Source organism: Pteronotus mesoamericanus, unplaced genomic scaffold (genome assembly GCF_021234165.1).
Source record: "Pteronotus mesoamericanus isolate MK-2021 breed Mesoamerican mustached bat unplaced genomic scaffold, CSHL_Meso_final contig_20, whole genome shotgun sequence".
In the NCBI taxonomy this organism is placed as follows: Eukaryota; Metazoa; Chordata; class Mammalia; order Chiroptera; family Mormoopidae; genus Pteronotus; species Pteronotus mesoamericanus.
Genome location: NW_026555085.1, coordinates 46,438,724 through 46,510,812, shown reverse-complemented (window position 1 = coordinate 46,510,812; position 72,089 = coordinate 46,438,724). Strand labels below are relative to the sequence as shown.

Below are 72,089 nucleotides of genomic sequence, written 5' to 3'. Positions count from 1 at the left end.
TTCCTGTCAAAGTCTTCTCTCATTTGCTTTATGTGGCACAGCCCTGAAGCATCAGTTCCACTGTATGAACATTTGGGTACGTCTAAAGCTGCTTCTTAAGAAATGTCTCAGCCCTTCTCTCTGCACTCCAGAACTTCTATGCAGAAGAAGGACACTTCCTATCTGGCTAAGTTTAATTTTTATGCAAAAATATCATCTTTGCTAACAAGATGCTTAAATTCTAAAGTATATGACTCACCTAGTCTTGAATCGTTTGCTTTAGAACCCTTCTCCAAAAGCTATCTGAGGCAACTGATATTCAGGAGGAATTATCTAAAGACATCATGCCAGTCGTTTATTTCTAGCTGCATGGTAAAGTTATATTTTGTGGAAATATCTATATCTACATCTGCATATATATCTATATAATCAATCTATGTATATCTATATAGATTATATATAGATATAGATACAGATATAGACATGTAATAAGCTTGGGCCCCTGCTCCAGGCTAATTGAATTTTTTTAGAAGCACTTGCAGTGATTCTAATGATTCATACTTTTAGATGACTAGAAAACTACATATCTAAATTATATTATTTTAGCTCTAAGAAGAAATATCTTCACATAACTATGATTTAATGTTTTGCTGTCACTATTTATTAAAGTGAACAAACTGAACTAAAGCAAAATAGAGACAGACTCATAGATACAGAGCAGGCCGACAGCTCTGGCTGAAAGGGGGTTAGGGTGTGGAGGGATTGAGCAAAAAGGAAAAATAACTCGTGGACATAGACAACATTGTGCGGTGATTGCAGCAGGGACAGAGGTATAAGGGGGAGAATGGTATAAAGGGGATAGATGGTAATGGAAAAAATACAATAAAAATAAATGTAAAAGGAAATAAAAAGAAAAAAGGGTGAATGTAGGAATACAAGAGTGATCAATGATTTTACATCATCGGTGAAACCATTTTTGGCAATATTGTTCATCATGCGGTTCAATATTGCGTATACAAAGGACAGTTTGAATTCACCAGGAGTCGCTCACATGACTTCAACTACCACCTGCACATCAATGATTCTCAAATACGTGCCTTGGGCTCAGGTCTCTCTCCTGGGCCTATGACAGAGCTTTACCTGGTTGTGCCACAGACACCTCAAGCCCAACATATGCAAATCAAACTCACTGTTAATATTCCCACTCTCCTGGATCTGATGCTCCTTTTGATTCAGTGAATGGCACCTCTAATTACCCAAGACAGAATCATCCTCAACACCTTCCAGTCTCACCCCAACAACGAATATGGTTTCTAAGTTTTGCTTCTTTGTTACTCATATATCTCACATCCACCTCTTTCTCTACCTACTTCTGTCTCCTGGGGTCAGGTTTATCACTTCTCACCTGGATTCATACAGAAGACTTCTAACCAGATTTTTGTGGCTTCATTCTCTTTTATCCATTTCCAAACTGTTTCCAAAACAGCTTTGTAAAGCAGAGAACTGATTGTTCATTTCCCTGTGAACTTTCAATGGCTCTTTTAGTGTCTATTGGGTAATATCTAAACTTTTTGGATTACATAAAAAGCTCTTTATAAACTGTTTCCTATCTACCTCCTCACCCTCTTCTCATACCTTGCTTCTGCCATGTTTCTAGAAAAACCTACAGTCTTACACCCACACTTTCTTACTTGGGCTTTTCTGCTTGGAATGTTCTCCCCTCCATTCTTTGCCTGAAACATCCAAGCTGGTCATTAATAATTCAACTCAGGAGTCACATGTTCCTGAAAAGCTTCCTGATTCCTCCAGAAAGGCCTGTGACCTCCCATTCCATGTTCCCGAAACACCATTACTTGCCTTATCACTCTATGTTGAAATTGTTTGATTACACAGTTATCATTCCCTTAATCTGTAAATTCCTTCAAAGCAGGGTACTTGTTATGATTCCTTTTTTACTTCATTGTCAGGAAATTTAGAGTTTAAGTTCGTCTTAAATGCAGTACCTGGTCTTAGACCAAGATTTCTAACCACACATCTCATTCCAACCCTCCCCACCACCATTTTCATTAAGTAACTCCCCCAGAATAACCCACCTGGAGCCTGCTGTTTTACCTGTTACCCTGTCACTGTTGGAAGTAGTGTAGAATGGGCTTTGCAATCAAATAGACCTTGGGTTCAAGTGAGTCTTACTATTTACTAGCTGTATAATGTTAGATAATTTATTCAGCATCTCTAAGTCTAAGTTTCCTCATTTGCAAAGAGGAGAAACAATAGTATCTGCTGAGGAGGACTCTGGAGGTCCCTGTTCGGGCACCAGCTGAGGTAGAAGGTGGACTCTGGTCCCGCAGAGTACACTCTGGGTCATCATGAACGGGGAAATAAAATAAGTCATCCCAAACACTTTTCTCTTGGTCTGCCAGGGGAAGGGGGTGGCACTTCCCTCTAGTGGAGAAGGCCCCGAGCCCTTCTCTTGAAGTGGCTTTTATTGAGAACCATTTGTGCAGGGGTATACAGCAAAGCTCATCAATCAATGTCAAAAGGCTATGTTTACAGAAAACAGAGATAATAGATAACAACTGAAGGAACACAGAGATTTGCCTCAGGCCAGGGTGGTGCCCATTCAGCCCTGAAACCCAGGAAACTGATCACATTCTATGCTCAACCCCAAACACCAGTACTCATTAACTCAAGGGCATTCTTAGAAAAGTAAGTTTCATAGGACATAATGCATTCCTTTTCCAGGCCTAGTGGATCCAGTTTAGAGCTGACCCTGCCTCTAGTAATGTTTCAAGCCTGAGCCAGGCAGGTGGGGCAGAGCCACTGAGAGATAAAGAGACTTCTTTCAGACAGAATGAGGACTCTGGCCATATCAAAGCTGAGGGGTGAGGGTCTTTTGCTCCTTCTCCATGTCCCCCAAATCCTTCCCTGATGGCCCCAATGTAACTGTGCCTGTCTTAGGTTGTGCCTACCATTGAGGTCTTACCCGTCATTGACTAACGAGCCATCCTCCAGGGCCAAACAAGGTGATGTGAGGGAAGCAGGGGCTGTGCCTCTGCCAGGGGGACAGGTTTTGTCTCCTCAGTGGCCTATTTTTCCAAGACCTCCTTGCTTATCTCCAGCCTTGGGGCCTTCTCGTCTGTGGGCGAAGCTACAGTCCCTGAGACCAGGTGGTATGGTTCCCAACAATCTGCTGTTTTGGCAGATGAGTGTTGTGGTGTTACGATTAGATAAGATAATGCCCAATACTTAACTCAATGCCATAATAAAAGTTCAGTAAATTCAACAATTATCATTATTGTTATTAACATTGCTAGCACATTAGCAAGAGAGACAAGCAGAGAGAGTTAACCTTTATTGCTCTAACCTGAAGGTAACAAAATGTCTGCCACATTAGCAATTGCTCATTAAATAGTTGTTATCAGTAATCCTTAAGGACTCCAGATGGCTGACTTCTTTCTTATACCACTGTAGTGTTTTCTTTTCCCATCACATGCTTTAAGTTATCCTGCCTTGTTATTAGATGGTTCCCAATATTATGTTATTTTTCAGTATAATGATCATAATCATCATCAATTATTACCAATAACCACCCTCCTTTCATCATCCCACCGCCGCCACAGCCATTGACACCAGCCAGATACAAGGCCCTTATGCTTCTCTTTCGCCAGAATTGCTCCCCTTCTTATCAACCTAACAGATTCTATAGCCCTCTAGGTTAAATCCACCAGGGAGACTTGGGGGCTAGATGACATGAAGCAAGGTGTTCGAGGCAGGACACTGCAATAGATGAAAGGTGATCTCACATGCAAGATGAGAAGATTGTGGTGAGAAGCTGACCTCAAGTGGCACAATGAAAACCAGGATATCCAGTGAGGCTGGGCATGGGACTATGGGTACCTAGAAGTCAAACTGATCATAGGGTAAAAGCAATAAGAAGAATGAATCAAGGAAAGAAAGACACTGGGAACTGATTGGTATCTTCAGTCCCTCTAAAAGGCTCCAACTTGCAGGATTGATTGGCTTAAAAAACACCTCAGCACTTTTTCAGGAGGCAGAATTTCTTTAACCAAAGCCAAAATTTTGTATTCCATGGATAAAGGGTTTAATATGCAATGTGACCATTGATGTGAACAAAATGGTCAGGATATAAGTAAATTGATACCTGTCCCTGTTTGAATAGACAGAGAGTTCTATACAGTAGGAAGACACTGAAGACCTAAATTCTTAGGGGAGGAAATATGTTTAGAAGAAAAAGGAATAAAAGAGGCAGAAATTGAATGTTAAACTTTTATTTATTTAATGAACCGAACTGTGTCTAGAGTCACAACGTAGATTCTTAAGTCAGCTAGAAGCACTGTCCCTGGCAGATCACAAAAACATAAGGATCAGGACCACACTGTGTTGGAGCAACCAGGACAGGGCTTATGCAATCAGACCAGAGGAAGCCCCAGGAGATGGTGATGAGGAAGCCGGGGTGAAGGATGGTAGAAATTAAGTAGAAGCCCAGAGAGAAATTGAGTCAAAATTGTTTGTGGCCTCAAAAAAAGTGAAGAGAAGAGACTAACCTAATTTTTTTTAAAACTTACAGCCCTCAGGTTCAACCTCTTGCTTGGAAAAGTTGCCAAACTATAATCCTATAGTTCCCACTACAGTGCTCATAAAGGGAAAAATTTTAATATGAAAAGAAAAAGGTTGTGAGAACTTAAATTTTCTTTACTTTTCATATTTCTGTTAATTTGACAGTTATCATTTATATCTAACAGGGTTAAATCTGCAGACCAGGTTTTATTTTACCTCACTTCAAACACAGTTGCCTATATATACTTCCACAATACCTTTTAGCACACAACTTATTTATGTGAAGCTTATTTTTAAAAACATAATGAATAATAACCAGGAAAATGATCTAAGCTTGTTTTTGCCATAATATTAACATTACTGCAGTACATTTTAACATATTAATCATGAACCAGGATCTGATTATTTAGTACTTACTGCCAGAAGCAACCCAAAGCATTTATGATCCTATTTTTCAAAACTTTGTTTCACTCTATTGAGGTTTTCTTTGAGATTATGAATAAATTCAAAATTACATAGAAACATTTTCATTGATGATGCATGATTTTGGTTAAGACATGATTTTCATGTACTTTTTTTTTCGAGCCACCCAACCAGGGTGAGTAACCACATTTACTTTTTAAAGCAGTGCTTTGAGGTAGATACTATTATTTCAATTTAAAACAAATTGTATATGAGAGATGATGTGAGTTACCAATGCCACTTATACAGTAAGTGACAGAGCTTGGATTAGAGTGGCCTGGTTTATAGCCAGTGCATTACTTATGTATTGCTGTATAATTACCCCCAAATTTGCTTGCTTAAACCAACAATAACAGGTTATTAATTCACAGTTCCTGTGAATCAGGGGTTCAGGAGAGTCTTAGCTGGGTGGTTCGGACTCAGGGTCTCTGGTGAGGTTGCGGTTCAGACTGTAGGTGAGGACCTGCTTCAGTATGACGCCCTCCCACGGCTGTTGACAGGAGGTCTGAGCTTCTCTCCAAGTGGCTTTGTCTGTAGGCTGCGTGAATGTCCTCAGACATGGTGGCTGGTTTCCTTCAGAGTGAGTGACCCTGGGCTCCGGCAAAGGCGGGGGCAGAGTGGGCTGGGGGTGCCTGAGGAGAGACTGGGGAGGGAGGCCCTGGGGAGAGAACTGAGAGAGTAGACGGCGGGGTCCCGGTGCTGCCCCACCCCCGACTCCGCAGCTGCCATCCTGCTCCTCGTGCACTCTTAACTATGTTTTATTTTGCTGGAGGAAAACATACTGCCTCCATTTATTGGTCTGTATGTTACAGAGATTAGACTAGATGATTACTAATGTTTGCTTGGTGCTTTAAAAATATATCACTTTATATGAGATTAAAAAATATTTAGACAAATATAATTCCTCTCAAGGAAATATAATTTTTAATCACCTTATTATGATGACTTCCTTATATGTAGCTATTTACAATGTTCACAATTCTAGAGGGGAAAATGATAACAAAAATCATACAAAAATATTCAAATGCATATGATGCCCTTTGTAAAAGATTTCTACAAATGACAAATAAGTCATAAACAAAAATTATTGAGCATTTTAAGAAGATATATAAAGAAAAATACATAAGCCATCTTACTGACAATATTTCCAATGACTCTATATGAGACATTTGAACATAATTCAGTTTTATTATGTGCCTTGCAAGGGACTCAATAGTATGAATACTACAGAAAATATATGTTCTCCTTCATAGTAAAAAACTAACACATAAGAAATAATTTGAGGAAATGTAACACTGAATTCCTGTGCTACTGGGTCTAGTGTTCTATGTAAGATTTAATGGTTTCCAGAGAAAAGTTAAAAGAAAATGAACACAGAAATCATAATTCTCTCATAAGAAAATTAGGAAACCCTTACAAATACTGGAGTAGATTTAAAGTCTTGTGTCACATAGGCATACTGCCAGGTTTTTGTCTCAGTCAATTCTGCATCTCACCTCTATGCCCTTTTCAATGCTTAAATGACAAAAAAAGAACAACAATGATATTCAAAAGAAATTTACTTAGAAATTGATACTCTTGATAGAATGTTGATTAACAAAGCTATTCTACCCATTATGTTAAGCTCAGCTCCATGTAACAGCGGCTCAAAATAACAGTGGCTTTAACAAAGTAGAAGTCTATTTCACTCTAAACTAAAAGTCCAAAGGCTTGAGGGCATATTAATCTACTCCATAAGATTTTCAGGGACCCAAAAACATCTCCAGTATTATAGTCTGTCATCGTTTTGGGGACCCGATGATCCAAGCAGTCACAAGTCTAGCCCAATTTCAAGGGGTCTGAGAAAAATCCCACTTCCTGATGGTACTGACAAAGGATTTACAGCCATTTTTAACCTACCATAAATATAGAAAAGGTAAAATTCTGGAATGAATTGAATCTTGCAGATATTGCTCATGACAATGAAAAAGACTTTTTAAAGTTGTACTTGGAGCAAGAAGATAAAGTAAAAAAACATTGTTTCATTGATTTGGATGAATGGCATTAGAAATCCTGAATGGCAGAAAGAAAGTAAAATGTTTCAAATCTTATTTTGCTTCTGTCTTCTCTGTCAAGAAGAAATGGCAATCAGATGAGAAAGGGCAAAATTAACATTGATATGAGGAAATTACAGCCCAAGATAAGCAAACAGATACAAAGAAATAAATTTAACTGCTCTGAATGATATTTTCTCTTGCCCTGAATGACTCAAATTTCAAAGTTTATAAACAAACAACATGCTATGTGTTTGGCACATTCATAGGCACTGGGGGTGAACGCATAGTCTCTGATCTCAGGGATTTTACAAATTAATAGATACTGAGATAACATTCCAATTTGCTGAGTTGTTAGGGGTATTTGATGTCTGAGGGATCACAAATAATAGAAACCAATCTTAGCTGAATTTCTTGGAGATCAAATTGTTTCAGACAGAAACAGAAATGATAAGGTCCATTAAAGAGGATGAAATTTAATAGGAATTAAATAAACTTCAAAAACAAGTACAAGATACAAGAGAAATTACTAAATAACTTCGTGTATAAAAAAGGGTAAAGGGTTTTTGTTTAAGTGCAGTGTGTGATTCATGATATGAAAAGATTGCAATAAAAAATAAAAGGAAGGAAGGAAGGAAAAAGCCAAGAAGGTAAGGAAAGAAGGAAGAAAAAGCAATGTAATCCTAAATTACATTTACATGTAACTAAAGTCTAGCATATGGAAAAAGACAATCCAACTGTGCTTGGAAACAATCAGAAAGGGCCCTGTAACAAAGAGTTCAATGCTGAGACTTCATTTTAAGTTGATTGCCATTAATCTGAAAGAATACCTAGAGGAATGCCTAGAAAAAGAGGATGAAGAATCTGGAAAAAAGGACATATAAGGAGATAACTTTTTAGCCTGGAGGCAAGAAAGGTTTTGATCAGCCATGCTAATTATCTTCAAAACTTTAAAGGATTTATATCTGTCTCTGACGTATAATAGGATAAACTTTCTAATATTTAGACCTATATATTTATCTAAACTAAGTTCCGTAGGTTCTATTAAGTCTCATGATTTAGAGTGTTCTGTAGGTTTTACCAGAAAAAATTGAATTCAGTGACATGAACAATTAAAAAAACAAAAACAACCCTGGCCATGTGGCTCAGTTGTTTAGAGCAGCGTCCTATACACCAGAAGTTACTGGTTCAAATCCCCAGTTAAGGCACATACCTAGGGTGTGGTTCTATCCCCAATCCCGGGGCATATGGGAAGCAAGCAATCCTTGTTTCTCTCACATCAATGTTTTCCTCTCTCCCTCTCCTCTCCCTTCTTCTCTCTCTAAAATCAATAATAATAATAACAACAATAATAAACATATCCTCAAGTGAGGATAAAAAACAAACAAAAAAAGGTAAATTGTAGAGATGAAAAATACAGTATCTGAAATTTTTAAAAATATACTTGATAAGATAAACACTGTACATTAGCCACTCCCTAAGACAAGACCAGTGAAGCTAAAAACATAACAATAGAAACTATCCAATGTAAAGCACACAGAGAAATAAATAAATTAATCAAATGACTTATAGGACAGTATCAAGTAGTCAAATATAAATGTAGTTAGAGTCAAAATAGGGTAGAAGAGTAATGGGTAAAACATATTTTAAGCAATAATGAGAAAATTTTTCAAATATCTTGAAAACAGTAAACCCAAAGATCAAAAGGCAATAAACCTGAAGCAGAGAAATATACAGAAAACCACAATAAGTCACTTCGTAATCAAATTTCTAAACATTAGTACTAGACAGAAAGTCTTAAATTCAAACAGATCAAAAAGACATGTTATGTAGAAAGGAACAAAGTTAAGAAATACAACAGATGTCTTGTCAGGAGCTAGTTAAACTAGGAGATAATGGAGCAACATCTTTGAAGTATTGAAGAAAAAACCTGTCAAACGAGAACTTTATATCAGAAAATATCTTTCAAAAGTGAAGGCAAAATAAAGACCTTTTCAGACAAAATCTGAGATGATTTCTTAGAACCAAATGTGTGTTACAAAAGATGATGAAGGAAGTTCTTTGGGCAAAAGGAAAGTGATAAAAGAATGATCTACACGGAAGAATGGCAACTATATGGGTAAATATAAGAGACTTTTTCCATGTATGCATCTTTTTAGTAGATAATTGATTGTTTAAAGTAAAAAGAATAACAATGTATTTTCACGTTTGTAACATGTAGAAGTAAAATATGTGACAACAGGAGCATAAAGGATGAAAAGGGGACATGAAAAGGGGACTGTGAGAAGGTTCTTACACTACACATGAAGTGCTGTAACATTATTTGAAGAGATTATGATAGGTTAAAGATGTATATTGTAAATCCTAAAGTAACTATAAAAAATTAATTTCTATGAGAAATCAACTGAGAGCATCAATCTTAGAGGATAGAAAAGACATACAATGAGAACCCTGATCAAAGGAAAGTAGAAATGGCTATATTGATATCATATAAATTAGATTTCAAACAAAGAAATATAACAGAAAAAGACATTTCATAATGATAGATGGGTTAATTCATCAAGAGAACATAATAATCCTAACTGTGTATGCACCTAATAACAGCTTCAAAATACATGAGCCAAATCTTATAGAACAGAAAAGAAAAATAGAAAAATGTACAGATAAGATTGAATGTTTTCTACAGTCCTCTCTTAGTAATTGACAGAATAGATAGGAAATCATTTGAAATTAGGGACTTACTAATACTATCAACCACTGTGACCTATGAATTGATTTTTAAATGTTAAACCAGCTTTGCATTCCTTGGATCAACCTCACTTTCTCATGATATATTATCCTTTTTATATATTTCTGGATTTGATTTGCCAATATTTTCATAAGGATTTCTATTCAACCTAACAGAAGGATCCATATTTCTTTCAAGTGTATACGGAATAAACACTGAGATAGAACATTCTAGGGGATAAAGCAAGTCTAAATAATCTTAAAAGTATTGTAGTCATAGTGGATCGAGTAGGTATATTTTCTGACCATAATGTAATTAAACTAGAAATCAATAATTAAAAATACTTTTAAAATACCCACATATATGGAACATACTTCTGAATAACCCTTAGGTCAAAGAAGAAATCATAAGAGAAATTAAGAAATACTTTTTAACTAGCTAAAATTTTTTTAAAAACTGCAATGTTGAGATTAACAGCTGAAGGAGACAGCCACAGACAGTAGATTCCTGGAAGTCTCAAACAGACTACCTAAGGTTAGACAGGGTCAACATCTGACATCATCAGAGGCAGATCCAGAAAGAAAAAAACAGCAGTCTCCTACCATAGAAGTTAACACCGCAGAGTCAGGAAATCAAGATGGATCAATTTAAGAAGCAGAAGCAAAAAAGAAGAGTCTCACAAATAATGGGAAGACAAAGAAATACCCCCCCTCCCACTTGAAGGGAAAGAAGGAATCCCCAGAAAGAGAACTAAACAAAATAGAAGCAAGTAAACTATCAGATATTGAGTTCCAAATAACAGTGCTAAGGAAGCTCAATGAGCTCAGTGAGCTCAGAGACAACTACAAAAAACTACAGGGAAACTATGAGGAACTTACTGAAAACTATATCAGCATGAAAAAGGACATAGAAACTATCAATAAGAGACCAGAGGAAATGAATTTGAATTGAAGATCACAGAAGGAATCAAAAACAGGCTAGATGAGGCAGAGGATTGAATTAGTGAGCTGGAGGATAAAGTAGAAAAAAGCTCCCAGAAAGAGGAAGAAAATGAAAAAAGACTCAAAAAGAATGAAGAGGCATTGAGGGAAATGCTGGACAACCTGAAACGCAATAATATCCACATAATAGGGATACCAGAAGGAGAAGAAGCTGAGGAAGGGATAGAGAACCTGTTTGAAAAAGTAATGATGGAAAATTTCCCTAATTTAAGGAGAGAAAAAGTCACACAAGTCCAGGAAGCACAAAGGATCCATTCAAGAGGAACCCAATGAGGCCCACTCTCAAGACACGTCATCATTAAAATGGCAAATATCAAAGACAAACAGAGAATCCTAAAGCAAGCAAGGAAGAAAGAGATAGTAATATATAAAGGAGCCCTAATACAGCTTGCAGCTGACTTCTCAACAGAAACATCACAAGCCAGAAGGGAATGGCAAGAAATATTCCAAGTCATGAAAAGCAAAGGCCTGCAGCCAAGACTGCTGTACCCAAGAAGGCTCCCAATTACAATGGAAGGTGAAATAAGGAGTTTCCCAGACAAAAGAAGGCTAAAAGAATACACCTCCACCAAACCAGCACTGCAAAATATGCTAAAGGAATTCTTTAAGAAGATGAAGAAAGAGTCTATGAATACCCAGTTCCTTTCATGGTCACCAATATTTGATATTACCAATATTTTTAGTACTTAATCTGATTGTGACATGATGTGTTATTTTAATTGTTCTTTTATTATTTGTTTCAACTAAACTTGTTTTTGTATATTTCTTGCCTATTTCTATTATTTTTAAAAAGCTTGAAATGACTTTTTGGTATTCTTTATCCATTTTTTGATTAAATGTTTGTAGAACTTTTTACCTAAAAAACAACAACAACAACAACAACAACAACAACAATAATTAACCTTTTTTTAGATGTGTGGCAAACACTTTCCTATTCTATTAATTGTCCTTTAACTTTTTTATATGTATATTACTATATAGCCTTAAATGTTTAATATGGTCATATTGTCAATATCTTACTTTATAGATTTTGAGTTTAAATATGTTACTTCTGGGTAAGAAAAATATTATTTTGTATTTTCTCCTATAAGTCCTTAGATTTTACATATTGACTTTTAACTCACCTGAATATTTCTTGTATAATGTGTAAAATAGGGCTCCATATTTTTTTTTACTTTGCTTTATTTCAAGTAATAGCGGTCCATGCACCTTATTTGTTGAATAAGCCTTATTTTCCCCACTGATTTGAAATATCAATTTAATCATATATTACATTGTTAGACAGATATATACCTTTATTTCTACAATGCTCATTTTATTTCATTGACCTGCTCGATTGTTTCTCTGCTGGTGTCATGTTGTTTTAATTGCTGAGACTTTATAATAGATTTAAATTTTTTAATATTTTATAATGGATCTTGGCATTTAAATAAATAAATAAATAAAATCAATCTGCATTAGAAAGAAAGAAAGAAAGAAAGAAAGAAAGAAAGAAAGAAAGAAAGAAAGAAAGAAAGAAAGAAAGAAAGAAAGACACTCCTTTCTTTTTCAATAACATGGATGGATGGATGGAACTGGAGAATGTTGTGCTAGGTGAAATAAGCCAGTCGTTGAAAGACTAATAACATATGATCTCACCTGTAAGTGGAATCTATTCAACAAAATAAACTAACGAACAAAATAAACCACAGGCAAGGAAACATGGAGCAGACTGAAAGTGAGCAGAATGGAAGGGGAAAGAAAACAATGGTGGAAAGAAGAAGAAGGGACTAAACAAAGAACATGTTTGAATGGCCTATGGACATGGACAACAGAGTGGGAATTGACTGTGGGAGAAGGCAAAGGGGAAAAATTGAGACAACTGTAATAGAATAAACATGATTTTAAAAAATAAATAAATAATTTAAAGGCTGAGTAATAAAAAATAAAGTCTGTAAAATTTCATTAGGAATTTGTACATCAATTTAGGAACAACTGACATTGTTAGAATAATGAGAATTCTTCTCTATGAATGTGGTACATTCCTGCATTTATTCAGGTCTTTTAAAAATTTTTTAAATTATCTTATAAATATTTAACACATGTTAGACTTATTCCTGAGCACCTTATAAGTTTTATTGCCCTTATAAATGATTTTTAACTTAGGTTTCTTATTTATTAAGGGTATGTAGAAATGCAATTGAAATTTGAATATTAATATAAAAAAACTGCAATGTCAAAATGTGTGGGATGTAGCTAAAACAGTGCTTAGAAAAAAATGTATAGCTTTAAAAGTTTATATTGGAAAAGAAGAAAGACCAAAATGAATGAAATAAATGCCCACCTACGTTAGAATCGAAAGAGCAAATTAAATCCAGAGTAAACTCAAGAAAAAATAATAAAGATAAGAAAAAAAGTATCAGTGAAACAAAAAACTGAAAGATAATATAGAAAAAAAATATCAGTGGAAACCAAAAGATGGGCCTTTGAAGAGATAAATAAAATTGCTGACCTTGAAGGGACCATTCACTAAAGATTATACAAACATTAAAAGAACTTAAGGAAATATTATTTTAAAAATCTTGTGTTCATAAACTCAAAATCTTAAATGTAATGAAATTAACAAATTCCTTGAAAGATGCAAACTTTCTAAGTTAATTTAAAAAGATCTATTGGACTTGACTAGCTCAATAGCTATTTAAATAACTTGAATTCATAGTTAATACCCTTTTTACCAAGCAAACTTCTGGCCTGGCTCAGGTGGTTTCACAGGTTACTTCTACAGAAATTAGAGAAGTGGTTCTAAGAACCATGGGAGACTGTAGGAGACTCGCTGGAAAGGAGCACTAGAGAAATTTGGGGCATTATAAAAATAGCTCGTGTCTTGATTTTGGTGATGGGCACATAACTGCACTCATTTGTCAAAAGTCATCAAACAACATATTAATAATTGGTACCTTTTATTATATGTAAATTTCACATGATTAAAGATAACTAAAAAAGAAAGTACTACAACAACAACAAATGAAAGATTATTTATCATGGATATTATAGCAGGAATTTGTGCACAGGGAAGAAGATGGAGCTAAATCAACTCCTCTCTATCCTGGCTGCACTTTAGAATCACCTCGGCAGCTCGCTACACATATTGAAGCCCAAACCACACTTCCAGAGGTTCTGACAGTTCATCTGATGTTATTAGAGTGGACTAGAATTCAAAACTGTCTTCTAATACTAAACACTGAAATTTCACTGCCTTTTTTTTAAAGTTTAAATGGAGTTAATTTGGCAGCATTATTGTTCTCAGCCTCACTCAGCCACCTGGCTGCCATGCCAAGTGTATTTTCAAAACCATTAGGCAATATGCTGAATAGCTTAGCAATTATAGCTTTAAAATGTAGGTTATAGAGAAACAGAAATACTTCAGACTACAGCTGAGATACAGTATCCCAAGAACATATGTGAGTTTCCCAGATGGCCGAATCCCAAGAGAACATATGTATATGTATACTTATTATGAACCATCACAAAGTCCTGAAAATTAATTTGCTTTCACAAAGAGAGAAAGAAAGGGAATAATGAGTTTTTATTTTATTATTCAACATATTTGCTTTAAATCTTATTTTGGAGACCAAAATTATTTTACAGGATGACTTATTAGATTTGTCATGTGACTTTGAGGAACTAAACCTTTCTCCCCATATGAGCAGAAGATTAGGGGAAATGTTTTCTCTGAAGTCATGTCAAAAGGGATCCAAAGTGGAGAGTCAGGAAATATGTAGACAGATAAATTGAAGATATTTCACTGGGTTTGCTTTTCTTAATTTACATTTTCAAATGTAAATATCTCCTCTAACCTCTTGTCACTCCTCAAATTCTTTTCATATTCTTCATTAATCACAGAGTTTCAATGATGTAACATGTATAATTGATTTTTGGGGGTATAATATCTAGATGAGTCTTTGTTTTTCTAATTGCTTCATTATTTCTGTTTTAGCTACCAAACAGATTTTATATTTCCTATATCCCCATATTATTTAGCACAATGCTAGGCATTGAATTGGTAATATATTTTTGTATTCTAAAAAGAAATTTTGTCATATTTTAACATTTTTAAAATAAGGTTATATCTTATCATCCATATATTCATTTAATATAATATTCCTAACATTTTCTAAGAAAACTAATTGATGAACATCCTAGAATTGAAGAATGTTTTTTTACTGGTTCTTTGTACTTTCTCCAGAATATATAGACTCCATCCCTATATCAAGACAATGATTTTATCTTTGTGCATGTTTTTCATTAATATGACATTATTAGCAGTGATGTATAGAACTAGTAGCAGTGGATATGGACATCCGCACTTTAGTAGGCAAGTTTTTTTCTCCCTTCCTACCACCCATCTGACTCCCTCTTTCCATTCCAACTTAATGTCAGTTATGCACATGACCAGGTTATGCCATATTATCGCATGGGATTAAACAACCCCAGAAGATTGCCAGTTCAATTACCAACCCCAGATGATTATAAAAAGGGGAACTGAGGCAATATTTCTTTAACAAATTAAAATATTTCAAACCTACCCTAAATAATAAGTGAAAACAAATTATAGTTCATGTTTCCCAAGTTCTTCTATCTGATATTTTTTTATCTGCCATAGTATGCCATGAATGTGTTCTGTCAGTAACATGGTGTGGGCTAAGAGTATTGCTTTAGAATGCAAAGGAGCTTAGTCAAAACTGAATATATAGTAAATGAATCTCATGTTTATGAAGCTACAGTGTTTGCAAAAATGACTCGTCGTGCTCGTTCAGTGTAACAAGTTGAGGATGGCAGATTTTGAGTCTATCAAAATGTCCTCCTGTGTATTTAATTATAGTTGTATTTAACCATATAATTAGTTATATGACATAACTGCAGAAAACTATACTAGAAAGAAAATCATAGTAGTGGTTGCGGGGGGAGGGGCAGAGAGAATATTTTCAATATTAGGAAAGAAAGCAAGTTTATCTAATCTGCCTATATTGTCAGAGACTCACTACAAGTGTATACTTAAGGATTAGATGTTTATTTTTTTTCTTACTCTCAGGTCTTTTTACATTCCAGTTATATTTAATATCCAAAGTAAACTCTATTGTCATCAATGCATTAAACTGGAGTAGCTTCTCATCGTTAAAATCTATTATAATCCTTCTTAGATAGTCTCAGAGATAAACAAATAGGCCGATGGAGGACAACCCTGAGTCTCATTCTATAGCCTTCACTGGAGTGCATCATGCTTCAAAGAATAAGTATAAATTTAGTTTTTCTTTCTCCTGTATCTATATTTTGTTTTTCAGGCCAAGCCACAGTGACATTTTTGAGCATTATTATGTAGATGCTTCTTTGCTACTATTTGCACTCATATTGGGCTAAAATGTCAAAAGCAATCCAGAAAAAACACCAGGGTATACAACAAAGAGTTGGCAATAAATATTAAACTTGAAGGTGATTTCCAATCTACCTCTTATGTAACTAGGACTTGTTTCTCTCACCTCATCCCTCACCTTAAGTTCCTTGCTTTGGCTGACTTTAACAGGGAAGAGAAGAGAAGGTTGTCTTCTGGGTATTCAATTAAGTAGATGGTACATTTTTAAGATACTACTGTCTTGTTTTATCCAAAGTGAACATCAAAGCTAATTTAAGAAAATAAGCACATGTATTGGGTTGGCCAAAAAAGTTCACTTAGTTTTTTTCTATGAAATAAGACATATTTTTCATTTTCACCAATAACTTTATTGATTTGGATATTTTGAGTATGTCAGCTATCTCCTGCTATTAGCTTCTCGTGGGTAGAGGCCAGGGGTGCTGCTAAACATCTTACAATGCATGTCAGCCCCACAGCAAAGAATTATTTGGCCAAAGTGTCAATAGTATCAAGAAACTTTGCAAACCAGTTTTGACACACTCGATTAGTCACAGCACCTTCTCCAAGTACTGCACAAATTTTTTTTTTTTTGCATTTCAGTTGTGTTTTTACCTTTCTTGAAATAATAAAGCATAATACACTGAAAATGTTGTATATCTTCTTCCACCTTCAATATTAAAATGGCTGCACAAAAATTCACCAGTTTTGATGTTTTCTAAATGCATGCTGATATCACAGCTCTCACAATACAATCTAAAAAAATTGTTTGGAATGAAGTTAAGACAACTAAGTGCTACTAGAGCCATCATACAGAAAAAAATAAATAAACAAACTTTTTGGCCAACCCAATAAAATTTAATTTGGAAACATTTCCAATTTCAGATAGTAAAAGAAATTAAAAAAAAAAAAAACATGGTGAGGTTAATGACAAAAGTTGGCCTGTAAACTATGCATCACTATCAAGATAATAAATGCTTTATAGGGATTTTCTAACCTGGCTGATTTTGGAAATAATTCATTTAAATATTGATGAATATTGAGGAAAGGAAAAGATAGGGAAAAAAACAGAAAAGATTTCCAGGTACCCTCTGTGGAAGACAAAAATATCTTGCTTGCGGTTTGATGAGAAACCCAGCAGCTGCCAGGGAAAGGGTCACCTACAAGGACATCAAGAGAATATGGCTGGTGGTAGAGAGGGACTGACACACAGGCAGAGGAAAGGTCGACAAGTCAGAAATGGGATCCTTCAGGGAACAACTGTCACCATCTCCATCAGAAGCTCGGGTTGAAACCATCCTCTCTTTTGGCATGATCTCCAGTGGGAGCAGCTCTCCTGGATTAGAAATGAGCAGGTGGTGAGTGTTGGAGTTCCCTTTAGAGATGAGAACTTGAAGCAGAAGGTGAAGAGTGATGAAGCTCGCCGTGCCTGTCGGCGGTGGCGGCAGCGAGATGATGGTTCCATACAGAGAACGCAACGTTCCTGGCAGGGAGTCCCCTGCTTTGAGCCTGCTTCTTTTGACATTGTCTTGGCTGGGAAAGTTATTAAGAAAAATAAAATAGCTTTGCCTCCATTTCTGATAAGGATTTGGCATTCTCAGATTACCGTAAGAGTTCATGCCTAATCTTAAAGTGTTTACTAGGAATTGGACTTGCCTCTCCTTGTCCTGCTTTCCATTTTCCCACCTACCTTTCTTTGACACTGCAGCCCTGAAAAAGAAAAGGAATCCCTAGATCTACATGTCTCCCCCCGCCCCAGCTTCTCCTGACAGGGGGTTTGGAGGTGGCTGGTAGGAACGCAGTGACAGTGGCCAGGATGGCGTAGAGTGAGTTGCCAGTGTACCTGGGGCTTCATGAGGACAGTGGGAAATACTTGGTCCCTGGGGTCCACTTGGTCTTGGTTTTCTTCAGCCTCAGAATTATCTTCTGCTAGAAACGGTGATGTAGGGACAGACTAAGAGAGACTAGATTGGACTGCAAGTAGATACTCGTCAGTAGAAAAGTTGGCAAGGAAAACATGGGCATGGAATCTATGTGTCCAAACCCAGTCTTTTCCCTTTTACCTTTGTCTCTACTCTCCAGCGTGGAACCAACGGAGTTCTTCCTCCCTCCATCCCACCCTTCCCCTATGACTCCCACGTGAGTCAGCACCTCCTGCTGGATTTAAGGCAAGAAGAATTTGGTAGCATAAGCCTCTCTCCCCACAGAGTAAGGGTTCATCCTGGGGTGCTTCTGTGTGACTCACTCTATCAAATCACTTAGCTCAGACAGTTTCCCAAATTAGGTCTCTTCTCTCCTCTTTGGCCAAAGTCATAGATTCATTTTCTCTTCCGCCCAACTTGTAAAAGCTCAAACCTTCATTTAAATCACTTCCTATTTAGCTTTTATCCAAAAACAAATTATGAGGATTGTTTTGTAAGGAAAATGATTAGAGAGATCCCCTTTTTTCCCCTAGGTACTCAACACTTCATTAGTAGGCTAAGTTCAGTTCAGCCCTCGGGGAGGTTGTTCACTTGGACCTGATTCCTATATCCATTCTCATAAATACCTTCTCCAAGTATCATTCTAGAGTAACACCTTGTCCTTGTCTTTGTTTATGTCCTAGTTATAGAAATAATTTGAGTTTGTTCACAAAAATGATAAATACAGAAAAACCAACACAATAGAAATAAAAATGGACAATGAATAGATTATGAGGAGCAAAGTAGATATTGAAACCCCTACCATTGCTGAGAAGGAATATAAAACTTAGCTTTAAGCTTCCTGGCAGTAAAGGCAAAAATGGGATTATAACGCTTAGAATAACAAAACATACCAGCTCATTAGAAGAGATAAAGCTTCTCCTCCTATCTGAGAGAAATGTTTAATAGGGGCACTGCCTAGAAGGGAGGGCATGGTTCAGTGAGTGATGCTTTCAGCCAAAGCTTTACAGGTAATGAAGAGGGGTTTCTCATAACACCATGTGTGTAAGTAACATTGGCAAGAGTACTACAGGGCACACAGAGAGAGGAGTAGTTCATTTTGATGAGATGGATTACGGAAGCTTTCTCTAAAGTGAATGTCATGTTAGCACAGTGTAATTTAGTCAGATAGAAAAAAGACAATGGGGATTTTCTGAAAATAAAGTCATAGAGTTCATAAAGTTCTGACGGTCAGTTGTATGTCCACTGAAGCATCAAAAACCTGGTAGTATTGGAAGCATAAGGTAGGGCAGTGTAGCATCCAGATGCACATCCTGGTGTCCTACCTTTGAGGGATAGTGTATAAGTTTGCATGAACCATGATCAGGGGTATTTGTGGCACTTTCAGCTCAATTGATTATTCTTTTACTCTAAGTAAACCTTTGCTCAAATTGAAAGTCAGGCCTGTAACACTTCCCAAGTAGAGCAGAAGATACGCATTCTTTCTGTACAGAGGCTCAGTCTAACTGTGGGATGGAAGGGTCCTTTGTTTGTATTCCAGAGTCTTGCAGGAACAAACTTCAGATTTCCTTTGGTCTCTACACCAAAAGGCTGATCAGCACTGGGGAATAGGGAATCCTTTAGTGGAATTAGCTTCCCTGTGGCCACAGGTAGTCTGAGGGAGTCATTCTTCAGCAGAGCACAGATTCCCAGAGAAATAAATTGTCTCAATGTCATGTGCCCCTTATGAGGTTTGTAGCCAGGGCTAGGAAACTAGGAAGCACTAACTAGGTTTGAAAGTAAAGAAACTGTGTTCCATGTGAAGCCTAGGTAGGCGACCACCTTCATTAATGACTCCTTGACACATTGATACAATGGAGACAACTCTGTGTCAGATCGCCTTATGTGGGCAAGGGCCTATGTTTAACAAATGGCCTATATGGTTGTGTGATTATGTAACAGGGTGCAGCTGGACGCCCCCCCCTCCCCCGCAAAGGGATTTGTAATGGGGTCCAGAAATTGGGGTGTCCAAGAAAAATATAGGATATTCTCAGCCCCAACCCAAAGCAGGCTGCCATTGGGGATGGGAGACAAGGAGCAGGGCCATTGAAAGTCATTTTGCACGTCAACAGCAGGAGGATAGCTTCATTCCTCATATGCAAAGATGGATATTCTGCATATCAACAAGGCTAACCAGGAAGAATTGTATAACTTGAACCCAGGAAGTAACTGGGCAAGGGCAGCTCCCCTGGTTGTAGCGCCTGCCAAGGGAGTCAGAGATGGGGTTGCAGGGGAGGATTCCCGCCGGGGTTGGGACTCAGGCATGGCAGCCACAGTAAAGGCTTTCGACCACATGGTTTTGGGAGTGGAGTGGCGGCCCCTTCGACCACAAGGCTCAGGAAGCAGGAAAGCAAGATGTAGCAGCCATGCTGGTGGCCCCCTCTAGTTATAGTATGTGCACACAAGAGAGCTCGGAGGTGGTTTGCTCCACGCCATGAGGGAACAATGCAAAGACCATGCAGGAAGGAAAGAGGAGGAAGGACTCTTGCTAGTGGGCCATGAGAAGGTGCCACCTGGTTCTGAATTAAGAACTGGAGATTGTGGCAACACAGCGAGTGGTGTTGAGAACAGCAAGAGGCCTGCATAGCTGAGCCCCCGACTTCTGTTCTTTTGCCTCTGGAGGGCGGTACCCCTGACTGGCTGACTGGCCTGACTGGGCAAAGGGGGAAGCCAGGACTGTGTGTGTTGGTGGGTGTTTTAAAGGGATTTTGAGATTTAACAACATTTTAGCCCTTATTCAAAACCTGTATAACTTTTGAATAAATAGTTCATTTCCTTTTCACCAAACTCTGCCATTGAAAGCCATAATTTTTAAGGGCAGTGGGCAAACAAACCTACTACAGAGAGACCCCAGGGAAGAGGGGGCATCGTTTCAGTAATAGCATCTGGGGCTTCCTCCCGCAATGGGTCCACATTCTGTAACAGTTGGAGTTGGTTTTGAATATGCCCAGAAATTATTAAACATTTGAAAATCACATCTAGTAGAAGAGACTGGAAACTATGGCAGCAGATGGGGGCATTAAGCCCCCAAAGTAGAACTTCCTCTCCCCTTGCCCCTAATTTCACAGAAGGGAGGAATGATGCAAGACTTTGAGCTCAGGCACAAAAAAAGGCAAATTGAGCACTCTCTCAAAAACATTCTTGGGCTATCCTGACCTTTAATTTTACATTCCTTTTGTAGGTTTTCATTGAAATTTCTGTAACAGTGTACAATCATCACCTAAAAAAAACACAGACTTGGCATTACGACTTGTGAGTAATCACTCTACTTCTCCACGGTAAAATTCCCACAAATCACTTATTGATGAATCAATTGCCCTCAATGCCAATTGCCATTATAAGATGTTACCAAGAGATTTGTTAATCCCTCTCCAGAACACTGTTGCTTAATGTCCATTGTTAATCATGGGAGGGAAAGCTGTGCTAGTTTCTTAGAAAATAATCCCAAAGCTAGACAGATAATAATCCTTGCCCCGTAAATTCCATCCTAACAGTCACCTGCATTCATGATAACAGAGTTTGAAGATACATTCTAACCTGACAAAGAGTGTTTCAAACCACATGCATAATTGTGAACTAGCTATTCTGAGCTACTTCTTGAATACAAGTCAAGCACATTTTGAAGCAGAATTTACACCATGGGTCCCTGGTGTTTGAGTACAACATTGCCGCTTTAATTAAATAATTAGCACTTGAATAATCTGAAGAAATGAATGTAACCTTCAAATTCATTTAAGGTTTGAGAATAATTTTGCAATAGGAAAATTCAGTTTAGCTGAAAATATTTGTCATTGTAAATAGTAATTCAAACTCACAAAATGGAAATATCCATTTGCTATAAATAAATGCAAATGTATCTGTCTAGTCTTTAGTATACCCGGACAGAGGTAGCTCCCTGAATCATATTACTTTATAATTGTTCTTCAAAATTATTCTTCACTATCCACCATTGCTCAGAACTAAAATATGCTATCCAAGAAATTCTATTTACGAAATGAAATAAAAAAGGATACCCTTGGGAGAGGGAGACCAGTACCATATTAACACATTAACATAAATTAGTTACCGTTTTCACCTTTGCATTTTTAACTATGCTATTGATCTTAAGTACCTTCAGAAGAATTATTTCTTTGCGTCTGCTTCTTCAGAGACTGGGAGTTCCTCAAAAACTGAGAACCTCTGGAGTTATACCTATGTCTTCTTGTCCCGCTTCCATTTGACCCCCTAGTGCCCGGCAACATGACAAGCAAATAGTGCTTAATAAATGGCTATTGAACAAAAAATTAGTAATTCAATGTAGAAATATAGGCAGTGGATAAAAAAAAATTTAAGGGTGACATTACAAAAGAGTGTTTTTCCTTTTTATCATGGAAAAGTCAACTTTATTTAAGATCAAATTATTTTTATTTTAAACAAAATTATCCCCATAAGATTGGTTGTAAAGGAAGGGAATGAATTGGAATAAAGACTATATTGTAGCCATATGTGGTTCATTTTATAACTCTTCAATCATTCTACAGTTCCCAAATATCTCTATTAAATACCATCACTTCCATTGAACATTTCCAGAACAAAAAATACATACAGCATCTGCACAAATAACGCCCCTTTTTTATTACAAAATCTTTTATTACAAAATCATAAGCATGTAATCCTGTAACATAAAAATATCATACTCAAACACACCATATGATATTTTAGGTGAAATGTTCAAATTAAAATGATAAATTGTCACACCCATATTATTAACTTACCAACCACACTCAAGCAGGTGTTACTTCTGCCAGATGCTATATATTCAGTAAGTTGCTTGATACCTTAACATGAAGGCCTTGCCTATGAAAGTATTACTGTTCTTAGGCAGAGAATCACAGCTATTACTAAATATCACAGAAATAGCCAATGAGGTCTTTGATCTAAGATTACTTTGCTTGTTAATTGTTACAATGAAAATAAATTTAAAAATTTCACTGGACATTTCATTGTGTATACCATGGTCCAAGGCATCCAAGGAATCCTTCCAGACAAAATACACACTTCCTACTGTATAGACACTCTTTCTATCAAACAGAGATAGGTAAGCTTTGCATTTTTGCCACTGGAGTTATCTGAACTGCTTTGGCATATTTCTTGGTGAAGTTTCTGCTTAGGTAAAACACCAGTCACACAATATAGACCCAACTGAAGTAGAACAAGAATCTATAATGGTAATCTTTAGTTAGAATAATTTTAATCTGAAAGTGCCAGAAAATCACAACATGTTTCACCAATAATGAAATATGTTGTCATTGGCTAACATACAGAAGTCCAAAGGTAGGGCAACTTGAAAATTAGCATAATTTAGTGGATCCAATTTCTTTGCCCCTCAGGTTTTTATGTCTCTGAGGTTACCAATGTTAGCTCATCCTTAGGATGAAATGAACATAGTTGCATCATTTCTGGGCCTCACATGCCTGCAGGCTAATTAATAACAGAGGCAAAAAAGGCTGTTTTCTCCAGTGTTCACTCTTTAGATGGAGAAAATATTTCCCAAAAGCTTTGCAAACTTCATCTCACATCTCACTCTCACTAGGCCTAATCCTGAACCAATCTCATACTCAGGTACACGCCTTGCCTTGAAACAGGTTATCTCCCAGTCACACAACTTCTATGCAAAGTAAGGACACGAAACAAATGTCAAGGAGAAAACTGTCATTTCCAACCACACCATCATTGTTCCAGAACTATTTAACAGCTACTATAAACAACTCTGATACCTTTAGCTAAGATGAAAGTTGTTTCTTTTGAAACTTAACTGAAATAACAAAAAGGTTACAACAAAGAGAAGGCAACAATCACATAGTTAAAATATCTATCAAATAATTATAAAATTGGGGTCAAAGTAAACAAGGACATTGAGAAAAAACATGTACTTCCTCAAACCTCTGGCAAGATACACAGCTAAAAATAAGGGTCACTGTGCAAAAAGACCCATCTAAAGATGCGGTGATTAGGAGACGAAGATTTGGCAGCTGGGCGTGACTACAGGAAAGGCAAGTAATGTGATTTGACAGAGGTTGGTAGATATAAGAACCAAACTAAGAAGATCTGACTTGCAGATGAATGGATTCTTTGAAGAATAAAACTGAACACATTAAATGGAGAAAAATATTCACTAATACAATAGAAGAAACCTCTCCTGGAATAACTGATAGAATTGAATCTACAAATCGAAAGAAAAACCTCAACCTAGAAAAAAATGACACACAATAATTAATGGCAAGCTATATCCTGATAAGATTACTGATCTTCAAGAATAAAAATAAACAAATTTTAAATTTACCCACAAGTGCAAAAATGTTTCTGCAGAGGCAAAAATAGGTTGACTTCAGAGACTTCTCTTCAGTAACAATTAATGACATAAATAGTAGATCAGTGTCTACCAACTTCCAAAAGAAATAAGGTATATTTAAGAACTAGAGGAGGTTTTAAGGAAATAAGGCTATTCTTGTATTGAATACGGTCAAATAACAGCAGTAATTTTGTGATTTGGTATCTCAATAATTCTAATCTAAAAAGTGAGAAGAATAAAGCAAGGCTAACGTTGTGACTGGTAAAGAATCATCATTCCCTCATATTAGACAGAATAGGGGATGTTTGATCATTTTTGTGGTTTGGACAATGTTCATGTTTGTGTGTGGAAACTGTTTTCTGTGAAATTGTTTATGTTCAGCAGGAGGAAACTATGGCCTCCCCGTGAGTGCCAGGCCAGCTCGTGATGGTCAGGAGCTGCTGTCCTCGCAATGCAACTATCTGTAGTAGAAAATTATATTGTGAATATAAATATCTAATTGTGTCTTGGGAATGCTGGTATTCTTTAAGAACTTGCATCATGCAAATAAAATTGATACTTTTAAGTTGCTATAGTGGGTAAATGTAGTTCCAAGATTTCATTATGTTGTATTTCCATTGTTCTAATTTTGTGAGTGTGGGGTTTGTACTACAGTAGTTACAAAAATTATAGTAGTAATAATCACAGCTGCCATTTATTGTTTCTAATATAGGTGCTCTGAAGTCATATTTTCAGGGATCGTTTCTATAGTTTGTTAATATGGGTGCTCTATACTTCAATCGTTTTTACCTCTCCAAAACTCAGGGGGGTAAATATAATTATAAATAATAAAATATAAGCTCAGAGAAGGATATCACTTCCCTAAGATCACACAGAAAATAAGTGGCAGAGACCCAATTTCCATGTCTCTCTAACCTGAAATCCCATATCATTTTCCTTGATAAACATTAATAATATTTCAAAAGTTTTCTACTATCAAACAGAACAGGAGATGCTATCAGAAACAGCAGCAGCAACAACAATAGCATAGGAAATAAATTTTTGTTAAAAAAACCTTTTGAGACTGCCTCCTTCCCCAATATAAGATATTTTAATCTTAAATTTATTAAATTACCTGATATTTGCATAGTAACTTTCCTATCATCTTCATCTCTCAGTCTTCTCAACTAATTGATATAGAATAACTCTCTTCTTTTCTAGATTTCTAGTCCCACTGGTAGGTAAAATTTAGGTAATAAGTTTCTCCAAAGGGCAGTGAGAAGCCCATCTGTGATGAAACAACCACAGGTTATCGCAGAGCATGAAGCTACTCACCCAGGCAGCATTGGACAGCCCTCCTCAGCTGGTCCCTGTTGGTAAATGGCCTGGTAAGCTTGGAGGCCAAGACAAAATACAGTGACATTTTTGGCTAGCAATTCTGTTAGAAGATTTTCCTTTCTTGAATTACCCTTGAACTTAGAATATTACATGAAAGATGCCATCTGGCCAATAGAATTCCCTGAGTTGGCTCACCAAGGAAGCCTTATCTTTTATAAAGTTTACCCCAGGCCCCCCAAAATAACCATGACTACTAAATGAGGCATTGAATCTTGAAATTATAACTCTTCCCCATCCTACCTTCCCTGGATTATAAATCTCTGATTGCCCTCTATTGAATATTGAAAAAATCGCAGAGGAGAGATAAGGGGTATGTTAATGTAGGGGTTAGGGTGAAGAAAGAATCTGGCTTCAGAGATCTCAGCCTTGCAAGTAGTTGGCGTGACCTGAGGGAAACTCACCAGTTCTAGGGGAAGATTCTCCAGTCTGCCTAGAGAAAGAGAGATGATAGGCTGGCTCCAGCCAGGGCCTGCATGAGACCCTTGGTTTGGACAGAGCAGAATGATGAAAAAGGGTGGAAGGTGAGCTGTCTCAAGGCATTTATCAACCAATCAGAAAGAACGAGAATTATTAATATTTATTTAGTTGATGATTGGAACTAATATGTGTAAAATTCTTACAAAGGAGAAATGCTTTTGGCAATTTTTGTCAAAATTTTAATCCAGTTCTCTCTTATATCTCTGTTTCAATGGCAGCACTTCTTTCTAGGGCCTGGATAGTGATGGCTCTAGCTCCTAATTCACTTGATCACAGGAGTCCAGCCCTATGCAAGGTTCCCCTCACGGATTATTTGTAGAACCCACAGAAACGCTCACGAGGTCCACGAACCTACCCCACTGTGCCCTATCGCCTCCCGACCCCTTGCCAGTGCCAGTGTCTCCTCACCCCGCGGCCCCTTTCCTTTCTCTGCTTCTCCCAAATGTGGCCCCAGACCTACCTTCCCTTCTCCAAAGCACGGCTAAGTCCAGACAATCATGTTTAACCACATGTTAATGCTGGTTTAGGAGTCACAAAAAGAAATTAAAGTATAGAAAACTTAAAAATTAGTATAAAACTAGACTATGTTGAAGGTCTCTAGATTATGCCCCTACAGTCCCTTACTGGTGTGTCCTCAGGTCGTGACTTTCTTCGCAACTGCCCGGGCCGACGGAACCCCCCTTCCTCACCCGGTCCAAGCCCTCCTCCCCTCAGGTTTCCTCTCACTCCCAGACTCAGAGTAGTTTCTACTGGGCTGTGGAAGTCATCCCTCTCAACTTTTATCACTTAAAAAATTTTCTTTTTGCTTCTTCTTTGTTTAACCACAAAGCCAAAATAGCTGCTTTCCTAATACAAACAAGGACAATTTTCTCTTAAAGTTGAATTCACAACTCCACCTTTAAAAGAAGTTTCAGGATTGTATCCCCAACCATGTTTTCAAAGACTATAGAGGGTCCAATCTCAGGTACTGCACCTTGTAAGATAAAGCATAGGCAATATTGACATTACCATGAATGTTATGATCAACACAAAAACAAAAGGCAGTTGATCCTATCAACTTTCCCCTGCAAAATTATAATGGTTGTAGTTCTTTCAACATCCTGAGAGAATATCTCTTGAAAGAAAAATCTTTGTGGGAGAGCCTTTGGATCAGAATAATGTCAGATTTCTGACTGTTTTTGGAATTATATCAATAAATTAATAAAGTGAAACCTACTTTAAACTATTCCTAATTGCCCAGGGCAAGGCTCGGTGTGCTCCCACTGACACAGCAGAGGAATTCTCTCCAGTTGTGTCTCCTTGGTGAGGTTGGCATCACTTGAAGCCATGCTTCCTTGTTTCAAACTGTCATGTCAAAGACTTCTTTTGTCACCCAGCCTCCTCTGACCCTTCCATTTTACTAGAAGCCTTTAAATTATTAAGCAATTATGTCATGTTTCTTCTACTTCTGTATGAAGTGCGTTTAAGACTAGGTTTTGCCAATTTCATTCATGTGGCAGTGTTCATTGATGATGTAAATGGTTTCTCAGGCATCTGTAGTAAGTTATTTTCCCATGCTCTTAGGTTCCATTTCTTTTGTAAAGAGGTCATTTCCTTGTGTGTACATGACATCTTTCATACACAGCCTAGTCTTTCTCTGTCAGGCTGCCCACCCTGACCTCATTCCTTCCCAACAGGGTCACAAACCCCTAATTACTCACATGTAATCCCCTTCTTTCTTTTTTCTGAAATCCTGCACCCAGATCACCTTGCACTGTTCATTTTAGCTTTTCAGAACACTAACAAAATTATATATTGGTCTGAAATTTGTCAATAACAATATGGCATCTGGAGCTACAACCCTTTAGCCTTCTGAAGTAAAGGGATGTATCATCTAAAGCCATGACCCCCCAGCCTTCTGAAGTAATGGCATGTTTTTAACCCATGTGCATGAAAATACTGCAATACAGCTTCTCTTAGGTCTCATTCAAGTTCTAACCTAAAAGTACAGTTGGTTGTATGATCTCATTGGGTTCCATGGGTTTACCTATTAAATTCTGTTTTCCTTTTTAAAAAAAGTTCTCCTATTTATGTTCAGAATTTTCATTTATCTTATTGCCATCTTAAAAGTAGCATTCTCATAAACTGATGGTATTTTGGAAGGGAGCTAGACTTGATATCAAAAAAACAGTGTTAAAAATCTGTCACTTAACATTCACATTATATTGGGTAAGTTCTTCAATCTCTTCTAAGCTTTAGTTTCCTCATCTTTAAAAGGAAACAGATAGTGTTATTGCACAGATGTTTCAAGAATCCAATGAGATCATGAGCCTGGACATAAACTCTGCAGATCTGTTAATTAAATTTGAGGACAGTCTCACATGACATGAGAAAGACTGAAGCACTTTCAGGTAAAAGCTTTACTATGTGTATGGACTGCATATATGCCAGACAATCAGATCATTCTCTTCCTTTTTTATCCTCCCAGCCATTGCATCTGGGAAGGCTCTAATACCTTACTTATCTGGGCATAATACCTCTAGAGTTTCTGTAAAAGCAGGAATTAGAGGCAGCATTCTAGTATGAGGGGGTGGTTAAGGAGCATTACATTTGCATAACACTGGGGAATCTTTTATTATTTGTATCAAAGAATTGGTGAAGTTTATGGGGTCTCAAAGTCCCCCTTGACCCTTCCCACCCCAGTCTTCCCCTTGGTGCTGCCACTGGATGGGTACAAAGAAGAAAGGGAGCTACCTTTATTTTGTGAAGTCAGCCATCGAACATACCACCCTAGGTAGTCCTTGGCTTGGACATGGCAGCCAGAAGAAAGCATTATGCTTGCACTTTCTAAGCTTGTAGGAAAACTTGCCTCATTAGTGCAGGGAAATTGAGATGTACCTACAGCATATTGAGTCCCACCATTTCCCATTTTAAGCTTCATTACATGAGAGTATTCATTTCTAGGGAGAGCAGCATATCTACTCTTTAGCCCCCTCAGAGTTTTTAACTCTTTCCACCAAAAAGTCTTAATGTACTCTTCAGAACACTTCTCTGTTTGGGTCACAAATTTTAATCACATTCAAATCCAAAAGGCAGCATCATCCCCATAATTTGCAAGAATGATCATTTTTATATGAGGTCTGTCCAGAAGGTACCCAGCCATGTAATATGAAAAATACAGACATTTAATGAAGAAGATACAATTTAGAAAAAACATTGTACATAGGACAATGATGTCTCAGTCCCCTTCAAAATAGGCACCTTGGGACCTCACACAGTTCTCCCAGTAGTCATCAGCTGTCACATTGTATTTTCCTGAATCTCATTAACTCTCTGAAACCTCTTCCCTTTCAAAGTTGATTTTAGTTTTGGAAAAAGTCAGAAGCTTCAGGGCAACATACCTGAGCTGTAGGGAGGCTGAGTCACCTGGGTGATTTGATGTTTCACCAAAAAACTCTGCACAAGATGTGATGTGTGAGGGGATGTGTTGTCGTGATGAAGCTGCCAATCACCAGTTGCCCATAGCTGTGGCCTTCTGAATCATCCAAATAATTTCCACAGAGGAATGTTCAAGCTTAATCCAAAATTTGATGCAGATTCATTGCTCTACTTGCTCAGTCATTTTGAATGCAATGGCCACACAGTACACAGGCTCACTCAACGGTGTCTATCACCCCCACTGACTAGTATAATGAAGTTATCATTGTTCATGCATGTGCACTCCAGTCCACACTCCATGGCTGCCAAGTTATATCAATGTTATGCAAACCATTCTCATTATATTAATAATAGCTGGACTTCTTCCAGACAGACCTCTTTTACCCATTATGTACCAGGTATTATGCTAGGCACAGAAAACACAAAAATTGTATCATGCAGCTGGAATTCTCAAGAAGTTTATATTTTAGGTAGACAGGTAAAAAAAATGTAAAGGAATATATAAAAGAGTAAAAAAGTCACTGCAAATATATCAGTACACAAGACTAGAGGCAGTGGAGGGGGGTGGTTGTGGCACAGGGTACTAATTCCTCCTCCCTCCTCCCAACATTCTCTACACTTCCCATCTCCTAGAATTTCCCCTTCTACTTTTAAGTAATAGGATTCAGAATTTTAGCTGGAATCAGGCTTACAGACAGAGACTACATTTCCCAACCTCCCTTGCAGCTGGGTGCAGTCATATTGCCCAATGAGATGTAAGTGGTAAATGGTAGGTATAACCTTCAACTCATAGTCTGCAAGGGAAGCTGCTTTATCATCAACTTTCTCTTGCCTTTCCTGTAACCTGGAGTGTGGACTCCTGCCTTTTGCCTTTCTTCAAGCTCTCACCATGTGACTGAATAGAACAAGAGAGAAGATCTCTGAATTATCTCATGGACAAGAATGTCCTAGCCATCCCAGACTGCCTACCTACCTCTAGACTATTACATAAGGAAGGAATATAAATACCTTATTTTAGTTATTAAATGCTTTGGTCTCTTTATTACCATGGGTTAGCCTGTAGAGGAGTAACAGGGGAGCTTCATGATGAAATGGCTGGAGGCGGGGCTAAGATTTAGACTACCGGGAAGTGAAGATGAGGAATAGAGAAAGGGAAAAAAATTAGCATTTCCACCTGAAGAAAAACAGGAGAAAAGATATGGATGTAGTACATGACATGCCTGAGGGGGAGCTGATGGGTTGATTTTGTTGAAACCAAAGATATACATACAGAAGGAATAACAAAGTTCAATTCGGGTTTGGGCCAAATTGTGGAGGCACTTGAATAAAAGCTCAGTGAAGTAAAATTCTTCACATAGGAAGTGGGAGCAGTGCTTTAGCAGCAAACCCGTCTAAAGGGCATTGAATGGGCAGAGGCAGCCCACAGAGATAAGCAGTATGAAGGGTGAGGAAAGGTGAGCCCGGGGAAAGGGATAACAGACTCTGGGGAGCTGCGCGGGCCTCGGTGGCGATGTGGATGTGTAGAGTTGAGGTTTTGAGCCTGGGTCACTGGAGGGTATTGATAACACAGAGGAGGTACTTATTTCAAATGGGCATATAAAGAAAACTTTAGTTTTATAGACTCTGAGATGATAGCAGTGCATCCATGAGGATATACGCAAGAGCAGAAATGCAAAACTGAGCTCTGGGGATCTGTTCACATTGGAGATATATAATTAGAGGCATGTGAAAGAGAGATTAAAGCCATAGGAAAAGGGATAACAAAGAGGTATATAGAAAAGAGGAAAATAATGAATGAAAGTCAAGGGAAAATTTTTGACAAAATAGGGCTAATTGACAGGGGAATAGGTGAGAGGGAAGGAAACTATAAAAAAGATTAAACTTGGCTCCTGGGTTCATGTTCTCTATATCTAGCTTTACTTAAAATCTCTTTTTTCCCCTAAAATCTGTTCTTTTTTATTTCTCTCTGCTGCCAAAACACCCATCACATCCTGCCTTGATTTACACAAACTCCTTCTCATTGGCCTGTTTCTCATCAGTTCCCTGCTGTAATCTGTGCCAAATGTTACTGCCAAGTCCATTTTCCTTTCCTGCTGTTCAGACTATGCTTCTCCCACTCTGCTTTGGCTTCTCTTCACCTTCCATCCTCCCCACGACTGTGCACCTGCTTACAATTCTTCCTCATCCTTCCTGCAGCCTTCAGACCGCATCCCACCCCCACACCTTCTTCTGGCCCTGTCATCTCCTCTGGCAGCTGTAGATACCAGATTCAGGACCTCATAACTTCAGGCCAACACCCTACGTTGTCGTCATCCTCCCCCATAGACCTCCCAACTTGTGCACATCAACACAGGTCCTATTCCTGCTGCGAAGAATCCCAGCATACCCACTTCCTTTATGAAGCTTGCTTGCTTTAATAACTGCATGCTGTGTGCTGCTTTCCCCTTGAGGATACAAGAGTATTGCTTGTGCTATGCTCTTTCCTGTCCCTATTACCTCCAGGGCCTTATATTGTTTGTGCTGGAAGATCATGACTTCATTACTGTCAGGTGTTTCTGTTCCTTGTAAAGTCCTTATTGGTGTTACCTTGGAGTACTGCATAAATAAGGCAAATCGGACATTGCCTCTTTCATGGGAGGGTTTAAACCCAACCACTTTGTCCAAAAGCAACTTGAGATTTGTCTCAGTAATGCCTGGAAAAAAAACACATCTGTCTAAAAATGGGAGAAGATTAATGTACAGAAAGAAAGCTATGATGTTTCTATTGCCCCCAACAAATAATGCACACCAAAAAAAATCTATCTGAGTGAAAGAGAAATTCGGTGGGTATATAGGTATCTCAGTATAACTCTTCTACAGCTATGAAAACTTTTTCCAAGGACATATCCTACAGTCATCATATTAAAAAAAAAAACAAAAACAGTTTGTATTGCTAGCTTTGAACCTTTGCTCACACAAGTTTTATTTAGCAAAGATTCATTTTAGTTAAAAAAAATTCTGCAATGCCTAGAGGATTAATTTCAAATAAGGTCTATATTTATACATATATACAAAAAATAATAAGCTTGCATATATGCCTCTAGGAGCATGATTTAATTGACTATTGTTTATTCCTAAGTTTTCGTCTTAACAAGAAAAAAAGACTCGAATACAAATCATTTATTTAAATTTGCTTGATATTTTCACAAAATTTAGAAGTTGAATATCAAAGAAAGGCATGTTCTTTTGTTTTGCATTTTATTTCCTTTAAATGGTGGGGGGTGGGGAGCGAGAAACCCTTGATATTCAACATCCAAGCTTCATTTTTAACAAGAATCAGAAAATTGTCAAAGACAAACTGTTTTTCATCATACAAATGACTTGATCACAGATAATAAAATTGCACAAACCTCAAAGCCTAAATAACCATGTAAATGGGTTCTATGATTTTTGAGACAGATGGTGGATCACAACAGTGATGGTTATGAATTCCAAAAAGATTGTCCTCCAGAATACAACAAAAGATGACTGAAGAAGTGATTTAAAATATAAAGTGAAACCAAAATAGAAAAAAATCACATCAGTTTTAAAGAGATCAAGAAGACAGACACAGAGAACATAAAGATTGTATTAAAACTACTCTGATTAGTAGAAAAACCATTCTGAGTTGAAATATTGATGCATATGTTAAGGCAATTGGAATGTGTTTCAACAGGATGAGTAATGCTATCTGTTTTATCATGTCCAAGGCTATAGAGACTGCAGCCTACTGTGTCTATCAACCACCTTCTCATTTGCTACTGGTCCAGAGGTATGCCCACCAACCTGGGTCATTTTTGGGAACTCTTAATTTCCTGTATTTAGCTCTTAGCTGGAACTATAATGGAAGAGAATTAAGGTCTAATTAATGCAATCTTGCATATCAGTAAAACTTAAAGGAACCCAGACTAAAGTATAAACTACTCTATCAAGGTAAGGATAGACAGTCACTATTTTTCAAAAGGTCAATAACAAGTGAAATCCAGGAAGATGTGGGAAAATATGGTGTAAATAAAAAATCAGGAGTGCTAATTTCAACACTGACTCCCTTGACATGTAGGCCAAGGTCATTTAGCTATTTTATTTTATACGTACACACACACTTGCACCACCTGCTCCTCCATACATCCCCAGCCGCACTTCCCACAACTCTTTCCCCCTTTCCCTACACTCCAGTTCAGCCAGTCTTTCCTCACGGGGTGTCATGTGCTCCTTCCTGTCTCAGAGACCTCATACTTGCTCTTCCTTTACCTGAGCCCTCCTCCTCACTAACCAGGGTAATTCCTATTCAGGTTTAAATCACCTTTGTCACTTCCCCCACTACAGATTCACAGAAACTTGTGGGTTTCCTTCAGTATAGTCATCCCAGTTGTGATTAATCGTAATGTCTGATTTTTGTGTAAATGATAAACTCCAAAAGAAGAAGGATCTTTTCTTTTTTTGCTTTTTTGTACAAACTGTATTCCTAGTGCCTAGTACAGGAATAACTCAGTGAATGTTACTTGAATGAAAGAATGAATGAAGGATTCTCCTGGTAAAGTATTACTTGAACACATCACCAAATCTTGCTGTTGCATATGCAGAGACCAGTGCCTTGAGGTCCAAAAGGAAAGCCTCTTCTTGATATATAATCACTTGGCTTTATTTACCTTGGGGATACAGGTGCAAACTTCAAGGCTTTCCCTGTGGATGTTTTGGTGACCAGAAAAAGTAACAGATGCCTGTAATATAGTATTAGGTGGGAACTGGAAAATGTCTCCTGCCTAATTTGCTTGGAGATGGAAATGACTGGCCCCATTAATCTTAACTGGTGTGTAATGGAGACCTCATGGTCTACTGCAGGAAGAGATCCCCCCAACAAACAGACTATAAGTGGCAAAAAGAGAGAGGGTCTTCATGAGATCTGAAGTGATTTCATGGAAACCTGGAGCATATTATAATCTACTTCAATATAGGGGTTGTCAATTATTTCAACATAATGCAGTGTGCTCACAGTCCTTATGAGAGAAGAGCCCCTAGTCTTGGGGGTAGGATGATTTTAACAAAGGCCATGAAAATGAGTCTGGACCAGTAGAAGATCTAAGTAACTCCCACAGATCTAAGATGAAAAGTTCTACTATTGTCAAGATGCATTGCTGATTTGCTGTGTGTTATATATTATGAAAGACCAGCTCACTGAGACCTGACTCCTTGTAGACAGGCCTATCAGACAGTCCGGATCAAAACTGTATGTCTAAGTTGATATAGTATTAATATTCATGCATGCTTTCATTTTGTCCCACAGACCACCAGTAAGTTTGGGAAATATTTCACCTGTAACACCTTCTTGGAGAGTAACTATGTGCATAGGACATTGAAGGGCAGTCATGCACTAAAGAAGTCTTCATCTTATTTGACTATGAAAACTTACATTTTGGAAAACATTTACGTGTCAATCAGAATAGACTTAAGAAGGTTGCTCTATTGAACAACCTCTAAACCTCAGTGGCTTAAATTTGAAGGGGGAGCTCCATCCCACAGAGTACCCCCAGCTGCCATGGATGAAGAAATAAACTGTACCAGACATGATTTGCCTATCAAGAGACGGGGTGGTGATTCCCTACAGTGGGGAATGCCCCAAGCCCTTCTCTGGAAGTGGTGTTTTTTGAGAACTATGCTCAGGTATATAAAGCATGCATACAAAGCTTATCAATCAATGCGTAAAGGCTATAGACGGAAAACAGATAGAGATCATAGATAACAATTGAAGGAACACAGACATTGGTCTCAGGACAAGGTGATGCCTCTTTGGCCCTAAAACCTGGGAAAATAAACTCATCCTATGCTTGGACCCCAAATACCAGTACTCATTAACTCAAGGGCATTCTTAGCAGAGTAGGTTTCATAGGATTTAATGCATTCCTTTTCCAGGCCTAATTGCCCCTGAGAACCACCTGATCCAGATCAGGGCCGTACCTACCTTTAATATTGTTTCAAGCCTAAGCCAGGCAGGTGGGACAGAGCTGCCAAGAGATAAGGAGACTTCTTTCAGATAGAATGAGGACTCTGGCCATGGCAAAGCCAAAGGGTGAGGGTCTTTTGTCTCTTTTCCGTGTCCCTGAAGTCCTTCCCTGATGGCCCCTAGGCAACTGTGCCTGTCTTAGGTTGCCCCTGCCATAAAGGGGTCTTACTTGTCATTGACTAACCAGCCATCCTCCGGGGCCAAGCAGGGTGATGTGAGGGACAGGTTTTGTCTCCTCAGTGGCCTATTTTCCCAAGGCCTCCTTACTCAGCTCCAGCCTTGGGGCCCTCTCACCTGTTGGCGAGGCTGCAGTCCCTGAAACCAAGTGAGAGGGTTCCCAACATAAATTAACAGTTTATTTCTCTCTCCTGTTCCAAATTCATTGTTGATTGACCGGAGATCCTATGCCATGTAGTCCTCACATGAGGACCTGAGCATTTCTGGTTGCTCTGGTAGAGAAGGTGAATGTGGAGGAGTCTTTTCCATTATGTGACTGCTGTCTGTCCCATGAGCTAGACCCAGGTCAGAACAGAGGTTACTTCCCACAAATCTCCCTTAGAGACTCTCTGAATATAATTGATGTTTATTCTGACATAAATCAACACCCTTCCCTGCCTCCTGCTATGTGCTGGTTCCTGGAACAGGTGGTTGTTCTGACCTGGTCAAGCATGTTAAGTAATTTCTGTGCCTGGTAGCATCCACACACTAGTACCTGTGACCATCCCCATCTTCACCCCATATAATTCTTTGGCACCTGTTAAGTGGCCCAGGGATCCATGTTGTCTTGCAGGCTCCCAAGACATGCCCTGAATGTGTTTCCCTTAATAAACTCTGTTACCAGACTAGAGTGGCCAGCCTCTTTCTTTGGTCTTTCCCTGCCTTCTGTTTATAAAAGAAGATTTTAAGTCTTGGAGTTTTTCCCTGTGCTTGTGTGTACAGTGAGCTCTGGAAGTTTTCATAGTGAAATGTTCAAGTTTGAAAGTCACACTTGATGTGCTGCTCATAATTCGTTGGCTAGAACTGGTCATATTGCCCCACCCAACCATGAGGGCTGAGGAGGTATTGTCCTGCCATGTGCCTGAAAAGTAGACAGCCAGAAATATTCACTGAACAGCACTGACAACAAGACCTGTTAACCTAATTGAACACCGGTGGTCATTGAAACACAGTTTGAAATCACTGCTGTTCGTGGTTTTAAAAATAAGAATTGATAATAATTACTATTCAGGAATGTTTACCACCTATGCTAAAGTTGCATGACCATTCTCAATCAGGAATAAAAAATGGAAGGCTCATTTTGTTTTCACATTTATCCGGGACGGGGCACAGTGAGGAGGGATGTCAAAAGAACAATTCTTTTGGAATATTTTATGGAAACAATTTCTTTTCATTTAAAGTCTCTAGTAAATTCCCACAACAGATAAAATATTTTTCCAATTTTCATTGTTTCTCTCAAATACACATGCTATATAATAGAAAGCATGGATAATTCCACGACACAGACCATTTCTAGGCTACTAGAGGGAGGTATAAATGCCCATTTACAATGTCTTCTTCAGAGGTAAGTGTTAATGCTATCATCAGATAAATCACATAATGGCAATAAAGTTGGCATAGAATTCATCTAGAAAATTAAGTGCATTTTGTACTACTTTCATAACCTTTGAAAATTTATTTCTGATGAAGTCTACCTAATCAAATTATCTAATGCCTTGGTACTTTGTCTGATAGTTGTCCATAACTGTATCACATAATGATATAGGATAAAAAGGCAGTGATGATGTTCAGAAATTGTACCTTGCTTTTAAAATGTTATCTCCTGCATGCCAAATGCAACAAAGGTATTGTACTTAGTAGTTATTTAAAAGTCCTTAATTCACTGTTTCTGTGAGAAATCCAGGGTATGTTAAATTCATGTCATTTACTCAGCCACCTCCGCCTCCTCCTTGGTTCTCCTTTATATATTTCCTATATATAATCATGATTAAATTACCTGATATATGTAAAATGCTTTGAGAAAAGCTTGGCACATAGTAGTCACTAAATGTCATTATCGTTGTTATTATTGTTATTATTTCATGTGTTACAAGTGATGCTTTGTATGTCTCATGGCCTGCAGAGATTCTCAAGTATGGTTGGGGTTAGCAAGTTCAATCCAGTGCCCCCGGCAGGGAGAAAGTCTACTATGCAAGGTTTCTTCTATATTATACTTTTCTTCTTGGGGACAGAAAAGACAAATCACCTTAAAAGTAATCAAAGTGACCAAAAACGTGTTTGGAAGACTGTGTGTTTGTACCTCTACATAAATGTTACCAAGTGATTACCTGAAATGTGAAATGTTGAAAATAAATTAAAAAGAGTTTTTGATAAGTCTACCACAAAGATGTACTGATTAAAACAGCTCCTTCTCATCCTGGTAATTACCTTCAGACTGGTAAATCACTTGCATTATTATTAAAGTATTTCACTATATAGTTTATTTTTATAATAATGAATCTGGTATGTCCTGCTCTCCTTTGCCTTGTTATACATCATTCATTCCATTCACTTAAAGCATCATCTTCATGTCCAGTTGTTTCTGCTGGTGATCGGTCAAGAGAAGTCGATTCTTTGCGTCTCAGCGAAGTCTGCTCAGAATGCATCTTAGTTGCTGAGGCTTTTGCCCCCCAGAAGGACTTTACTGCTGCCCTGGGATATTAAACAAAAACAAAATGAAAAAAATCTCTTATATGAAAACTAAAAATAGATTTATATTTAATTTTCTCCTTAGAAATATAGAAGTGCCTCCTGAATCACAATTTATTTTTAGTGTGTGATACATCAGTTTCATTGTGATGGTAGAGCCCTCGGATGTAATTGGGTGTGATACTCATGTAGGTATTAGAAATATCCTCATATGGATACATTGGTAGTTTACAATAACCAATTTTGGAGTTGTGGTCATTACACCTGGACAAATATTTATTCAACAAACTTTTAAAGCAACTATCATGTGAAATTATAAAAATTGCATTTAAAAGCTCTCTCATGACTGGGAAGCAAGTCAAGAGATTAGGCAGCCGGCATGAGGGCCATCGCAGGGGAAGGAAGGCAGTTAGTTGGAAGACACGCGTAGAGGCATCACGGACAGGGCTTTGGACTCATGTGACAAGGGAGAGGCAGAGAGAAGGACATCGATCAAGGTGAGACTCACTTTCAGCCCTTCACCTACCAGTTTATAATTATGAAGATCAGTACAAAGATCACAAATATACACATAACAACTCCTATGGTCAGCACAAAAACTAGGACTGCATCAGTGTCTGGTCGTTTTGATCTTTTCACCTGCAGTTCTAGAGAAAAAAACACATACCTGATGATTATTACTACTGGGGAAAAAATAAATAAATGGAGAGCTAAATGGAAACTTTATTTCTGAAAAACAACTCTAGAAATATACAGAAATATTAGTGAACAGAAAGTTATGAATTAACTTGCTCTGCACGGTAAATGTCCTTTTCAAACATACAGGAAGTTGACTTAGATGATGAACATTCTGTATTCCCACCACCAGGATACTACCAAAAACATTTTACTATCCATCTATTTATCCTTCTGGCCCATCTTATATATATATATATATATATATATATATTTTTTTTTTTTGCATTTCAGAATAATTTGCTGATGTCTGCACACTTCCCAGCAAAATTGTTTGAATGGCATATCATTAATTATAGTTCAGTATTTGCTTACATTTTTTTCTTTTGGGGTAAAATTTCAAACAATAAATTGCACAATGATCTTAAATGTACATTTGCTTATTTTTGACAAATGCAAACACATATGTAACTTGAACCCCTGTCAGGACACAGAATATTACTATAGCCCAGAAAGTTCCCTTGAGCCCTTCCCAGTTAGTCCCTGTCCTATCTTTCTGAGGCAACAACTGTCAACTATGATTTTCTTTTCCACCATCCATTAGTTCTGCCTGTTCCAGAACTTCATAGGAATGGATACATATGAGTACAGTATGTATTCTTCTGTGTAGGGCTTTTTAAATCAATATAATGTTCAGAGATTCACCCATATTTGTGCATTCACCAGTAGGGGTTTTTTCTTTTTTCTTTTTTTAAACTGAGTAATATCTTTCAATTTGTTTATTCATTGTCCTATAGATGGACATCTTGGTTGTTCTAGTTTGGGGCAATTATAAATAAACTGCTATGAACAGTTTTGGAGAAGTCATTCTGTGAACACACATTTTCATTTCTCTTGGATAAATACATAAGAGTGGAACTGCAGGGTCACAGAGGAGAGGTACACTAAGTTTTCCAAGAAAAACTGCAAGATTTTTTTCTTAAACTGCTCATAATGATTGCACATGTTTTATAATTTTTTTTCTCCCAGATTTTGGCTGCTTATTCACTTTTCTAATGATTTCTTTTAATGAACTGAAAGTGTTTAATTTTGGTGAAGCCTAATTTATCAATGTTTTCTTTTAGGGTGATTGTTTTCTGAGTCACGTCCAAGAAACACTTTCCTACTCCTAAATCTCCTATGTTTCCTTCATAAAGCTTTATGGGTTTAGCTTCTACATTTAGGACTATAATACATCTCTGATTTTTGTACATGTTGTAAGATAGGGGTTGAAGCTCCTTGTTTTTCACACGAGTACCCACACAGCACTTTCAAACCAGCCATCCTCTCCATGTCCTTACGCTCTTCCCGTAAATAAGGTAATTAAAGGGACAAAGCCATTCTACCATGTGTGTTATAACATTGCTACATTGTAAATTGGTGAAAAGCCAATTTACATCAAGTATTGCTTACTTTGTGCATTATATAGCTTTCTTGTGGCTCTTTCCTGTCCCTAAATCAGAATCATAAAAGACTTAACTGAGGAGCGACCAGATGCAACTGTTGAATCGTACTGGTAAGTAAACCAACGTCCAAGGAGGTTTAATGATGTCTACGAGCTATGTTTTATACATTTTAATATTTTAATTTTGTGAACTACCAGTATATCAGAAGTCGTCCTATATAGGCAATCTCAACTGCTTATTGTCTGAATTTTTCTTTCTATTCTTTAAACGCCATGGAGTATAATTTTCCATTTTCCTTAGTAATTCTAGAGTTATCTACTCAGTTTAGTGATCTTACAAAATAATGCCAAGTATGACAGAAAAAATTACTTCATATTATATTCCAACATGGTTGAATTTAAAAAATCTTTTTAGTTTTGATAATTTTAGGTTTATAGAAGGTGTGGGATTTTTTAAAGCTCAAATAAAAGATATCCTTGAGGATTAAAACCTAAGAATAAATGCAAAATTCCTTTCCATTTATCTACTACCCTGTAATACTAGCCAAGAGAGGGTGAGGAATGAGGGGTATGAAGATGTTAGTTCATTTCAATTGTAGTCTTCTTACAGGGGGTCACATAGATTACTTGTATATCTAATAACAAAAAGGGCTGCATTTCCTAATGAAATTTTCTAATTAAAAATAAGCTGAATTTTTTAGTAAAACTAAGCTTATGTTTTATTTAGTTCCCTTGGGGCATCATAACAACCTACCACTGACCGGTTGACTTAAAAACAAAGAAAATTTATTGTCTCACAGTTCTGGAGGCTAAAATTCTGAATACAAGGTATTGGTAATGCCATCATTCCTCTAAAGATTCTGTGGGAGGATCCCTCCTTTCCGTTTTCGAGCTTTTGGTGGCCCATGTGTTCCCGGCAGAGGCAGCATAACTCTCATCTAACTCCGTGTTCTCATGGCTGTCTCCTCTCATATGTGTTAGTGTCTTCACATGGCATTCTCCTCTGCCTCTCTCTCTATGTCCAAATTGCCCTCTTCTTATAAAAATACCAGGATATTGGATTGAAGTCCCGCTCTAGTATGTAAGACCCTATCTCAACTGAACTCATTACATCAGCAATAACCCTATTTCCAAAAACAGTCACATTCTCGGGTTCTGGAAGTTGGAACTTCAAAATATCTTTTTAGGGGACACAAATCCAAAACAATGCTTAATTATGAAGGCTAACTATCGTAGAAGTGAAAGATCTCATATGTAAGGGAATGGATGGGAAATTTTCATCAACTAAATCATATTTATCCTAAAAATATTTCAGTTATGTACTTGTTTCAAGCCAGCACCGTATTGTGGACATTTATAGCCAACACATTTGTCTGATGTCTAAACAAACAAAATGGTCTCTCAGAGTGGTGTACCGAATTTTCACTTTAAAAGAAATGGGTAGATCCAAAGTGTTCCGAAAACATTTTACCACTTAACCAGTGAATGCACTGAGATGGAAGAGCTACCCGACCAGCCCTAAACTGCCATGACAGAGAAGTCAACTTTGTCTGATTTAAGGGCTGACATTTTGGGGTCTGTGTTCCAGCCCTTCGTTTATGTATTATCAAATGCATGTCACCCTCTAATATGGGAAGAGCTAACCACTATGATGTCCTAACAAAGACCAGTCTATGGGGACAAAAACCAGGAATGGTCCCCAAAATCTATATCCTGAACTAAACTCATTGATATATTTTGTAGTTTGATGACGGTTGATTCCTTTTTGCCTTTTATAGTACTTTACTGAAATTATCTTTTTAATAACACCTGAAATCCCAACATAGGAGTAAGATTATTAGCTTTTGCCATCAAGATATCTTTTAAAGACATTACACACCACATCAAAGAAAGTTATAAATAGTTTATTTTTAAAAATTATCCCCAAAACAGTTTAGGTTGTTTTCATTTCAATAAATGGTGTTATGTCACATGGTATCTCAAGACTACAGCATAAATTCTTTACCTGGGATTAAGAAATACCTTCAAGAAGTCCATGAACTCTCTTTCAAATTACAAGTAACTTTTGGAATGATTGTATATATGGGCATTTTCCTGGGAAAAGCCTCTTGAGCCTAGATTCGATTCTAAAAAATCCTGTGAGTGAACCCCCTCATCTCCAATAACAAAGATGACTACAACAATAAAAATGGTTAAGAAAATCTGAACTAAAGGAAATAATTATTTGGATATAGAAGACATCATAGTTTAAATTGAAAGGACATGTGCATGGATCCATTTTTCAAGAGAAGCAGTTTCAAACATGTGAAACTATGTTTAGGACAAGATTTGCCTTTTGTGACTGACATATATTGATAACTATTATTGTTTCATCAAAGAATATTTTCTTCAAGTGAGTAATTTTTTAAGACATGCCTTGATATAATGCTTCTTAATTTTAGTTATTGTATCAAAATTTTTATAAGCATTCATGAGAATTCTGTGTATCCATTTTTACTTTTGTGATAGAAGTAAAAGTAAGAATATAACCCAAGCTAGAGAATGGTTCTTCAGAGACATGTCAGGAATACACCAGTTTCTCAAAGTGAGGCACATCTCACTCTACTTTGTGAAAAAGAAATGAAGCACTACCTTGTAGAAAAGTCGAATTGAAATAAAGCAGTGGTTCTCAAACTGTGATCTCTGCCAGCAGCACCTGGGAACTAGTTAGAACTGCAAATTCTTGTGTTAGCCCTGCCCAAGATCTACTGAATTGGAAACTGCAGGTAAGACTAGCCATAAGTGTTTCAAGAAGCCCTCCAGGTGATTTTGATGCTCTCTAAAGTTTGAGATAAGCAAACCAAAACATTACTGGGCACTTACCATTTGATGTATAGACTGTGAATCTAATAGAGGCTACTACTTCATTATTATCCAAGGTATCACACTCATAAGCCAGGGGATGAATTTGCCTGTGTATTTCCAGGACTGCTGAATCATTTACAAGTACAATGGGTTGCTATTTTAAAAGAAATAAAGTATCAATATTTGTCACGTAAACTTAAGATCAGGAAACAATTTTATTTCCTGTAATAAAAGTAAAGAGTCACTGTCTCTCAGTCTAGGACAGTAATGAATTATGCCTTTGGATTTTGGAGTCAGACAATCCCGACAAGTACCAAGCCTGCCACTTCCTGCCTGTGTGACCCTGAACAAGTTACTCTCTGCATTTCAGTTATTTATCTGTAAAATGGGTATAATGATAGGAATTACCTCATAGAATTGTTTATGAGGGTTAAAAGAAATACTGACCTTTAATGTATGTCTGGCACTTAAGTCTTCAATTAATGTTAGCTACTGTTATCGTTAATACAATTCCCATGTATACAAATGAAAACCTTGCTTGCAAAATAAAGTAATGAATATTTTTAAGGTGTGATAATAGTTGATCCTAAAATGTAGGTGTGTAAATAATAAAAAAAAAATTTAAATTCCAGTAATAATAAACTATGATTTTAACTTCATTTTTGCAAACTGCTTTTAAAGAGAAAGTTTTCTGGCAGTCATCAAGCACTGAGAAACGTATTTTATCACTCACTAGAATGCACCAATTACATACATTCATTACTCACCTGCTCTGGCCTTAGAAGTTTCCAAACATATTTGAAACGATTTTCAGGAGTTGTATGAACACAAGCCAGCCTAACACTATCAAGGCTTTCTGATAATGGTTTACCCCCTGAAAAAAAAATTAAATACATAATACCATTGAGCATTGCAAATTACTTGATTACTTTATGAACAATTCTACTTTTAAAAGCCTCTTCCAATTTTAAAATCAGTTCTATGCTGGAATTTATCAAACTTATTGAGAATTTGAGAGTAGAAGAGCAGAGAGGAGTGATGGATACAAAGATAAAGTCACCAAAAGAATCAGGTAGGAGATACCATAGCTATCTGCTCCTTCTGCAGAACAAATTGTGGAGACAAGATATAGTCTGGGCAAACAGCTCAGTGATCTACTACACTTAGAGATCTACTAGTGGTTCCAATTTACTGGTTACAGGCCCCCATTAGAGATAATGAAATCTCAGAGTAGTGTAATTTGATATGGAACATCATTTAAAATTTAGGTTGAACCAATCTGCTGGTAAAATGTCATGACCAAAGTGTTAAAAGCATTTCATTATAGGACAGTCTTGACCACAGACTCTGAGTGAAATAAAGTTACAGTAAATATGTTAAATTTTAGACATCACTGAGAAATATAAAGCAAAAGCTGAAAGTTATTCAGAGCTATAGCTATTAGAGAAGTGGAATTTTAAGTTTTATTATGATTTCCTTTCAGTGTATCAATTCCACTCATGACAACCTGGGGTTAAGGATATTTCCCCAGAGTAAACTCTTTCCCCTTCAGTCCCTCTCCAATGGTGCCCAACTCACAGCCACAGTCTACTGGTCCACGGCATTCTTCCACCCGTACAATACACTTAGATTCACCTCCAGGGCATCCATTTGTTAATATGACTTCTCTGATACCAACACCTTTGGTAAAAGAAATGGGCAAATACTTGAAAAAAGAAATGAATTCCACAGAATTTTTTCTTTACCATCTAAGTCTTTTTTGAGACTTTTCTCCTAATTTCAGAAATTAAATTCTTAAATTCAGGTCGATGACATTTAAAGTTTTTAAGCCCTTCATTTTGAATTATTTCATAAAACAGCATTTCCCAAAGCAAGTTACATGTAACATTATCCCTTCTGGTTGTTGCCATTAGAAAAAGAATTCCATGATTATACACATTTGAAAATGATACATTAAATAAAATTAAAGGGACCTCTTTACTACAGAATTTTGTGGAAATTTTTAATATACTAATAAATTAACATGCTATTGTGTACACATTTTCATTGACCTAACATAAAATTTTAACATTTTAACATCTTTGAAATCAGAATGCATCTTAGAATTGATGGGAGGTCACAAATTGGCAGTATTTTCCTTTATGGAGGTGCATAAATTGTGCTTCTTACAGCCAATAAAGTCTTAGATTTAATGAAATACAATCACACACAATATGCCCCAAATTTATTTGAGGATGAGATTTTTTTGGAGGGGTAAGGGAGCTTGAAGCTTCTGGGGGAAATTCCAAAATTACTTTTTAACATCAAGTTTTTTAATATTTAGATTGGTAAGAAATGTAGCAGGAAAAACTATTAATGATAAAATCTCCATTTCCAACAGAATACTCTCTTTAGAATTGGCACACATTTTTATAACAAGAAATCCTTTACTAACTGATCTCAAATCTCCACTGAGTTTGCCTTGCATCACCAGAATTAAGGGAGATGATAAAATGCTGGGTCAGCAACATGGTGAACATGTACTGGGATAAGTAATTGCAGATGAAAAGGGGGCCACGTACCAAACCTGATAAGCTCAGGGAAGCCTGCACGGTGGGCCTTACAAACCACCCACGTAGGATCGTCTAAACATAAAAATGCCTAACTAAAAATTATGGTGGGTAGACACATCTTAGGCCTTTAACTTCCTTGACAAAGGTCAATATTTACCGTAAGTAAGCCTATTTATTTTTGCATCTAAGATAACTATCTCTGAAATGTCAGAGTAATTTTGTTTTCCAGATCCCTCAAGATACAACTGCAAGCATGAGAGCACAAGACCCTCGTTGTTATCTTGTCCCCACATTGTTATCTTGTCCCCGCTCCCTGTCCCCACAGTACCATTTCTGTGTATTGTAAATGTTGATAATTATCCTGTACCCACCAATGTAAAAGAATTATGTGTTTCCCTATTTTGCCCTTTCTTATCCGGTCCCAGAAATTTCCCTGGTTTCCTTTCTCCCTCCCTCTTAATCTACCATCAATGGATGTCATGCACCCTCCGTAAGTCTCCTCCTTTGATTATGATGTATAAAATAAGCTGCAAAACTGGCATTCTCCAGAGCATTTTCTCAATCTGTTGAGATTTTGCCTCCCAGCAATTGTTGTCAGTTTGGCCCAAATAAACTCATAAAAACCCTCTACAGCTTTGGATATTTCTTAAGTGGACATGACCTATGAAAAGACTGTATAGTCACAGATAAAGAAAATAACCAACTTGATTTCCTTGTTTACCAGAGTCCCTCTTTCAACTCCTACAAGATGTTAATCATAAAATCCATTCTTAAGGACAAGATATCTAGGGGTGGCTTACAATAGTGTTTCTCAAAGTTCAGCATGCATACAAATCACCTGCAGATCTTACTAACATGAAATTCTGATTCAGTAGGTTCTGAGATTCAGCATTTCTAATAAGCTCCCAGTCTATGTGGCTGGTCTCTGGACCAAATTTTGAGTAGCAACAGAGAGGACTCCATATGAATAAGGACCTGAAAGGTTGAAAGAGGAAAGGTCTCTTTTGATTAAAAGAGATGCCCAAGAATGGCTATAGTATGGTTCCACTTGAATTTAAGAAAGGTACCTCTCTAGACACACATCTTTATTCTGAAATGCATAACAACTTTTCAAGGAGCTGTTTTATGTATTTATTTATTTAGCCAAATACAATTTATTGCAATGATGTATATAGGTGTGAGATCTTCTTTTAAGTCCAAGTAACACTTAAAATTAAAAGCCTGCCTGTGTGTTCCCAGAGAAAGAAAACTTTCTGACCGCTAAAACATTGTTCTGGGGGTTCCAAAAAAATTTTCACTAAAACATTTTTTTCCTGTAAATAGTTGTCATAAATTGAAAAGATTTTTAAATATTAAAAAAATATTTTAGATGTAAAATGTTGTCTTTTCTGGTTTACTTTTCTTCTTAGCACTCATCACCATCTGACATATTACTTTTGTTTATCACTATGTCCCAACTAAAATATATACTCATTGAAGCCATAGTTTCCTCTGCTTTGTTCACTGCTGTGTTCCCAGCACCTATAATGATGCCTGGCACATCATAAACAAAAACAAACAAAAAAATCTAAAAGCCCCCAAACAGAAAATGTTGAATGAACACATGTGAAATATATAATTTCTGAAACACATTTTTAAATAACAGAGTAAGAGAATACATCAATTATTGGAATTACCATAAAACACATTCTCTTACGAAAATGTCTCCGCTTGTACCCACTTAAGCTCCCACCCTCATGAGTTCCACAATATCCTCTGCCAAATTATTTCCATATTGAAAATAATGTGACCAAATAAAGTATAACTTGTTAAAAAAAAAAAGAACATGTCTCAAGTAAGCAACGGAAGAAACATATAAATTGCAAATGAATAATCACAGGTTTATTAAATGGATTCTTTTCATTTTCTTTCATTCATTTCAAACTTAAGGTAGAGACAGGCTGAAAACTATCTCAAGAGACAGAAAGTATAACAGTGCCAGGGGCTACGGGGAGGTGGAAGTGGGAAGTTAGAGTTTAATGCATGCAGAGGTTTTTTTGGGGGGATCATAAAAAAAATTCCGGCAATGGATGTGCTTAATGTCACTGAATTGTACATTTAAAAAATGCTAAAAATTTTTATGTTAGGTATATTTTACCATACATACTCACACACAAAAGCTATCTCAAATAAAAGCATTTCAGGTATAATTTTTGACCAAAAAAAATTGTTCTGATATAGATCTGCATGGATTTTATGCCTTATTATCCTTTGGTTTTTGTCTTTCCCTCCTATCACTGACTTCTTTTCCCCAAGGTAGATTCTATTTAAAACAAAATTAATTTCATTGTGAATTATCTATTACCTTCTCAGCATGCTGCTCTACAGAGGTTCTGAAAAGATGGACTTCTAACCAGTAGCATCAGCTTCATTGATGAATTTGTTTATAAATATAAATTTTTAGGCCTCTCTGAAGGCCTGGTGAGTTAGAAACTCTGAGGAGAGCCAGCAATCTGTGTTTTAAAAGTCCTTCATGAACTTAGGATAAACAGTTAAGTTTGGGAAACACTGGTCTATTACAGAGTATGTGTTGCCTTAATTTTACCATGTGAGAGGTTTTATGTCCAATTTCTATTTATGAAATGATTAAAATAAGCCATAGTCCTTGAATAATATCTTCCCCACAAAACCAATATCTCTTCTCTCCAAGATACGACATATAAATTGGAGAAATGTAGAATTTAGTATAGACTTATAAATAAGCAAAATTTTTTTTGATAGATTTGCCAACACAGTATATGGGAAGACATCTGTGAGATGCATCACAAGACTTTTCATCTTCTGAACATCTGTGAGAGAGATAAAGTTTTACTTTGGTTAAGGCAGTATCTGTGCCAAAAAATACAGGGAGCTGGCTTAATATAAGACTTAGAGGTTATAAACTGATACGTCCAACCTTTTAAAACAATTAGCTTGTGTTTATGTCTGAATTACAGTCATTAGAAATAAAAATAAATGAAAGATAATGAGAGTACACTAAATTACAAATAAAAATTGCCGCACTATTTTTACGTTTCCTCCCCGCAAATTACAAAATCGTTTATGTGCTCTGTGACACTTACCACATGTAACGGTGCACATCCCAAATTCTACTTCTTTGACTACTTTCATATTTGAAACTAAAAGTGCAAAGACACATTATTCAATCACATGAAAACTTTTCAAAGTGGAAAATTCTTATTTAGGGGTGGAGAATATAGCTACTTATCATATGGGAAGCAAACATTTTTAAAGTTTTATTAAATCAGAAAGGTAATACTATTCCCAGTACAGCTATTATTATTTAAATCAAAAGAAACTTAAACCTTTCAGTAATAAATTAAGAAATAACTTACAAAGAAAGTTTATACTTAAACCTTGTATATAATTTTTTTCATTAGTTTAATACATGATTAAAGATCTATAGAAGGTGAGGAAAAAAAAATACAGCCAATTGAAAGGCCCAATTTTTCCAATTCTCTATTTTTCAAAAAAATTTGAGTATATCACTTTTATCCAAAACAGAAGTCTTTTTATCAAGTGTTCGTTAAAATCATGTGTTATAGATTGATTCTACTTATTCTCATTTAAGATGATAAATTATTCCTATGACTTTACTTCAACACTTCATTAGCAGGATGATCTAGGAATATACAAATATTTGAGTAATTAAATATTGTTGTTTTCAGATCACATGAAAATGTGTTTCTTTTTTTCTCATTGTTCTGAAGTTTGGCATGAATTCCACCAGCTGTAGTATATAACTGATTCTTTATAACTCAGATTAGGGCTAAAATCTCAAAGGAAAAAAAAATTAAGTGAGGTGTTAGAAGACAATTTTTAAAAGGCATTGTGTCTGGAGACAACAATGTTACATGAGAAAACACATTGGAGTTGGAGTTCAAATTGCTGCTTCTACCACTAAGTAATTACCTGTTTTAAGTAAATTAGTTAAAATTCTGTCAGGCCTAGTTAATCCTTCTCTAAAACTTAAAAATGAGAACGTACCTCATTTGATCATTGTGAGAATGAATGAGAGGGTGTGTGTGAAAGCATTCTGGAACTTGTTTAGTGCTATAAAAATGCTTAAGATACAACCTCGTTCACACTCATTTTTCTACTTATTGATTTCATATAATTCTAAGATATTTTTTATTTTTATGACTGCAAGACAGTATTTTCATAAACACTTACATTATATACTCATAATTGGTCCCTTTTATGCACCAAATACAGTGCCTTCAATATGTAAGCACTAGATATATCTATGTTAATAAATATTGACTTTGTTAAATAAAGTTATTTGGATTATCATAATCAACTTTGAATTGACATTTTTACTTGAAATGCTTGGGTACTTTCTACTGAATGTTATGAAATATAAATTAAAAGCCAAATCTTGAACATATAAAACACTGGTAGGAGAATGAGTATTATATTACTTTTAAATATAACCTCTTTTCTAAAACCATTCAAAAAACCAATTAATCAGCTCTACTGTTCACTATCTAGGGTTACTTTGGGAAACTTACTTAAAGTTCCCCTAACTTTTAAAAAAATGAGATTCAATCAGACTGTCTCCAAAGTTGCTTTCACTTCTGTTTGAGCGCCCCTGAGGTTATTCATGACTTTCTTTTTTTCATGGGGATCCTACAATGATGGGTCAAGGAACTTATATGTATCTGCACTTCACTGGAGTATTTGTCAAAATTTCCCATTATATACCTATGAATAAAAAGGAAAAATATGGTCTACGTCTCAGTAAAATTTCACGTATAACATCTTAAACAGTAAGATATACTGATGCTAATTAATCAGTGGTGTCAAGGCGGTAGGAGTCATGTGTCACAGGACTCTGTCCTGTTCAACATTTTTATTAATGACTAGGATAGTACTGATTTCATGCTGACTGAGTCTGTGGACTCTGCAAAACTGGAAAAGAGAGTAAATATCTTAGAAAATAAATTTAGATCTAATAATAACAGAGTGGAATATTGGACAAATTTGAAAAAATGAAGCCTTAGAGAAATAAAATCCTGTTTGTAGGGCTGAAAAGTCAGCTGTCCCCAAAATATAGGCGAAAATGAGAGTTCAATAGTGAGTTTAATAGGAATCAAAAGTGTAACAAGGATTCCCTAAAAAATCTACTGGCTCTTAGACTGCACTGATGAAAGCTTAGCATTCGCAATGTTGCCGCTAATGATCCGGTTCTTTTTCATTCTGGCCAGATCCTGAAATGTTCTCTTCAGTTTCAGATAGGACGCTTTCACTGTTGGTATATCATCAGAGTTCAGTCTTAACTTTTTAGTTTCATTTTTGAAAGTTGATTTGTAAGGTTGATATTTCATGATTTTTAATTTCTCAGAGGTTTTCCAAAGAAAAAAATACTATATATTTATATAGGCTATAACTCATTTTATAGACTAAAACTCATTCTATCTTGCAATTATTATGTGGACCTGCTTTTGGTCCCTTTTATAAATCTAAATAGGTTAACAGTAAGGTTTATAAATCATAGATTTATGAAGGGTATATAATAGGCATAAAAGGCATAGGGATATAAAAGGATTAAGAGTATGTGTGTATAACAAGAATAATAAGAATAATGTATATATATACATATATCTCATAGTATCTTAGTGATTTTTCCTATATTCTTTTGTTATTTCATCATCTATAGAATCTTTCGGGAAGATATAAGGAAGTCTAGAGATACCTCTCTCATAGTCTATTTTCAGCTTTTATTGAACACAATTGGGATTTTAGAATTTATTTTTTTGTCTTTAATGGCAAAGAGAAGAATATTGACAGAAAAATGTTTTACAATTATTGGATGAATCAGAGGATGAACATAGAGAAACAAATAACAGCACTTTGGATGCTAGTGATGATGGTAAAATTGACTGCATAAGCAAAATTAGAGATGATATCTTAGATGAATATCCTAGATGGATTATCTCTAACTCATAAATCAATGAAGTAACATTATATTTCTAAGGATGAAAAGAATATATGGCATTCTTATCCAGTTAGTCCTTTCGAAAGGAAGGACTTGATTCTGAAATGTTTTGTGAAAATGAGCCAGACCAGACTGTTTTGCTAAAAGGATACAGAGAGGATTCTTTCCTTTTTAAAGCTGTTTATACACCAAAATTTACTTGAAAGGTTTGTAAACAGACAAATCAATGGCAGGTGTGTATACAAAGGTGAGTGAAAGAAAACAGAAGATGTAGAAATGAATAAAGTCATTGGACCAATAATTCTACTTGTTTATAAATCTAAGATGAAAATGCTTTTGCAAATATGGAGAAAGAACATGGCAGTCTTCTCTTCAACAAAATATGTGCCTTTGTAATTTTCAAAAGTATTGTTTTGACAATGCAAGTGCAAAAAGAACAAAAGTAATGATAACAAAAATTTTTACAGATTTACTTGAAATCTGAAATCAGTATTTACAAGATGGATATATTTCAGAGTCATGCATAACAACAAATGAGCTTTTAGTTTTACTTATAGTACTTTATCCCTACATCTTCAAAACCAGGAAAAATGAACTAAAAACTGGGGGATTTCCATTTAAATTCTTATCAAAATTTCAAATGTTTTCACTACTTTATTCTTCCTTTTGAAATTATTTGTAAAATGCTTTAAAAGTAAAAATACAAACAAATAAATGCCCAATGGATTGTAAATGGTGTTGAATATTTTTATACTGGTCCACTGGGCATTAAGGGGGCCTTTGCCAAATTCTAATAATGGCCTTGAAAATTCAGATCTCAGACACCTCAGATTACTTAAAGTTCTGGATTCTCACTTTCCCCAGGAAAAAGTAGCTATGCATGAAATTGTATACATAAAATTCCAGAAGGTACATGGATTCCCTGAAGTTCACTAAAAAAAAGAAATGGAGACACTGAGAAAATAACTTTCCAGCATTTCCATTTGAGTCTAAGGCATAACTCCATTACCTAGGTTTACTCCAAACTCCATTTACCATTTTACACCTAGAACTATCCCTTGACCAGTTTAATACCAAAATTGTTATTTCAATTACTTTTAAAATGAGAGTGAAGCAGTAGCTACTATGCTTTAAAACATGTTGTTGTCTTTTCTAGTCCTTTTCCTTTTTCACATTTCCAAAGTCAAGGACCCTCTAAGCTCTCTGTAATGTAATCAAGGCAATAACAAATCTGGATCCCACCATTAACCTTAGATAGTCAATTTCTGTCTGTCACTGAGGGTCACTAGCTGTCATCAGGAAATAACAGAAAGGCTGATAAATATAGTACCTATTCTATATGCATAGAAGACATGAGACTGCCAAGAATATTAAAAGAATCTCAGCTGGGTCATTTAAGAGGGAAGGGAATCATTCTCCTCTGGATGGCTGCAAACCTGCAACTGACCTTTTACCTACCAGCATGTGAGTTACGAATCAATATAACAAGTACAGCAGCTTGTCAAGTTTTATTGCTTAATGAGCCAGCAGAATAAGGCAAATTTATGTACCAAGCACAAGCTCATTCTCCCTTGGTTAACACGTTATCATCTAACAAAACCACTAGTTAGATCCCTTGATAGGTGTTTTCGAAGGCCATTTTTCCTTTGTGGTTCGAAGTTGAACGTACAAATAAAACACCAACACACTGCAGAGATGCTCAAGGTTGGGGATGCAAGAAGCTGACATGAGGCTTTGGGCAGTTCTGTCAGCATATTGATCTATCCAGATGTGTAACAATGAGGGAAATCCTGAGTTCCATTGTGTTCCAACATAAAGCGCAAATATTAAAAGAAGAAAGACCTTAAGCAATATAAAACTTCAAAAAAAAAAAATCTACAGTGGGGAAGGAGAAACTGCAAAGGGAGTCAAAATAATTTCAATTGGTGAAAGGTTACCCCTGACTCTTAATCACTTAAAAAAAAAAAATCTTTTTAGCAGTATCTCTGTAGCAACTTTTATATATGGGATTGTTCAGCTTGCTGTGGCCTTTGAAAATTAACATATCTTTTGTCAAGGCCATTATGTGCTTTAAAAAAATGTATAAATTCGGGGCTGTTGGGAAAAGAGCTCTACGGACCTTAACAGGGTAATTCTTAGTATCCTTGGACAAAGTTCTGGGCTTTGCCCTCAACATGTGCCTTTGTCCCCACCAAGGAACCTTCCACCCTCACCATCCTCCTCGGTCCCAGGCTGCGGGATGTGCTCAGGCTCGTGAGCACCACTGTCAGACTCCACTTCGGCTTCACTCTCGTTCTCGTACTGGTCCTCGACCTCGCTCTCGCCCTCGCTCTCGCCCTCGCCCTCTCCTTGGCTTTCTGCGCGGGCCAAACCGGGATCCTGAATGGCAGCGGTGACATTGGTCCCGCACGCGGACTGGAGGCCCGCCAGGAACAGCCAGCCGACAACCAGCAGCAGTCCCGCGGAGCAGCCCGCGGCCCCGGGCCTCATGATTCTCGGCCCCACGGCCGCCCAAGGCTCCGTCGCAGCCGCCCGCTCCCGACCAGACGTGCGTCGAGGACAGGAGCCACGGCTCTCCGAACCCGCTCCCCCTCTTGCCGCACCCCGGCAACCACTAAGGCGTCACAGCTCGCCACGCACGCGCGGTTGACCGCCTCGTTCTCGGCGCCGGTGGAAAGCGTGGGGACCCGCCTGCGTCGCGCCTCCGCCTGCGTCGCGCCTCCAGGGCCACTTCCGACGGAGTCACTTCCGGGATTCCAGACGTGCTTGCGGCGCTCCTTCAGCTAGTGAGGCAGGGGTCAAGCACTGCCCCGGCTCCTCTCCGTCACTCTGTGCTCCCAAAAACGTTCTTCCTACGTTTACGACGCTCTGAACCAGATTCTCTCTTCTGTGACTCCTTTTACGTTGACTTGCTTTCGAATTCCTTATGCCGAATATCTAACACTGTTTGCATCAAGGTGGATTGTCAGAGCCTTCTTGAGTATGGGGCCTCACACTGCATCCGTTTCTGCAGGCGAGGCTTCATTTATAGAAGATGTGAGGTTCCACTCTCTTTCTCTGACCTGAACACTATTGTTAAAGTAGCTCAAGCATATATTTGCACTTAAGATTTTGTGCAGTGCCTTCAGCTCTGCGTAGGGTTTCCTTGTGCTAGATGAGGAGCTGTGAGAGAGGAAGGGAGAAAGAAGGATGCAACTATTAACAAGATAGTTTTCCATTCTATATCTGGAGAGTTGATGCTTTTGCAACCAAATTGGACTTACACTTAGGGGAAAATAATTTTTTCTCCCGGGAGCAAGTTTCTAAGAGCAGAACACCTCCCCAATTTTTTTGTTTGGCAAAAACTCCTATATCGAGTCTACATTCTGCTTCTTTCTTTTACTTTTGAGTTCAGGATAAGAACAAGTTATCTAATATCCCGTGGTTACTGTAAAACAAGGGTCTTCCACAATGCCATTTCATACTGTCCTACCCACACGTATTATAAACACAACTTAATTGCTTTCTTGGTTTGTTCATCTAATTCCTCCAAAATAGGTGTGCCTCTCACCTTGCATTCTGAACACAGACTCCAGGTGGCAAGCCTAAACTGTCCTAATTTCTGAACTCAAAGTTTCCCCCCAAATCTCAAGTTTATTTATAGTATCTATAATATATAATACACTTATTAACATGGCTAAAACTTTTAATGACAATACCAAATTGGTGAGGATGTGGAGGAAGTAGATCACCCATATATTGTGGTGGGAATGTAAAATGGTACTGTTTTTCAGAGTGGCTGTATCTGTGCTGTGCCGTCATTCTCTGGCCATCGTTTCAAACTATGTTGTTACACAACTGAGTAATTTTGTGATAGAAACTACAGAAAGCCCTGTGAGTTTTTGTACATAGGAATAGTGGTTTCAAGTAGTCACAGTATAACCTCTCAATCTATCGCATGTTCAGTAGCTTCTTGTCTTATTCCAGCCTCAGCCTCTCCCACTCCTTTATTTTCTCATATAATGGAGTTATGGAGCTGCCCACAAAGGCCTTTCTTTTTAAAGGCCTTCTTACAACAATAAGAATTTATAAGGTGTTAAGGAAAGAGTAGTGCCCAAAAAATGTTCCTTCTCTATTTTAATAACAAGAGTTGAAAAGGCCATTGAAAATTAAATGATGTTCTGTAGAAATATGATCAGCATTTTGTGAAATAAGTGTCACATTGTTAATGTCTTGATAGAGGGCATATGGTACTCTCAAATTTCTCTATTTGTGGGACAGTCTAAGCTGCATTTTCTAGATTGAATAAGCTACCCTGTCTGTGATTATTCAGCTTTTAGGTGCATAGTCATATTTAGCTACGTGTGCCCCAGGTTAATACAGAAAACAGAAATTTAGAATTTGCCCTGATCTTTGGATTTCCCCTGCAATTTTTATGATCACTTAGAGAGACTCTATATACAGCTGTTGTGGAATGTTCTATAAATGTCAGTTATATTCTTTTTGTTGATGGTGCTATTGAGTTCTTTTATATCTTCGCTGACTTCTGTCTGGTTATTTTAATGCTAAGAGAATGATGTTTGATTGTCCAGCTATGATTTTGGTTTGTCCCTTTGTCCTTTCAGTTCTATCAGTTTTTCCTTCTTCACACATTTTGCAACTCTTGCTTGGTGTATACACAGTTAGAATTGCAATGTCTTCTTGGTGGATTGATCTGTTTGTCATTACATAATATCAACGCCATTTCATCAATCCACAGAGTCCACCAGGCTCTGCATGACTTTACCCTTCCTGTGCCACAGACCAGAAACTCCCAAGGCATTATACTAGGGCAATTGTATGTTCATCTCATTTGTTTCCCATCATTCAGGGATGACTGTTCTTCATTGCCTGATGGTTCAGTGTTTTGAAAACTGTTTTTCATATTTTTTACTGGGTTTTTTTTTGCAGGGTTTGGGTGTTCTAGAGGTGGCAGGGTAAAATTGGTCCCCCTTTTATTCCATCTTTGGCATAAGCCAAAGTCCATATATGAGTTCAAATAGTATTGGATGTAGCAGATTCCTTCCCTACATTGCAGTCTTTAAATGACAGTCTAGGAAATTTAGACCTTCAGAAATCTTCAATTGAAAACTATGAATAAGGACTGAGTCCAACTTTGCATTACAGTTCAGGGATAAGGTTAAATCTCACAGACAAGATTCTGTGACTCTCTTGTGAGCCAAGTTTTATAGCTGTTCCAAGTCCACATTTTCTACATCTCAAAAATCACTTTTGATTCAGTTAATAAAGCCTCTTCTCTGAATGGTTATCATTAATAGACTAGTATGTAGAATAGTTTCCTTATAGGAGCCAAGTATTTAGGGGAAAGTGCCCCATAGACATCATTATTAGACAACATTTCTAAACATTAGATAACTTTCCCAAGTTTGAGATGGCTTTTCCCTCATCTCAATCTGGGTTGTACAAGCTTCTATGCAGGTGCTATGTGATAATCAGTAGGGCAGGTCCTTGAACAATGTAGTTTCATTCAATATTGTTTTGTTATAAATGTTTATGAGAAAAAAATCAATTCTTATCCGGGACCACTGTCTGTGTGGAGTTTGCATGTTCTTCACATGTCTGCATGGTTTTTTTCTGGGTATTCCAATTTCCTTCCACATCTCAATGATGTACATGCTAGGGTAATTGGTGTGTCTAAATTGTCCCAATATGAATGTGTCTGTGTGTGTGCATGAGTATGCCCTGTGATGGAATCGCATCCTGTCTAGGGTTGCTTTCTGCCTTGTTCTCTGTGACCCTGAATGGAATAAACAGGATAGAAAATAAATATCATTTGTTCTTATTAATCTTTGTTAGATGTGTGTAGAGCTCACATATATCTTGATGTTTAATATTAGAATGGTAAAATTGATTTTGTTATATACATCATTTTGCTTAAGTTGCAGTTTCTAAGAACCTACTGACATTAAGTGAGGATTTACTGTACTTTTCAAATAAAGTGGTACCTCGGTACTCATTAATTCATTTCCGAACTCATGAGGAGTGCCAAAACTAACGAGTACTGAACAATGAAGCATTTTCTCTTGCAGGGCGGCATTGTGACTTATACAAGTTCTAGCAAGTGCGAGAAGTCCCAAGTAAGCCCCGAGTACAAGGTTTGATGAGTTCTGAAGCCGATGAGTACAAAAGTATTACTGTAAATGAATCTTATACATTTGAATCTTATAAATGTACACATCACCTGAACTTTAAATTAATATTTTATTTAATAAAGATACCTTTATTTGTAGAAGGAGCATCATGATGGTATCAGTCTCTACCCTTTCAGTATAATTTGTTTGAACATTGTATAACATGATAGGGACATTCTCCATCTTTCCCAAGTTTTTCACAAGAAATTTTTCACACTAAACTTAGGATTAGTTACCTGAAATAGTGGTACATTTCCTCTTTTCCTTTTTAACTTATTGAATACAGTTTATGAAATTGTGAATGTTTTCAACTTGTAGATGAAAGATAATCTTATATGATTTTTTAAAAATCTTGGATTAATATTATACAGTTACTCTTTACTTGCTAGGTAGACTATATTTACATCCAAGAAGTCATAACCATTCTTAACATGTACACACCAAACAACAGGGTATAAAAATATGTGAGACAAAAATTGTTGGAACCGAAAAGATAAATAGACAAATCCACTACTATAGTTGTAGACTTCAATACCCCTTTTCCAAATAATTGAGAAATCAAGCAAGCAGAAGATAAGTAAAGATATAGTTGACCTGAATAGCACTAACAGTCACCTGTATCTAATTGTTGACATTTATGAAATACTCTACCTAACAGCAACCGAATACACAGTCTTTTCAAGCTCATCTGGGACATTCACCAAGATAGACCACATTCTGAGCGATAAGGCACACTTTAACAGATATTAAAAAAATAGAAATGATACACAGTATGTTTAAATCATTTACATTAGCACCAAAAATACTTAAGTATAAATCTAAGAAGATATTTCAAGATCTATATGAGATAAACTACAAAATTCTGATGAAAGAAATCAAGGAACATTTAAATATATGGAGAGATGATACATGTACATGGATAGGAAGACTTAACATTTTCAAGTTGTCAGTTCTTTCCAACTTAATCCTTAAATTCAATACAATCCAAATCAAAATCCCATTTGTGGATATCAGCAAACGAAGTCTAAAGTTTACATGGAAAAGTAAGAGAACCAGAATAGCCAACACAGTATTTAAAGGAGAAGAACAAAGAGATTGACACTACCTGACGTCAAAATTTAATATAAAGCTACAGTAATTAAGACAATGTGATATTGGCCAAAAATAAAGGATAAATAATCTTGTGGAACAGCAGAGAGCCCAGAAGTAGACACCAACAAATATAGACAACTGATTTTTGACATAGGAGAAAGTAATCCTTTCAACAAATGGTTCTGGAAAAAAACTGGTCAACCACATGCAAAAAATAAAAGTTTAAAGTAGCTCTTAGGCTTAAATGTAAAATGCAAACTATAAAACTACAGTGTATAAAACTAGGATATATCAATAACATAGAAAATCTAGGCAACTAGGATTGGGAATACTTTCCTAGATATAACAAAGCCTAATCCCTGAAAAAATTGGTTATTTGGACTTCATTAAAATTTAAAAACTTATGCTCTGTGAAACACACTGTTAAGAGAATGAAAAGACAATCCACAGACCAGGAGAAAATATTTGCAAAACACATATCTGATAAAGGACTGGTATCCAAAGTATACAAAGAACTCTTAAAATGTAACACTAAAACAAACAACTTAAAAATGGGCAAAAGGTCTGAATAGGCACTTCATCAAAGAAGATATAAAAGTGGCAAATAAGCATATGAATATATACTCAACTATCTACTTCTATATGTCATTAGGGAATTGCAAATTAAAACAACTACATATCACTACATATGTATAATTCAAAACTCTGAAACAGCAGATGCTGGTGAAGATGTAGAGCAACAGGAACCATCATTCACTGATGGTGGGAATGCAAAATAGTATGCCTGCTTTGGAAGACAGTTTGTTAGTACAGTATTTAATATGCTAAGCAAAATAAGCCAGTCAGAGAAAGACAAATACCATATGGTTTCACTTATATGTGAAATATAATGAACAAAATAAACTAACAAATGAAATAGAAACAGACTCATAGATAGAACAGACTGACATCTCTCAGAGGGGAGAGGTTAGGGGGACCGGGTGAAAAAGGTGAAGAGGTTAAGAAAAAAAACCATGTAGACACAGCAGTATGATGATTATCAAAGAGAAAGTGAGTGTGGGATATAGGTGAAGGCAAAGGGAGTTAAATGGTGATGGAAGGAGACTTGATTTGGGGTGGTGAACGTACGATACAATATACAGATGATGTATAATAGAATTATGCTCCTGAAACCTCTATAATTTTATTAACCAATATCACCCCAATAAATTCAATTTAAAAATATGGTAATCACGCTAATAAAGAAATGCTCAGTAAAGTAACAAAAAAATAAATGAAGGACATTTGATACCCACCCCCAAATAAACTAAACATACTTTTTACTATGTTATCAACCAAGGAGAAGTTGAGCTTCTTGGTATTAACTAAAAGGGAGTTTAAAATCTAAGTCCACACAAAAACCTTCACACAGATATTTATAGCAGCTTTATTCATAATTGATAAAACCAGGAAACAAAAAAGGTGAATGAATAAACAAATCTGGTACATCCATAATGAAAAATATGCAATGAAAAAAAATGAGCAATCAAACCATGAAAAGGTATGGAAGAAACTTAAATGCATATAAGCCAATCTGAAATAACTACATGCTATATGATTCCAACTATATAACATTCTGGAGAAGACACAACTATGGAGACAACAAAAAGATTAATGGTGCCAGAGGTTCAAGGGCAGGCAGAGATGAGGAGATGGAGCACAGGTAATGGGGGGGCAGGGAAACTATTTTGTACTCTACTGTAATAGTGGGTATATGTCAAAACCCGCAGGATCTACAACACAAAGAGTAAACCCTAATGTGGACTATGGACTTTAATTTATTACAGTGTATCAATATTGGCTCACTAATTGTAACAAATGTACTACACTGATAATGTGAGATGTTAATAATAGGGCAACTGGGGGCAGGAAGTTGGGAGGGGAGAGTGAAAGTTCCCATATACCTTATGGGAACTCTACTTTCTCTCAATTTTCTGTAAACCTAAAACTGCTCAGAAAATAGTATTAATTTTTTAATTAAAAAAGAGTGAAAAAAGAGCTAAACAGTGAGCATAAGGCTGGACTTCCCAGCTTTTCTCAATCCGTTCATGGTAGGGGGTGATCATACAGGAAGCTGTAACTGCCTCCAGCCCTACTCAGAAGAGCAGAAAGCACACTATCTCAACATATCTGTAGCCCATTTATGGCTTAGGCCACAGAACACCTGTTGGGAAATTTTGCTCTAAGAAAACAAGAGCCCTGGCTGGTGTGGCTCAGTGGGTTGAGCACCGACCTGCAAAAGAAAGGGTTCCCCGTTCAATTCCCTACAAGGGCCCATGCCTGGGTTGCAGGCCATGTCACCAGCAGGGGTGCACGAGCTGCAACCACACACTGATGTTTCTCTCCCTCTCCTCTCTCCCTTACCCTCTGTCTAAAAATAAATTTTTAAAAAAGAAAACAAGAGAGAAAAATGATAGTTTAAAGTATTTTCATTGTGAAAAATCATGAGCTATATACTGATTAATGAGCAAATTTTGAAATAATTATTTCTGTTGCTGGAAAGATGCGGCAAAACTGGAATGCACTAACAATGCAGGTTTCATAGTAAGTTGTTACAGTCTTTTTCTCAAACAACTTATCCATAAGTTTCCAAAACTCTAATAATATTGCATATACTTGAATTCAATAATTCCATTACTGGTAAATTATGCTATGGAAACAAATTTAATGAATTAAATTACTGCATAAAATGTTTATTACAAGATTATTTATAAAAGCAAAACATGGAAATGATCTGACTATTCATGTAATAGGAAAATGATTAAATAATCTTTAGTGGACTCAATGGAATATGATGTAGCCACTAGGATGTTTGATTATAATCGGAATTGTTAATAATCATGATTACAGTTATTTCAACAAAGTACCGTATGAAAAAGAATGAATAAAAAGCTTCAAACATCACATTCTTTTCATTTAACCTTCACGAGTTTGTCCACACTTGCCCCATAGCTTGGAATAAATGGTGTACAAATACAACCATGTAAACATCATATGTGAATGTACAGATACTGGCAAGGCATTGAAATTGAAAAGCCACATGGTGAGATTTGGGATTTTCTTTTTAATTTTTCAATTCCTATCATTGTTTGTACAATAAATAATTTATTTTTCAGTGATGAACAGTGCTAGTGTCTCCCAGGTTTATTAGAGATTTTAGAGAGTTGAATGATTACCCTTGAACAGTCATCAAGCAGTACCTACACTGGCAGAAAGAAATTTGCGAATTGAAGTGCTTATCCAGATAATTTAGCATCCTGCTTGTCCTCCCAAATAATCACTTCTTAAAAATTACATAGAATAATTGAAACATTTTTTTTCCCTTAGATAAAACTCTCAAGTCACTTTGCTGGTTAAATTCTGTTACAGCAATGCTTCTCAAAGTTTGATTGCATATGAATCACCTGGGGATCTTGTGAAAGCACAGGCTTTGATTTGGTAGTTTTAGGGTGGGGCCTGAGACTATTTCTAACAAGCTCAGGGGTAATGCCCCTCAGGGGTGCTGCTGGTCCAAGGACCATGCTTGAGCAACAAATCATACAGCAATTGAGTAATTTACATACCTACTTAAATCCAGATAATTCATGTACTTATATGTTTGTATACATATGCATGAAATATATATACATGTATTTTAAATGTTCTCTCAATTGGGTTAATGTTCCTAAATTTTGTAGGAAAAGAAAGAAGTATTGAGTTAGTCATTCTTTCAGAGGTTTGACTTGTTCAATAATAAAAGCAAAATCTGGTTGTAAACATTCAGAAAGCATCAACAAACTCTCATAACTTGCTGATGGTATTGACATCTAGCACTCCTCATTCTCATAGACAGTGCTTAATAAATACTTGTTCAGTGAATGCCACATGAACAAATTCATGAACATCTACAGCTGTATGTCTTAGTAATACATCCTATGCAGCAATTTTTGGCTACTGGTTGAAAATGTTGTTTTTCATGGTGTTCTCAAATGATAACTTTATTAACATCAAATATGTTGCAAGTATTCATTTTGTAGAAAATCTTAAGTCAGTGAGATACTGTTCTCTATGACATAGTGCTTGAATCCATAATATCTTCCAGAGTCAGTGAATAACTCTCAACAAATTTTATTTTCCAAACACTGTCCTCAGCAAAAATAATGCTGAGAGGTCGGGGCACATCTGCAGAGTGTAAAAAGGCAGCATCTGAAATACTCTTTTCACTTTTGTCTTTGCATAGATAATACATTCCTTTCCTCCACTGAATAGGGATTGTTGCCATAGCAATGTTTTAAAAACACTCCTAGATCAATATTAGAACTGCAGAAAGTATCTCAGATATGCTCTGCAATTTGTGAGTCTAAAGCTATACTCTTACTGTTGTTTATTTGCTCAACTGTGGAATAAAGATTTGAGCAACTCCTCATGACTGGTCAGTTCTATAATGTAAAAAATTAGTCAATCAGCCAACAAGTGTCCTGTGACTGCTTCACAAGCAAAGGACTGATAATGCAAAGTGCTAAAAAACAACAATGTCAAATGCAGAGGCTGTGAATCTGCCAATCTGGGGGAAAAAACGTGCATGCCAGATGTACCAGGGGACCAGGGATCCCAGCTGTGTCTTAAAATGCACGCTCTGATTTTTGCCGTATTATATTTCAGAGTGCACCTAAGAAAATTCAATATCTTTCTTTTTTCACTGTCCTATTCACCTTTAGCTTCCCATCACAATTCACAACCTGTCCACATAAATAAACATAAGTATCACACATACCCTACGCAAAAGATGAGAAATGAGTTGTAATTCCTTATACTAGAGAATGTTTAGAAACATTCAGATGGTTTAGAATCAAGAGCTAGAAGAAAAAAATATATACCAATTATGTGCTTCCTTCTGTAACAAAGCTATGCATACATAGTCAGTGCTTATTATGCGAAGATGTAGACATTTATTCCAAAAGAGCCCATTATCTTCAACTACTGCTACACAAAGTTCCTCAAATTATCCCAATAAGGAATGTGCTTCTGAGGAGCTGGGTAAGGAGAAGCCTGGGTTTCAGCTGCAGACTTGCTTCCAGCCATGTGACCCTGAACAAGTCCTTTCATCTTTCCTGAGTCAGGTTTCACATGTGTAAAAATGATGAAGCTGTACTTCACAACCTCTGAGCCCCCACCTAACTCTAAATCCCTATGGCTCCATGAAGCACAGTAAAATATGGGATTTCTTCATCATTCTTTGTGTTTGTTCCACTTTTATATTCCTTGCTGACATAGTGCAGTACTAAGTATCTGTTCTCATGGAGATTTGGCAGTAAATACAACCCACCTGTCAAAAAGATTTAATTTGGTGTTTTCCCAGCCATGTATATTATAGGAATAAATTCAAGGATTTACTCTGGGAGCGATAACTTCAGAAAGGATACTTGTTATTTTAAGTTTTAATATGTATACATATGTAATATGTATATATATATATGATAATGAAAGGTGAGCATTATGAAATAATTGATTAAGTTGCCTTAATTTTCTGTAAATCCAGCCTTAGAAATAAAATAATATCCTGCTGCATATGGCTTCTAACCATCAGTCCTGTTATCCCCCCTTTGTGGACTTGATTGAAATTACATGAAGCTAGCCTATTGACCTGTAAAATAAGATTTGGCCATTATAAATGTAAGCTATTTTCAATATAAGTCATCTTTTGTTTGATTTTAACAGTCACTTTAGATATACTAAAAGTGCTCAAAGTGTGGGCTCAGAATACTAAAATTATATTTCAGTATTCTGAGCATAGAGTTGACTGTGCCACAAAGTGAATTCCCAGTTATCTGCATTGTGGCAAAGTGCCATCTGCCTAGGTAATTGAAAATTGACTGTATTTTCATTAGTCTGAAATTTCCCTTGGCCTGCCTCTTTTCTCCCAATTATCTCTGGCCACTAAACCTTTCCTAACCAGGATCTATTTCTTAGTTGGAAAAATTCAAGAACAATATTGTGTGGGACCTCTATATATCTAGATGTTAGAGAAATAGTGATATTATATAAGAAGCATATTCAAGATCTTTCTATTCACTTAAATTAGATGGAATGATTAATCGTGACAACTTCCATAACTAAACAGAAGTTTATACTGTTCTATAACCATCAGGCAACATAGTGGAATGAGCTGATGTGAGCAGGCTCTCTCCCTGCATCGCCACTCTTACACACAGCTTCCAAAACATAGAAATACTGAGGAGAAAAAAATAGGACAACACCTTGATACAAGCCCAGCACAAAAGAAAGGTAAATTGTAGGAAGCAAACCCAAACCCAAGCCCAAGCCAGAGCAGTGTGTGTTGGCAGCGTGATATAGCATTAGCCTAAAGGGATTGGATGGGATGGAGGCCCTAGGGGCTACAATTCAAGGACAGGAAGTTCAGCCTGGGCTCAGTGAGGCTCGCTGGGCCTGAGCATGAAGGTCTGGGATGTGCAGCACTGCCTGCCGTAGGGAAAATGGCCTAGGGAAACTCCCCACTAGTCTGAACAAGACTTAAGGAAGTTTGTAGGCGTTCTGGGGCCTTGGGTTGGAAAACAGTCACCAGAAATCAAAACCCAAGTTCTGTGACACATTTGGGTGTGCAACTTGAATTTATACTATTTGCATCATGGGCAAGACTCAGGCTAAGAAGCAAGCTCAAAAATTGACCCAAGCCTGTTGCGACCCTAGGGCTCAGAGGAAGGAATTCCAACTGGGCATCTGGGAAGATTTCTTTTTTTTTTTTTTTAATTTTTGTTGCTTTTAGTGAGAGAGAAAGGCGGGGGCGGGCAGAGGGCTCAGGGAGAGAAACATCGATTTGAGAGAGAAACATCGATTGGTTGCCTTTTTGTACACACCCTGACTGGGGATCAAAACTGCCACCTGGGTATGTGCCCTGACTATGAATCACACTCAGTGATCTTTCAGTCTATGGGACGATGACATGCCGACCAAGCCACATTAGCCAGGGTCTGGGAAAGTTTCTTAGTGAAGGTGATATTTGAGTTGTAGCTTGAAGGATGAACAGAATTTCAATAGACAGAATTAGGGGAAGAGTATTTCATATGGGGATTTAACCAGGCAAAGGCACAGGAGTATGTGGCATAAGGTAAGGAATTTGTAAAATGAGTAGAGTGAGAAGATAGGCTGAATCAGGGGTAGATTAGAGAAACAACAGGGTCAAAATTTTTTCACTGTAAAAATAACAAGTATTCTGGTTATATAGCCTTAACCTAGTTATTTGGTTACTGCATTATGATTGCAAATGTCATAATGCAATAACCAAAGTTTGTTTCTTTCAGCTATATGAATAATGAATGGTATGAATGAGTTAAAGAATTATTTAATACTGGCAAATCTCCCACTGATATTTCTTGGGCAAATTCTCGCTCATCATCAGGTAAATAAATCTTTGGCGCTGCTACTCACCATGCAGCTTGTTATAGAGAAGGCTAAATGAGAAGCAGCTTCCTCATCATTTAATTTGGAGCATTGGTTCTTGTTATTTTCAATTTGGGACTTATATTTGCAACTATTGTTTGTCTGGTATGTCTCAATCATAAGCAATCTCTCACTGAATCTCAGTTTCAGATGCCTTGAAAGATCACTACTTATCTCCTGATATCTCCCTGAGATTTTCCTAAAGCATTATCTAATAGTTTACATAGATTATACTTAAACTATAACAAAAAGAGTGTTGAAAAGATGTATGGCTTGCTGTTTTGCATGATGGGGTGGGTGTCACATAAAAACTTAATTTTATTCATATAGGTCAGACAGGCAAACTTTTTCAATAAGAACCAAGTAGTAAATACGTTAGTCTCTGTGGGCTACATGCAATCACAAGTGCATATTCTTCTTTGTTTCTTGTTTGCTTTTACAATGCTTAAGAAATGTAAAAACTTGTCTTTGCTCATAGGCCATACAAAAAGAAGCTAAGACCAGATTTGGCCCACCAGCTGTTGTTTGCCAAGCCCTGATACAGATTAATCCAAGGAATACAACAGTTTTGGCATTTAATTACAAAGAAGTCCGGAGCTAGCATGAATGAATGCCTGAGATCCGAAGGGACTGACTGTTGGAGTGCTGAGACCAACTAAGAGAAAACGTTAAGAACATAAGACCATGCTTGCCTGAACAACCGGAGCATCCATCAAAAGGAAATCATTTTCAAAGTGAAATCAGACTTGCATGACGAACAGCAGAATATCAATCCAAACAGATGTGTAGGAGGCAATGGAAAATCAGAACCACGGGACAGTAGATTATTAAAAGCAAATGAAGTTTAGTGCTAGAGAAGAAGTATAAAACAGCTTAAAATGGAAATTTAAGGGAGACCTTACATCAAAACAAAACTGTACCTGCTGCATCCCCCATCATCTACTTTCAAGTTGTTTAACAGCAGTTGACTGACCACCTCTAGTTTAACTACCTGCTATAATTATAAACTTATACATAATGTAGAAACCTCTGAATTATGAGAGAGGGGGAAGAGACATGAGAAAGAATGGGAGGTAGAAAGTGGAAAGGAGAGGTACAAAGGGAAAGAAAAAGAGTGGACAGACAGGGAAAGGGAGAGGAGCAATTACACTACATCTAATAAATCTTTAAACAAGGATAAATGGCCATTTGCATTTGTCTTAAGCCTAAAGACACTGACTACAAAAAACCTTGGGTTTTTCTTCCTTTTCATTTATTTCCCATAATAAGGTGACAACTTTACTCTCCAGGATTAGTCACATAGTTGCACCCAGCTTCAAGGAGGCTGGGAAATGTATTTCAACTAAGCACATTGCCTCCGCTGGTAAAGTCAGAAAGAAAGGGACAATGGCGCCAGGGTAGGCTGTGACCATCCTTGCCACGCTCAGCTGACCTCATCATGGGCATTGTAATATTTTTCACCCAAGCCAAGCAAGGGTCTGAGGCCTTTGGAAATTTAAGAGGCATTCAGAGCCACAAGTATGTAATTGGCCAAAGTATTGTGATGGACGGACATTAGTAAACACTAATTCATTAAATAGAAATGATGTACTTTAAATGCACTGCTTTTTTATGCTATTCAAAAGAATGTGACAGTAGCCTTGAAACTTCAGCAATAGTCTTGAACTAAATGAAATATAGTTTATTAGAAGTGAGCTCTTTTGATATGAAAGCAATTTAAATAAGTGCTGTTGGAAGGAGAGAAAATATTCATAGAACGCACACCTGACAAAGGACTTCTATCCAGACTATCTAGAGAATTGTTAGAACTCAATAATTAAAAGGAAAATAAACCAATTTATAAATGGGCAAAAGATTTGAACAGACACTGTAAAAGAAATGTGCAGATGACCAATGTATGTAAAACGATGTTCAGCATCATTATTCACCGAGGAAATGCAAATTGAAATCACAGTGAGATACCTGTGCACACCTACTAGAATGGCTATTAGTAAAAAGTCTGAGAAAACCAAGTGTTGACAAATAGTAGAGAAACATGGAACTATTTTATTGCTGGTAGGAATATAAAATAATGCAGCCACTTTGAAGAACAATTTGGCGGTTTCTTCATGAAGTTAACATGCAGCCCAGTATCCTACTCCTAAGTATTTACTCAAGAGAGATGAAAATTCATGTACAAAAAAAGAAGTGATATTCCTTAACAGTTTTTTCATCATCCCAGAACATTTGAAAGCAATCCGAATGCACATCAACAGGTGAATGAATAAACAAATTGTAGCATATCTCTACAATAGAATTCTACGCACCAAGAAAAGGGAGAAACTACTCCACTCATCATGCCAGATGGATCTCAGAAACATTTTATGCAGTGAAAGAAGCCAGACACATAAAAATATGTAATTATGATTCCATATATACAATTCTATAACAGATGAAGCTAATCTACAGTGACCAAAACCAGGTAAGTGGTTGCCTGGGCCAGTGGTGATGGCAGGGAAACAGACTGTAAAGGAGGCCATAGAAACTTTTGGAAATTTTGGGAAAATTCTGTACCTTGATTGTGGTGATAGTTACACTGGTGTATAAATTTTCTAAAACCTGTCAAAATATATACTTAAAACTAAAGAATGTCATTGTATGCAAATTATACCCTGCTAAATTGGAAAAAAAAAATGTGTTGTTGAATTTCAGAATAAGAATTGTTTATATGATAAATGGAATAAATTGAAATAATGGAGTCTTTTCATATTCTTGAACTTGGCCCATGAGGTCTTCATCCTTTCTTTGCCAGAAAGCCATGTCTCTGTCAGTATCTTATACTTTCACCAAAAGTTGCCAAGAACTGTGAAGGGTCTGAGATTTTACCCTACTTGAAAACTGATAAAGTTGCCTGCCATAGTTTGATTGATGCCGGCAGAAGACACAAACCTTCTGGTGCTATACACTGTTTCCCCGTTATAATGGTATTTGGAGGCAGGACCTTTAAGAGGTGATTATGTTGTGAGGGTAAAGCCCTCATGAATGGGATTAGTGCCCTTATAAAAGAGGTCCCATAGGGTTCCCTTGTGCCTTCTGTCATTGGAGGGTGCAGGAACTACAGGATCATTTTTGAAGCAGGAAGAGAGTCCTCACTAGACACCAAATCTGTTGTGCCTTGATCTTGGACTTTCCAGCCTCCAGAACTGTGAGAAATAAATTTCTGCTATTTATATGCCATCTAGTCTATGGTATTATGTTAAAACAGCCCAAATATACTAAGACACCTGGTTCAGAGACAGAGTACCTTATTACTCACAGCACAGAAAATGGCATGAGCTTCATTTTGTGTTACTTCTCCTTGCCCCTCAAATCCAGTAGGAGAAGTGTGGAGGGGTCCACATGAATGCTATAGGCACACTATGTTGTGTTAGAACCCTGGCCTTAGGGAACCCAAATCTTGTGTTCTGGATAATAAGCAGACCTACCTGCCCTCTGCTCCAGAAGAAGGCACTCTATTTTCCAAGGCTGTTTGCTATATAAATATCCATAAAAGACAATTCAGAGCAAGAAGGAAATTAGTGCTTTGCTCATAGACATGCAGAAATGCAAGACAGTCATGGAGAATTGTCTCTGAACATCCACTACTTTTCTCTTCTTGACGCTCTCCTTTTTTTGTTTACTTCTTTATTGCCTTTGCTCCCTTCAAAACATAAGGTCCATGAGAGCAAGGATCTTCTTTGTCTGGTCTCTGCTCTTCTCTACCATCTAAAACAGCATTTGGCTCATAGTAGAAGCTCAGTAAATACATGTTGAACAAATAAATCTCTCGAAATCTTAATTGTCCTTCAAGACCCAGATAAAATAATCTGTCTTCAAAGGAACTATGCCAGATCCCAGGAATTGGAATTTAGTGCTCAAGCATCTGGCTTTCACAATACTTTTTCTAGTTTTAACATGGCACATGTCATTGAACTTTTTGTGCTACAGTTCTTTTTATTCATGTTTGTTTGACTAGACTGAAAACACTTGAAGGCAAAGATGGAGTCTTATTTATAGGGCTTGGACTAGGATGAAGCAAGTGAAACACCTCGGGTGCCAAATTTAAGGACAAGCTCACTGCCACATTCATGCAAGTGTGTCCTAGGTGTCTTGCTTGCATCACCCTAGTCTGGCCCTGCTTATTTCTCTCTGTACCTTCAGAAGCTATTAAAGTGGCTCTCATCTAATATATGTTCCATCAGTGTTTGTCCAATTAAAATGAATAGAATTTAAAGGATGACAAACAAAAAGTGTTTGAGACCCACGTTCTTAGTACCTGTCCCTGATATTTGCCCTTTACCACTTCAGAGTCATGTTCTACCATTCTGTTCCACTTTGTGCCACAGAGGCTGACCTCTATGCACTGCATCAAAAAGCACTCTTGCCAGCTTCTAGTTGGGGTTGGTCAGTGGGAATTTTCAGTAGGAGTTGGAAAGGCAGGAGAAAAATGAATTTGGAATATCTATTTCCTCAGCTCCCTACCTGCAAGGTCACCTTGACTGACCATTACAACAAAGACATAGATTTTAATCAGTCTTCTTGCATAGTCACAGTTATTGTCTTCAGGTTTCAGTAATGGCTTCCTACCCTTGCTCATTCATGCCTAAAATTGGCAGTGACTCCCGTTGTGTCTGGCTCTGGAACACATACCCATACTTTTTGATATCCCTCAACCCTGCCTGAACTGAATTATGTAGTTCATTTATTAAAATTCTTTCAATTACCTTATTTAAGTATATTAATTTTTCTTACTGGGTCTCTAAAAGAATACAGTATTGGACCTCAAGAAATATTCTATAATAAACTAATAGGGGAAAGCAAAGATATTAAATGCACCACTTCAATTTTTATCTAAAAATGCCACTTTAAAAGATAATTTGACAGCAACTATATGATATTTTATTGATTTCAACCAAAGATATTTAATTTCAATGGATCATGAAACCTAAAATTGATGAAATAATGATATTAGGCCAAAGGGGAACTTGTTTGAAGGCTGGAAGACTGGTGACATATTATGGATGATGGATGCTAGAGGACGGAGATATTTTTATAATTCACTTTTATGTCATTAATAAGTTAACAGCAAATCTATACATCAAAATTAAAATGCTCAATTATAATATTAGTTAGGGCCATACATGACCTCAAGAAGTATCAGGTCATAAAGATTTAGAGTGGAAATTAAAGGGTACCTATTCAAAACAGTTTTAATTATTTTAATGATTAACATTGTAAGCATGAACAGTCTGAATACAAAATGGCATAAATAGTCCTGGCCAGTAAAAAAATAAAAAAATTTTAAAAAGCATTAATTGAATAGAAAAGGGTTAAAGTTGATACGTTGATATACTGTTTCATCTGGAAAACTCAATTACTGAAAAGTAAAAGAGCAAGTTGATTAATA

At 36.8% G+C, this 72,089-nt stretch overlaps 1 protein-coding gene across 1 annotated transcript; it reads right to left on the bottom strand.

Annotated features, from left to right (window-relative positions):
- Nucleotides 1-38,280: 38,280 nt before the first annotated feature.
- Nucleotides 38,281-54,416, bottom strand: SPACA1 (sperm acrosome associated 1). Its single transcript, XM_054568862.1, has 7 exons — nt 54,140-54,416; nt 49,051-49,107; nt 44,976-45,077; nt 44,165-44,271; nt 43,416-43,551; nt 38,961-39,081; nt 38,281-38,437 (listed from the first exon to the last, which is right to left on the bottom strand). Exons 1-7 carry the CDS (start codon nt 54,414-54,416, stop codon nt 38,281-38,283), a joined length of 957 nt encoding a protein of 318 aa, XP_054424837.1.
- Between the last annotated feature and the right edge of the window lie 17,673 nt (nt 54,417-72,089).

What these genes read in the sequence shown, in the direction of transcription:
- SPACA1 (XM_054568862.1), bottom strand. Translation starts at nt 54,416, where the DNA reads ATGAGGCCCGGGGCCGCGGGCTGCTCCGCGGGACTGCTGCTGGTTGTC. An exon ending in CACAGTCTATACATCAAATG is followed by an intron (nt 39,082 to 43,415) that starts GTAAGTGCCCAG and finishes TTTTTTCTCTAG; the next exon opens with AACTGCAGGTGAAAAGATCA. An exon ending in ATCTTCATAATTATAAACTG is followed by an intron (nt 38,438 to 38,960) that starts GTAGGTGAAGGG and finishes TTAATATCCCAG; the next exon opens with GGCAGCAGTAAAGTCCTTCT.